Here is a 72,089-nt window from a genome sequence, read left to right on the forward strand (position 1 = left end):
AATCTGCACAGTTTTAGCTGGTCAAGTTATTTGTAGTGACCGTAAAAGCAGACTTTTTGTTCTGGGTTGAAAAAGCATTCCCAAATTTGCCATTCTCAAAATTACTAGTTTGTGGTATTTGAGGCCTACTTGAAATCTATCCCAAAAAGAAAATCTTACATTGAAGTAATTGATAGTGGTGATTCAGAAAAACCTAAGACACACGCTAGCGTGCTGATAGAAGTGTCATTCTGTGATTAAACCTATAACTGTCACACAGCGCAAAAAAAAAACAGGTCTCACATCTCTATTCAACCAAATCTGCACAGTTTTAGCTGGTCAAGTTATTTGTAGTGACCGTAAAAGCAGACTTTTTGTTCTGGGTTGAAAAAGCATTCCCAAATTTGCCATTCTGAAAATAACTAGTTTGTGGTATTTGAGGCCTACTTGAAATCTATCCCAAAAAGAAAATCTTACATTGAAGGTATTGATAGTGTGATTCAGAAAAACCTAAGACACACGCTAGCGTGCTGATAGAAGTGTCATTCTGTGATTAAACCTATAACTGTCACACAGCGCAAAAAAAAACAGGTCTCACATCTCTATTCAACCAAATCTGCACAGTTTTAGCTGGTCAAGTTATTTGTAGTGACCGTAAAAGCAGACTTTTTGTTCTGGGTTGAAAAAGCATTCCCAAATTTGCCATTCTGAAAATAACTAGTTTGTGGTATTTGAGGCCTACTTGAAATCTATCCCAAAAAGAAAATCTTACATTGAAGGTATTGATAGTGTGATTCAGAAAAACCTAAGACACACGCTAGCGTGCTGATAGAAGTGTCATTCTGTGATTAAACCTATAACTGTCACACAGCGCAAAAAAAAAACAGGTCTCACATCTCTATTCAACCAAATCTGCACAGTTTTAGCTGGTCAAGTTATTTGTAGTGACCGTAAAAGCAGACTTTTTGTTCTGGGTTGAAAAAGCATTCCCAAATTTGCCATTCTGAAAATAACTAGTTTGTGGTATTTGAGGCCTACTTGAAATCTATCCCAAAAAGAAAATCTTACATTGAAGGTATTGATAGTGTCATTCAGAAAAACCTAAGACACACGCTAGCGTGCTGATAGAAGTGTCATTCTGTGATTAAACCTATAACTGTCACACAGCGCAAAAAAAAACAGGTCTCACATCTCTATTCAACCAAATCTGCACAGTTTTAGCTGGTCAAGTTATTTGTAGTGACCGTAAAAGCAGACTTTTTGTTCTGGGTTGAAAAAGCATTCCCAAATTTGCCATTCTCAAATTGTTGTGAACGGGAACAATGAGGAAAACATCTAATAAGGGACGCGGACGTGGACATGGTCGTGGTGGTGTTAGTGGACCCTCTGGTGCTGGGAGAGGACGTGGCCGTTCTGCCACAGCCACACGTCCTAGTGAACCAACTACCTCAGGTCCCAGTAGCCAGCAGAATTTACAGCGATATTTGGTGGGGCCCAATGCCGTTCTAAGGATGGTAAGGCCTGAGCAGGTGCAGGCATTAGTCAATTGGGTGGCCGACAGTGGATCCAGCACGTTCACATTATCTCCCACCCAGTCTTCTGCAGAAAGCGCACAGATGGCGCATGAAAACCAAGCCCATCGGTCTGTCACATCACCCCCATGCATATCAGGGAAACTGTCTGAGCCTCAAGTTATGCAGCAGTCTCTTATGCTGTTTGAAGACTCTGCTGCCAGGGTTTCCCAAGGGCATCCACCTAGCCCTTCCCCAGGGGTGGAAGAGATAGAATGCACTAACGCACAACCACTTATTTTTCCTGATGATGAGGACATGGGAATACCACCTCAGCACGTCTCTGATGATGACGAAACACAGGTGCCAACTGCTGCGTCTTTCTGCAGTGTGCAGACTGAACAGGAGGTCAGGGTCAAGACTGGGTGGAAGACGATGCAGGGGACGATGAGGTCCTAGACCCCACATGGAATGAAGGTCGTGCCACTGACTTTCACAGTTCGGAGGAAGAGGCAGTGGTGAGACCGAGCCAACAGCGTAGCAAAAGAGGGAGCAGTGGGCAAAATCAGAACACCCGCCGCCAAGAGACTCGCCTGCTACTGACCGCCGCCATCTGGGACCGAGCACCCCAAAGGCAGCTTCAAGGAGTTCCCTGGCATGGCACTTCTTCAAACAATGTGCTGACGACAAGACCCGAGTGGTTTGCACGCTGTGCCATCAGAGCCTGAAGCGAGGCATTAACGTTCTGAACCTTAGCACAACCTGCATGACCAGGCACCTGCATGCAAAGCATGAACTGCAGTGGAGTAAACACCTTAAAAACAAGGAAGTCACTCAGGCTCCCCCTGCTGCCTCTTCTGCTGCTGCCGCCTCGGCCTCTTCTGCTGCTGCCGCGCCTCTTCTGCTGCTGCTGCCGCCGCCTCGGCCTCTTCCTCTGCCTCTGGAGGAACGTTGGCACCTGCCGCCCAGCAAACATGGGATGTACCACCAACACCACCACCTGCGTCACCAAGCATCTCAACCATGTCACACGGCAGCGTTCAGCTCTCCATCTCACAAACATTTGAGAGAAAGCGTAAATTCCCACCTAGCCACCCTCGATCCCTGGCCCTGAATGCCAGCATTTCTAAACTACTGGCCTATGAAATGCTGTCATTTAGGCTGGTGGACACACACAGCTTCAAACAGCTCATGTCACTTGCTGTCCCACAGTATGTTGTTCCCAGCCGCCACTACTTCTCCAAGAGAGCCGTGCCTTCCCTGCACAAACAAGTGTCCGATAAAATCAAGTGTGCACTGCGCAACGCCATCTGTGGCAAGGTCCACCTAACCACAGATACGTGGACCAGTAAGCACGGCCAGGGACGCTATATCTCCCTAACTGCACACTGGGTAAATGTAGTGGCGGCTGGGCCCCAGGCGGAGAGCTGTTTGGCGCACGTCCTTCCGCCGCCAAGGATCGCAGGGCAACATTCTTTGCCTCCTGTCTCCTCCTCCTCCTACTCAGCTTCCTCCTCCTCTTCTTCCACCTGCTCATCCAGTCAGCCACACACCTTCACCACCAACTTCAGCACAGCACGGGGTAAACGTCAGCAGGCCATTCTGAAACTCATATGTTTGGGGGACAGGCCCCACACCGCACAGGAGTTGTGGCGGGGTATAGAACAACAGACCGACGAGTGGTTGCTGCCGGTGAGCCTCAAGCCCGGCCTGGTGGTGTGCGATAATGGGCGAAATCTCGTTGCAGCTCTGGGACTAGCCGGTTTGACGCACATCCCTTGCCTGGCGCATGTGCTGAATTTGGTGGTGCAGAAGTTCATTCGCAACTACCCCGACATGTCAGAGCTGCTGCATAAAGTGCGGGCCGTCTGTTCGCGCTTCCGGCGTTCACACCCTGCCGCTGCTCGCCTGTCTGCGCTACAGCGTAACTTCGGCCTTCCCGCTCACCGCCTCATATGCGACGTACCCACCAGGTGGAACTCCACCTTGCATATGCTGGACAGACTGTGCGAGCAGCAGCAGGCCATAGTGGAGTTTCAGCTGCAGCACGCACGGGTCAGTCGCACTGCGGATCAGACACACTTCACCACCAATGACTGGGCCTCCATGCGAGACCTGTGTGCCCTGTTGCGCTGTTTCGAGTACTCCACCAACATGGCCAGTGGCGATGACGCCGTTATCAGCGTTACAATACCACTTCTATGTCTCCTTGAGAAAACACTTAGGGCGATGATGGAAGAGGAGGTGGCCCAGGAGGAAGAGGAGGAAGAGGGGTCATTTTTAGCACTTTCAGGCCAGTCTCTTCAAGTGACTCAGAGGGAGGTTTTTTGCAACACCAGAGGCCAGGTACAAATGTGGCCAGACAGGGCCCACTACTGGAGGACGAGGAGGACGAGGATGAGGAGGAGGTGGAGGAGGATGAGGATGAAGCATGTTCACAGCGGGGTGGCACCCAAAGCAGCTCGGGCCCATCACTGGTGCGTGGCTGGGGGGAAACACAGGACGATGACGATACGCCTCCCACAGAGGACAGCTTGTCCTTACCTCTGGGCAGCCTGGCACACATGAGCGACTACATGCTGCAGTGCCTGCGCAACGACAGCAGAGTTGCCCACATTTTAACGTGTGCGGACTACTGGGTTGCCACCCTGCTGGATCCCCGGTACAAAGACAATGTGCCCACCTTACTTCCTACACTGGAGCGTGATAGGAAGATGCGCGAGTACAAACGCACGTTGGTAGACGCGCTACTGAGAGCATTCCAAATGTCACAGGGGAACCAGTGGAAGCCCAAGGCGAAGGCAGAGGAGGAGCAAGAGGTCGCCAACGCAGCTGTGTCACGCCAGCTCCTCTGAGGGCAGGGTTAGCATGCAGAGATGTGGAAAAGTTTTGTCAACACGCCACAGCTAAGTGCACCACCACCTGATACGGAACGTGTTAGCAGGAGGCAACATTTCACTAACATGGTGGAACAGTACCTGTGCACACCCCTCCACGTACTGACTGATGGTTCGGCCCCATTCAACTTCTGGGTCTCCAAATTGTCCACGTGGCCAGAGCTAGCCTTTTATGCCTTGGAGGTGCTGGCCTGCCCGGCGGCCAGCGTTTTGTCTGAACGTGTATTCAGCACGGCAGGGGGCGTCATTACAGACAAACGCAGCCGCCTGTCTACAGCCAATGTGGACAAGCTGACGTTCATAAAAATGAACCAGGCATGGATCCCACAGGACCTGTCCATCCCTTGTGCAGATTAGATATTAACTACCTCCCCTTAACAATATATTATTCTACTCCAGGGCACTTCCTCATTCAATACTATTTTTAATTTCATTTTACCATTATATTGCGGGGCAACCCAAAGTTGAATGAACCTCTCCTCTGTCTGGGTGCCGGGGCCTAAATGTGTGACAGTGGCCTGTTCCAGTGGTGGGTGACGTGAAGCCTGATTCTCTGCTATGACATGAAGACAGATTCTGTGCTGACATAAGCCAGATTCTCTGTTACGGACCTCTCTCCTCTGCCTGGGTGCCTGGGCCTAAATGTGTGACAGTGGCCTGTTCCAGTGGTGGGTGACGTGAAGCCTGATTCTCTGCTATGACATGAAGACAGATTCTGCGCTGACATAAGGCCAGATTCTCTGTTACGGGACCTCTCTCCTCTGCCTGGGTGCCTGGGCCTAAATGTGTGACAGTGGCCTGTTCCAGTGGTGGGTGACGTGAAGCCTGATTCTCTGCTATGACATGAATACAGATTCTGCGCTGACATAAGGCCAGATTCTCTGTTACGGGACCTCTCTCCTCTGCCTGGGTGCCGGGGCCTAAATGTGTGACAGTGGCCTGTTCCAGTGGTGGTGACGTGAAGCCTGATTCTCTGCTATGACATGAAGACAGATTCTGCGCTGACATAAGGCCAGATTCTCTGTTACGGGACCGCTCTCCTCTGTCTGGGTGCCGGGGCCTAAATGTGTGACAGTGGCCTGTTCCAGTGGTGGGTGACGTGAAGCCTGATTCTCTGCTATGACATGAATACAGATTCTGCGCTGACATAAGGCCAGATTCTCTGTTACGGGACCTCTCTCCTCTGCCTGGGTGCCTGGGCCTAAATGTGTGACAGTGGCCTGTTCCAGTGGTGGGTGACGTGAAGCCTGATTCTCTGCTATGACATGAAGACAGATTCTGCGCTGACATAAGGCCAGATTCTCTGTTACGGGACCTCTCTCCTCTGCCTGGGTGCCTGGGCCTAAATGTGTGACAGTGGCCTGTTCCAGTGGTGGGTGACGTGAAGCCTGATTCTCTGCTATGACATGAATACAGATTCTGCGCTGACATAAGGCCAGATCCTCTGTTACGGGACCTCTCTCCTCTGCCTGGGTGCCTGGGCCTAAATGTGTGACAGTGGCCTGTTCCAGTGGTGGTGACGTGAAGCCTGATTCTCTGCTATGACATGAAGACAGATTCTGCGCTGACATAAGGCCAGATTCTCTGTTACGGGACCTCTCTCCTCTGTCTGGGTGCCGGGGCCTAAATGTGTGACAGTGGCCTGTTCCAGTGGTGGGTGACGTGAAGCCTGATTCTCTGCTATGACATGAAGACAGATTCTGCGCTGACATAAGGCCAGATTCTCTGTTACGGGACCTCTCTCCTCTGCCTGGGTGCCTGGGCCTAAATGTGTGACAGTGGCCTGTTCCAGTGGTGGGTGACGTGAAGCCTGATTCTCTGCTATGACATGAAGACAGATTCTGCGCTGACATAAGGCCAGATTCTCTGTTACGGGACCTCTCTCCTCTGCCTGGGTGCCTGGGCCTAAATGTGTGACAGTGGCCTGTTCCAGTGGTGGGTGACGTGAAGCCTGATTCTCTGCTATGACATGAAGACAGATTCTGCGCTGACATAAGGCCAGATTCTCTGTTACGGGACCGCTCTCCTCTGTCTGGGTGCCGGGGCCTAAATGTGTGACAGTGGCCTGTTCCAGTGGTGGGTGACGTGAAGCCTGATTCTCTGCTATGACATGAAGACAGATTCTGCGCTGACATAAGGCCAGATTCTCTGTTACGGGACCTCTCTCCTCTGTCTGGGTGCCTGGGCCTAAATGTGTGACAGTGGCTGTTCCAGTGGTGGGTGACGTGAAGCCTGATTCTCTGCTATGACATGAAGACAGATTCTGCGCTGACATAAGGCCAGATTTCTCTGTTACGGGACCTCTCTCCTCTGCCTGGGTGCCTGGGCCTAAATGTGTGACAGTGGCCTGTTCCAGTGGTGGGTGACGTGAAGCCTGATTCTCTGCTATGACATGAAGACAGATTCTGCGCTGACATAAGGCCAGATTCTCTGTTACGGGACCTCTCTCCTCTGTCTGGGTGCCTGGGCCTAAATGTGTGACAGTGGCCTGTTCCAGTGGTGGGTGACGTGAAGCCTGATTCTTTGCTATGACATGAAGACAGATTCTGCGCTGACATAAGGCCAGATTCTCTGTTACGGGACCTCTCTCCTCTGTCTGGGTGCCGGGGCCTAAATGTGTGACAGTGGCCTGTTCCAGTGGTGGGTGACGTGAAGCCTGATTCTCTGCTATGACATGAAGACAGATTCTGCGCTGACATAAGGCCAGATTCTCTGTTACGGGACCTCTCTCCTCTGCCTGGGTGCCTGGGCCTAAATGTGTGACAGTGGCCTGTTCCAGTGGTGGGTGACGTGAAGCCTGATTCTCTGCTATGACATGAATACAGATTCTGCGCTGACATAAGGCCAGATTCTCTGTTACGGGACCGCTCTCCTCTGTCTGGGTGCCGGGGCCTAAATGTGTGACAGTGGCCTGTTCCAGTGGTGGGTGACGTGAAGCCTGATTCTCTGCTATGACATGAATACAGATTCTGCGCTGACATAAGGCCAGATTCTCTGTTACGGGACCTCTCTCCTCTGCCTGGGTGCCTGGGCCTAAATGTGTGACAGTGGCCTGTTCCAGTGTGGGTGACGTGAAGCCTGATTCTCTGCTATGACATGAAGACAGATTCTGCGCTGACATAAGGCCAGATTCTCTGTTACGGGACCTCTCTCCTCTGTCTGGGTGCCTGGGCCTAAATGTGTGACAGTGGCCTGTTCCAGTGGTGGGGTGACGTGAAGCCTGATTCTCTGCTATGACATGAAGACAGATTCTGCGCTGACATAAGGCCAGATTCTCTGTTACGGGGACCGCTCTCCTCTGTCTGGGTGCCGGGGCCTAAATGTGTGACAGTGGCCTGTTCCAGTGGTGGGTGACGTGAAGCCTGATTCACTGCTATGACATGAAAGACAGATTCTGCGCTGACATAAGGCCAGATTCTCTGTTACGGGACCGCTCTCCTCTGTCCTGGGTGCCGGGGCCTAAATGTGTGACAGTGGCTGTTCCAGTGGTGGGTGACGTGAAGCCTGATTCTCTGCTATGACATGAAGACAGATTCTGCGCTGACATAAGGCCAGATTCTCTGTTACGGGACCGCTCTCCTCTGCCTGGGTGCCGGGGCCTAAATGTGTGACAGTGGCCTGTTCCAGTGGTGGGTGACGTGAAGCCTGATTCTCTGCTATGACATGAAGACAGATTCTGCGCTGACATAAGGCCAGATTCTCTGTTACGGGACCGCTCTCCTCTGTCTGGGTGCCGGGGCCTAAATGTGTGACAGTGGCCTGTTCCAGTGGTGGGTGACGGAAGCCTGATTCTCTGCTATGACATGAAGACAGATTCTGCGCTGACATAAGGCCAGATTCTCTGTTACGGGACCGCTCTCCTCTGCCTGGTGCCTGGGCCTAAATGTGTGACAGTGGCCTGTTCCAGTGGTGGGTGACGTGAAGCCTGATTCTCTGCTATGACATGAAGACAGATTCTGCGCTGACATAAGGGCCAGATTCTCTGTTACGGGACCGCTCTCCTCTGTCTGGGTGCCGGGGCCTAAATGTGTGACAGTGGGCCTGTTCCAGTGGTGGGTGACGTGAAGCCTGATTCTCTGCTATGACATGAAGACAGATTCTGCGCTGACATAAGGCCAGATTCTCTGTTACGGGACCTCTCTCCTCTGCCTGGGTGCCTGGGCCTAAATGTGTGACAGTGGCCTGTTCCAGTGGTGGTGACGTGAAGCCTGATTCTCTGCTATGACATGAAGACAGATTCTGCGCTGACATAAGGCAGATTCTCTGTTACGGACCGCTCTCCTCTGTCTGGGTGCCGGGCCTAAATGTGGTGACAGTGCCTGTTCCAGTGTGGGTGACGTGAAGCCTGATTCTCTGCTATGACATGAAGACAGATTCTGCGCTGACATAAGGCCAGATTCTCTGTTACGGGACCGCTCTCCTCTGTCTGGGTGGCCTGGGCCTAAATGTGTGACAGTGGCCTGTTCCAGTGGTGGGTGACGTGAAGCCTGATTCTCTGCTATGACATGAAGACAGATTCTGCGCTGACGATAAGGCCAGATTCTCTGTTACGGGACCTCTCTCCTCTGTCTGGTGCCGGGGCCTAAATGTGTGACAGTGGCCTGTTCCAGTGGTGGGTGACGTGAAGCCTGATTCTCTGCTATGACAGGAAGACAGATTCTGCGCTGACATAAGCCAGATTCTCTGTTACGGGACCTCCTCCTCTTGCTGGGTGCCTGGGCCTAAATTGTGACAGTGGCCTGTTCCAGTGGTGGGTGACGTGAAGCCTGATTCTCTGCTATGACATGAAGACAGATTCTGCGCTGACATAAAGGCCAGATTCTCTGTTACGGGACCGCTCTCCTCTGTCTGGGTGCCAGGGGCCTAAATGTGTGACAGTGGCCTTGTTCCAGTGGTGGGTGACGTGAAGCTGATTCACTGCTATGACATGAAATACAGATTCTGCGCTGACATAAGCCAGATTCTCTGTTACGGGACCTCTCTCCTCTGTCTGGGTGCCGGGGCCTAAATATGTGACAGTGGCTTGTTCCAGTGGTGGGTGACGTGAAGCCTGATTCTCTGCTATGACATGAAGACTGATTCTGCGCTGACATAAGGCCAGATTGTCTGTTACGGGACCTCTCTCCTCTGCATGGGTGCCTGGGCCTAAATGTGTGACAGTGGCCTGTTCCAGTGGTGGGTGACATGAAGCCTGATTCTCTGCTATGACATGAAGACAGATTCTGTGCTGACATCAAGCCAGATTCTCTGTTACGGGACCTCTCTCTCTGACTGGGTGCCTGGGCCTAAATGTGTGACAGTGGCCTGTTCCAGTGGTGGGTGACGTGAAGCTTGATTCTCTGCTATGACATGAAGACAGATTCTGCGCTGACATAAGGCCAGATTCTCTGTTACGGGACCGCTCTCCTCTGTCTGGGTGCCGGGGCCTATATGTGTGACAGTGGCCTGTTCCAGTGGTGGGTGACGTGAAGCCTGATTCTCTGCTATGACATGAAGACAGATTCTGTGCTGACATGAAGCCAGATTCTCTGCTATGGCATGAAGAGACTGATTCTGTGCTGACATGAAGCCAGATTCTTTGCTATGGCATGAAGAGACTGATTCTCTGCTGACGTGAAACCAGATTCTCTGCTATGGGACCTCTGTCCAATTGATATTGGGTCATTTTTTTTTTTTTTTTTTAATTCATTTCCCTATCCACATTTGTTTGCAGGGGATTTACCTACATGTTGCTGCCTTTTGCAGCCCTCTAGCTCTTTCCTGGGCTGTTTTACAGCCTTTTTAGTGCCGAAAGTTCGGGTCCCCATTGACTTCAATGGGGTTCGGGTTCCGGACGAAGTTCGGATCGGGTTCGGATCCCGAACCCGAACATTTCCGGGAAGTTCGGCCGAACTTCTCGAACCCGAACATCCAGGTGTTCGCTCAACTCTACCGGCCCCCAGAATCTCCGAGCAATGAGATCCACTGTGGCTCTACTCCCCGGGTGCCCAGCAAGGACAGTATCGTGGTGCTCCTTAAAAACCTTGTGTCGTAAAGCGAGAGGCACAAACAACCTCCCAGGAGGACAAAGATCAGGAGCCTCTGCCTGGGCTGCCTGAACCTCTGCCTCCAATTCAGGATAAAGAGCAGAGACGACCACCCCTTCAGCCAAAATGGGACCCGGGTCTTCAAAGTTCCCTCCTCCCGGAAAACAACGTGACAGGGCATCAGCCTTCACATTTTTAACCCCAGGGCGTAACGTGACAAAAAAATTAAACCTAGAAAAGAATAAACCATCTGGCCTGTCTCGGGTTCAGACGCTTGGCTGATTCCAAGTAGTCCAGATTCTTATGGTCGGTAAACATGGTAATAGGGTGTCTGGCTCCCTCCTCAAATAGGGTGTCTGGCCATTCCTCAAAAGCTAATTTGATGGCCAACAACTCCCTATCTCCCACATCGTAATTTCTCTCTGTGGAGGAGAGTTTCCTTGAGAAAAAGGCACACGGTCGCCATTTGGCAGGAGAGGGTCCCTGAGATAAGACCGCACCCACACCAACCTCAGAAGCGTCCACCTCAACAATGAAAGGTAGAGAGTAGGGATGAGCGAACCCGAACTGTATAGTTCGGGTTCGTACCGAATTTTGGGGTGTCCGTGACACGGACCCGAACCCGAACATTTTGTAAAAGTCCGGGTTCGTGTTCGGTGTTCGGCGCTTTCTTGGCGCTTTTTGAAAGGCTGCAAAGCAGCCAATCAACAAGCGTCATACTACTTGCCCAAAGAGGCCATCACAGCCTTGCCTACTATTGGCATGGCTGTGATTGGCCAGTGCAGCATGTGACCCAGCCTCTATATAAGCTTGGGTCACGTAGCGCTGCACGTCACTCTGCTGATTCAAGCATAGGGAGAGGTTGCTGCTGCGACGTTAGGGCGAGATTAGGCAGATTAACTCCTCCAAAAGACTTCATTCAGTGATCGATCTCCAGCTGTGGATCATTGAAGTGCTGATATTGAATTGCTCACTTTTTTTAGGCTGCCCAGAGCGTTTTTATATCACTTTTTTCTGGGGTGATCGGCAGCCATTTTGTGGCTTGTGGTGCGCCATCACAAGCTACCACCAAGTGCATTTAACCATCAATAGTGTGGTTATTTTTTGCTATATCCTACATCAGCTGCAGGCTGAGCCTGTGTCACCCAAGTGCATTTAACCATCAACAGTGTGGTTATTTTTTGGCCATATACTACATCAGGTGCAGGCTGAGCCTGTGTCACCCAAGTGCATTTAACCATCAACAGTGTGGTTATTTTTTGGCCATATACTACATCAGGTGCAGGCTGAGCCTGTGTCACCCAAGTGCATTTAACCATCAATAGTGTGGTTATTTTTTGCTATATCCTACATCAGGGTCAAGCTTTCATCAAGTGCTTTTAACCATCAATAGTGTGGTTATTTTTTGGCCATATACTACATTAGGTGCAGGCTGAGCCTGTGTCACCCAAGTGCATTTAACCATCAATAGTGTGGTTATTTTTTGGCCATATACTACATCAGGGGCAAGTTGAGCCTGTCACCCAGCGCCTAAAAAATAGGCCTGACATTTCTATTCCTCCAAATCAGTACAGTTTTAGCTGGTCAAGTTATATTTAGTGACCGTAAAAGCACAGTTTTTGTTCTGGGTTAAAAACTATTCCCAAATTTGCCATTCTCAAAATTAGTAGTTTCTGCTATATCAGGCCTACTTTAAATCTATCCCAAAAAGGATATCTTAGATTCAAGGTGCTGATAGTGTCATTCTGAAAAACTTAACACACACGCTACAGTGCAGATACAAGTCTAATTCTGTGATTCTGTCACACAGCGCGTAAAAATAGGCCTCACATTTATATTCAACCAAATCTGTCATTACTTGTGTGTCTGTATTAGTGTAATACGGTACCTAAATAGATAGCCAGACAGTGTTAGGTGTCTGTAAAAAATGGCCTGAATTTTAATTCAATACATTGGCCCGAATAATATTTTTCTTATTGTGGTGAACGGGAACAATGAGGAAAACAACTAGTAAGGGACGCGGACGTGGACATGGTCGTGGTGGTGTTAGTTGACCCTCTGGTGCTGGGAGAGGACGTGGCCGTTCTGCCACAGCCACACGTCCTAGTGTACCAACTACCTCAGGTCCCAGTAGCCGCCAGAATTTACAGGGATATTTGGTGGGGCCCAATGCCGTTCTAAGGATGGTAAGGCCTGAGCAGGTACAGGCATTAGTCAATTGGGTGGCCGACAGTGCATCCAGCACGTTCACATTATCTCCCACCCAGTCTTCTGCAGAAAGCGCACAGATGGCGCATGAAAACCAAGCCCATCAGTCTGTCACATCACCCCATGCATATCAGGGAAACTGTCTGAGCCTCAAGTTATGCAGCAGTCTCTTATGCTGTTTGAAGACTCTGCTGCCAGGGTTTCCCAAGGGCATCCACCTAGCCCTTCCCCAGGGGTGGAAGAGATAGAATGCACTAACGCACAACCACTTATGTTTCCTGATGATGAGGACATGGGAATACCATGAACCAGGCATGGATCCCACAGGACCTGTCCATCCCTTGTGCAGATTAGACATTAACTACCTCCCCTTAACAATATATTATTGTCTTCCAGGGCACTTCCTCATTCAATCCTATTTTTATTTTCATTTTACCATTATATTGCGGGGCAACCCAAAGTTGAATGAACCTCTCCTCTGTCTGGGTGCCGGGGCCTAAATGTGTGACAGTGGCCTGTTCCAGTGGTGGGTGACGTGAAGCGTGATTCTCTGCTATGACATGAAGACTGATTCTCTGCTGACATGAAGCTTGAATCTCTGTTATGGGACCTCTCTCCTCTGCCTGGGTGCCTGGGCCTAAATATGTGACAGTGGCCTGTTCCAGTGGTGGGTGACGTGAAGCCTGATTCTCTGCTATGACATGAAGACAGATTCTGTGCTGACATAAGGCCAGATTCTCTGTTACGGGACCTCTCTCCTCTGTCTGGGTGCCGGGGCCTAAATGTGTGACAGTGGCCTGTTCCAGTGGTGGGTGACGTGAAGCCTGATTCTCTGCTATGACATGAATACAGATTCTGCGCTGACATAAGGCCAGATTCTCTGTTACGGGACCTCTCTCCTCTGCCTGGGTGCCTGGGCCTAAATGTGTGACAGTGGCCTGTTCCAGTGGTGGGTGACGTGAAGCCTGATTCTCTGCTATGACATGAAGACAGATTCTGCGCTGACATAAGGCCAGATTCTCTGTTACGGGACCTCTCTCCTCTGCCTGGGTGCCTGGGCCTAAATGTGTGACAGTGGCCTGTTCCAGTGGTGGGTGACGTGAAGCCTGATTCTCTGCTATGACATGAATACAGATTCTGCGCTGACATAAGGCCAGATTCTCTGTTACGGGACCTCTCTCCTCTGCCTGGGTGCCTGGGCCTAAATGTGTGACAGTGGCCTGTTCCAGTGGTGGGTGACGTGAAGCCTGATTCTCTGCTATGACATGAATACAGATTCTGCGCTGACATAAGGCCAGATTCTCTGTTACGGGACCTCTCTCCTCTGCCTGGGTGCCTGGGCCTAAATGTGTGACAGTGGCCTGTTCCAGTGGTGGGTGACGTGAAGCCTGATTCTCTGCTATGACATGAATACAGATTCTGCGCTGACATAAGGCCAGATTCTCTGTTACGGGACCTCTCTCCTCTGCCTGGGTGCCTGGGCCTAAATGTGTGACAGTGGCCTGTTCCAGTGGTGGTGACGTGAAGCCTGATTCTCTGCTATGACATGAATACAGATTCTGCGCTGACATAAGGCCAGATTCTCTGTTACGGGACCTCTCTCCTCTGCCTGGGTGCCTGGGCCTAAATGTGTGACAGTGGCCTGTTCCAGTGGTGGGTGACGTGAAGCCTGATTCTCTGCTATGACATGAAGACAGATTCTGCGCTGACATAAGCCAGATTCTCTGTTACGGGACCTCTCTCCTCTGTCTGGGTGCCTGGGCCTAAATGTGTGACAGTGGCCTGTTCCAGTGGTGGGTGACGTGAAGCCTGATTCTCTGCTATGACATGAATACAGATTCTGCGCTGACATAAGCCAGATTCTCTGTTACGGGACCTCTCTCCTCTGCCTGGGTGCCTGGGCCTAAATGTGTGACAGTGGCCTGTTCCAGTGGTGGGTGACGTGAAGCCTGATTCTCTGCTATGACATGAAGACAGATTCTGCGCTGACATAAGGCCAGATTCTCTGTTACGGGACCTCTCTCCTCTGCCTGGGTGCCTGGGCCTAAATGTGTGACAGTGGCCTGTTCCAGTGGTGGGTGACGTGAAGCCTGATTCTCTGCTATGACATGAAGACAGATTCTGCGCTGACATAAGGCCAGATTCTCTGTTACGGGACCTCTCTCCTCTGTCTGGGTGCCTGGGCCTAAATGTGTGACAGTGGCCTGTTCCAGTGGTGGGTGACGTGAAGCCTGATTCTCTGCTATGACATGAATACAGATTCTGCGCTGACATAAGGCCAGATTCTCTGTTACGGGACCTCTCTCCTCTGCCTGGGTGCCTGGGCCTAAATGTGTGACAGTGGCCTGTTCCAGTGGTGGGTGACGTGAAGCCTGATTCTCTGCTATGACATGAATACAGATTCTGCTGCTGACATAAGGCCAGATTCTCTGTTACAGGACCTCTCTCCTCTGCCTGGGTGCCTGGGCCTAAATGTGTGACAGTGGCCTGTTCCAGTGGTGGGTGACGTGAAGCTGATTCTCTGCTATGACATGAAGACAGATTCTGCGCTGACATAAGGCCAGATTCTCTGTTACGGGACCTCTCTCCTCTGCCTGGGTGCCTGGGCCTAAATGTGTGACAGTGGCCTGTTCCAGTGGTGGGTGACGTGAAGCCTGATTCTCTGCTATGACATGAATACAGATTCTGCGCTGACATAAGGCCAGATTCTCTGTTACGGGACCTCTCTCCTCTGCCTGGGTGCCTGGGCCTAAATGTGTGACAGTGGCCTGTTCCAGTGGTGGCTGACGTGAAGCCTGATTCTCTGCTATGACATGAAGACAGATTCTGCGCTGACATAAGGCCAGATTCTCTGTTACGGGACCGCTCTCCTCTGTCTGGGTGCCGGGGCCTAAATGTGTGACAGTGGCCTGTTCCAGTGGTGGGTGACGTGAAGCCTGATTCTCTGCTATGACATGAAGACAGATTCTGAGCTGACATAAGGCCAGATTCTCTGTTACGGGACCTCTCTCCTCTGTCTGGGTGCCTGGGCCTAAATGTGTGACAGTGGCCTGTTCCAGTGGTGGGTGACGTGAAGCCTGATTCTCTGCTATGACATGAAGACAGATTCTGCGCTGACATAAGGCCAGATTCTCTGTTACGGGACCTCTCTCCTCTGTCTGGGTGCCGGGGCCTAAATGTGTGACAGTGGCCTGTTCCAGTGGTGGGTGACGTGAAGCCTGATTCTCTGCTATGACATGAATACAGATTCTGCGCTGACATAAGGCCAGATTCTCTGTTACGGGACCTCTCTCCTCTGCCTGGGTGCCTGGGCCTAAATGTGTGACAGTGGCCTGTTCCAGTGGTGGCTGACGTGAAGCCTGATTCTCTGCTATGACATGAAGACAGATTCTGCGCTGACATAAGGCCAGATTCTCTGTTACGGGACCTCTCTCCTCTGTCTGGGTGCCTGGGCCTAAATGTGTGACAGTGGCCTGTTCCAGTGGTGGGTGACGTGAAGCCTGATTCTCTGCTATGACATGAAGACAGATTCTGTGCTGACATAAGGCCAGATTCTCTGTTACGGACCTCTCTCCTCTGTCTGGGTGCCTGGGCCTAAATGTGTGACAGTGGCCTGTTCCAGTGGTGGGTGACGTGAAGCTGATTCTCTGCTATGACATGAATACAGATTCTGCGCTGACATAAGGCCATATTCTCTGTTACGGGACCTCTCTCCTCTGCCTGGGTGCCTGGGCCTAAATGTGTGACAGTGGCCTGTTCCAGTGGTGGGTGACGTGAAGCCTGATTCTCTGCTATGACATGAATACAGATTCTGCGCTGACATAAGGCCAGATTCTCTGTTACGGGACCTCTCTCCTCTGCTGGGTGCCTGGGCCTAAATGTGTGACAGTGGCCTGTTCCAGTGGTGGGTGACGTGAAGCCTGATTCTTTGCTATGACATGAAGACAGATTCTGCGCTGACATAAGGCCAGATTCTCTGTTACGGGACCTCTCTCCTCTGTCTGGGTGCCGGGGCCTAAATGTGTGACAGTGGCCTGTTCCAGTGGTGGGTGACGTGAAGCCTGATTCTCTGCTATGACATGAATACAGATTCTGCGCTGACATAAGGCCAGATTCTCTGTTACGGGACCTCTCTCCTCTGCCTGGGTGCCTGGGCCTAAATGTGTGACAGTGGCCTGTTCCAGTGGTGGCTGACGTGAAGCCTGATTCTCTGCTATGACATGAAGACAGATTCTGCGCTGACATAAGGCCAGATTCTCTGTTACGGGACCGCTCTCCTCTGTCTGGGTGCCGGGGCCTAAATGTGTGACAGTGGCCTGTTCCAGTGGTGGTGACGTGAAGCCTGATTCTCTGCTATGACATGAATACAGATTCTGCGCTGACATAAGGCCAGATTCTCTGTTACGGGACCTCTCTCCTCTGCCTGGGTGCCTGGGCCTAAATGTGTGACAGTGGCCTGTTCCAGTGGTGGCTGACGTGAAGCCTGATTCTCTGCTATGACATGAAGACAGATTCTGCGCTGACATAAGGCCAGATTCTCTGTTACGGGACCTCTCTCCTCTGTCTGGGTGCCGGGCCTAAATGTGTGACAGTGGCCTGTTCCAGTGGTGGGTGACGTGAAGCCTGATTCTCTGCTATGACATGAAGACAGATTCTGCGCTGACATAAGGCCAGATTCTCTGTTACGGGACCTCTCTCCTCTGCCTGGGTGCCTGGGCCTAAATGTGTGACAGTGGCCTGTTCCAGTGGTGGGTGACGTGATGCCTGATTCTCTGCTATGACATGAAGACAGATTCTGTGCTGACATAAGGCCAGATTCTCTGTTACAGGGACCTCTCTCCTCTGTCTGGGTGCCGGGGCCTAAATGTGTGACAGTGGCCTGTTCCAGTGGTGGGTGACGTGAAGCTTGATTCTCTGCTATGACATGAAGACAGATTCTGCGCTGACATAAGGCCAGATTCTCTGTTACGGGACCTCTCTCCTCTGCCTGGGTGCCTGGGCCTAAATGTGTGACAGTGGCCTGTTCCAGTGGTGGGTGACGTGAAGCCTGATTCCTCTGCTATGACTTGAATACAGATTCTGCGCTGATATAAGGCCAGATTCTCTGTTACGGGACCTCTCTCCTCTGCCTGAATGCCTGGGCCTAAATGTGTGACAGTGGCCTGTTCCAGTGGTGGCTGACGTGAAGCCTGATTCTCTGCTATGACATGGAATACAGATTCTGCGCTGACATAAGGGCCAGATTCTCTGTTACGGGGCCTCTCTCCTCTGCCTGGGTGCTGGGCCTAAATGTGTGACAGCGGCCTGTTCCAGTGTGGTGGGTGACGTGATGCCTGATCTCTGCTATGACATGAGACAGATTCTGTGCTGACATAAGGCCAGATTCTCTGTTACAGGACCTCTCTCCTCTGTCTGGGTGCCTGGGCCTAAATGTGTGACAGTGGCCTGTTCCAGTGGTGGGTGACGTGAAGCTGATTCTCTGCTATGACATGAATACAGATTCTGCGCTGACATAAGGCCATATTCTCTGTTACGGGACCTCTCTCCTCTGCCTGGGTGCCTGGGCCTAAATGTGTGACAGTGGCCTGTTCCAGTGGTGGGTGACGTGAAGCCTGATTCTCTGCTATGACATGAATACAGATTCTGCGCTGACATAAGGCCAGATTCTCTGTTACGGGACCTCTCTCCTCTGCCTGGGTGCCTGGGCCTAAATGTGTGACAGTGGCCTGTTCCAGTGGTGGGTGACGTGAAGCCTGATTCTCTGCTATGACATGAAGACAGATTCTGCGCTGACATAAGGCCAGATTCTCTGTTACGGGACCGCTCTCCTCTGTCTGGGTGCCGGGGCCTAAATGTGTGACAGTGGCCTGTTCCAGTGGTGGGTGACGTGAAGCCTGATTCTCTGCTATGACATGAATACAGATTCTGCGCTGACATAAGGCCATATTCTCTGTTACGGGACCTCTCTCCTCTGCCTGGGTGCCTGGGCCTAAATGTGTGACAGTGGCCTGTTCCAGTGGTGGCTGACGTGAAGCCTGATTCTCTGCTATGACATAAAGACAGATTCTGCGCTGACATAAGGCCAGATTCTCTGTTACGGGACCGCTCTCCTCTGTCTGGGTGCCGGGGCCTAAATGTGTGACAGTGGCCTGTTCCAGTGGTGGGTGACGTGAAGCCTGATTCTCTGCTATGACATGAATACAGATTCTGCGCTGACATAAGGCCAGATTCTCTGTTACGGGACCTCTCTCCTCTGTCTGTGTGCCTGGGCCTAAATGTGTGACAGTGGCCTGTTCCAGTGGTGGGTGACGTGAAGCCTGATTCTCTGCTATGACATTAAGACAGATTCTGTGCTGACATAAGGCCAGATTCTCTGTTACGGGACCTCTCTCCTCTGCCTGGGTGCCTGGGCCTAAATGTGTGACAGTGGCCTGTTCCAGTGGTGGGTGACGTGAAGCTGATTCTCTGCTATGACATGAAGACAGATTCTGTGCTGACATAAGGCCAGATTCTCTGTTACAGGACCTCTCTCCTCTGTCTGGGTGCCGGGGCCTAAATGTGTGACAGTGGCCTGTTCCAGTGGTGGGTGACGTGAAGCTTGATTCTCTGCTATGACATGAAGACTGATTCTGCGCTGACATAAGGCCAGATTCTCTGTTACGGGACCTCTCTCCTCTGCCTGGGTGCCTGGGCCTAAATGTGTGACAGTGGCCTGTTCCAGTGGTGGGTGACGTGAAGCCTGATTCTCTGCTATGACATGAATACAGATTCTGCGCTGACATAAGGCCAGATTCTCTGTTACGGGACCTCTCTCCTCTGTCTGGGTGCCTGGGCCTAAATGTGTGACAGTGGCCTGTTCCAGTGGTGGCTGACGTGAAGCCTGATTCTCTGCTATGACATGAAGACAGATTCTGTGCTGACATAAGGCCAGATTCTCTGTTACGGGACCTCTCTCCTCTGCCTGGGTGCCTGGGCCTAAATGTGTGACAGTGGCCTGTTCCAGTGGTGGGTGACGTGAAGCCTGATTCTCTGCTATGACATGAATACAGATTCTGCGCTGACATAAGGCCAGATTCTCTGTTACGGGACCTCTCTCCTCTGCCTGGGTGCCGGGGCCTAAATGTGTGACAGTGGCCTGTTCCAGTGGTGGGTGACGTGAAGCCTGATTCTCTGCTATGACATGAAGACAGATTCTGTGCTGACATAAGGCCAGATTCTCTGTTACAGGACCTCTCTCCTCTGTCTGGGTGCCGGGGCCTAAATGTGTGACAGTGGCCTGTTCCAGTGGTGGCTGACGTGAAGCTTGATTCTCTGCTATGACATGAAGACAGATTCTGCGCTGACATAAGGCCAGATTCTCTGTTACGGGACCTCTCTCCTCTGTCTGGGTGCCTGGGCCTAAATGTGTGACAGTGGCCTGTTCCAGTGGTGGGTGACGTGAAGCCTGATTCTCTGCTATGACATGAATACAGATTCTGCGCTGACATAAGGCCAGATTCTCTGTTACGGGACCTCTCTCCTCTGCCTGGGTGCCTGGGCCTAAATGTGTGACAGTGGCCTGTTCCAGTGGTGGGTGACGTGAAGCCTGATTCTCTGCTATGACATGAATACAGATTCTGCGCTGACATAAGGCCAGATTCTCTGTTACGGGACCTCTCTCCTCTGCCTGGGTGCCTGGGCCTAAATGTGTGACAGTGGCCTGTTCCAGTGGTGGCTGACGTGAAGCCTGATTCTCTGCTATGACATGAAGACAGATTCTGCGCTGACATAAGGCCAGATTCTCTGTTACGGGACCGCTCTCCTCTGTCTGGGTGCCGGGGCCTAAATGTGTGACAGTGGCCTGTTCCAGTGGTGGTGACGTGAAGCCTGATTCTCTGCTATGACATGAATACAGATTCTGCGCTGACATAAGGCCAGATTCTCTGTTACGGGACCTCTCTCCTCTGCCTGGGTGCCTGGGCCTAAATGTGTGACAGTGGCCTGTTCCAGTGGTGGCTGACGTGAAGCCTGATTCTCTGCTATGACATGAATACAGATTCTGCGCTGACATAAGGCCAGATTCTCTGTTACGGGACCTCTCTCCTCTGCCTGGGTGCCTGGGCCTAAATGTGTGACAGTGGCCTGTTCCAGTGGTGGGTGACGTGATGCCTGATTCTCTGCTATGACATGAAGACAGATTCTGTGCTGACATAAGGCCAGATTCTCTGTTACAGACCTCTCTCCTCTGTCTGGGTGCCGGGGCCTAAATGTGTGACAGTGGCCTGTTCCAGTGGTGGGTGACGTGAAGCTTGATTCTCTGCTATGACATAATACAGATTCTGCGCTGACATAAGGCCAGATTCTCTGTTACGGGACCTCTCTCCTCTGCCTGGGTGCCTGGGCCTAAATGTGTGACAGTGGCCTGTTCCAGTGGTGGGTGACGTGAAGCCTGATTCTCTGCTATGACATGAAGACAGATTCTGCGCTGACATAAGGCCAGATTCTCTGTTACGGGACCGCTCTCCTCTGTCTGGGTGCCTGGGCCTAAATGTGTGACAGTGGCCTGTTCCAGTGGTGGTGACGTGAAGCCTGATTCTCTGCTATGACATGAATACAGATTCTGCGCTGACATAAGGCCAGATTCTCTGTTACGGGACCTCTCTCCTCTGTCTGGGTGCCTGGGCCTAAATGTGTGACAGTGGCCTGTTCCAGTGGTGGGTGACGTGAAGCCTGATTCTCTGCTATGACATGAAGACAGATTCTGTGCTGACATAAGGCCAGATTCTCTGTTACGGGACCTCTCTCCTCTGCCTGGGTGCCTGGGCCTAAATGTGTGACAGTGGCCTGTTCCAGTGGTGGGTGACGTGATGCCTGATTCTCTGCTATGACATGAAGACAGATTCTGTGCTGACATAAGGCCAGATTCTCTGTTACAGGACCTCTCTCCTCTGTCTGGGTGCCGGGGCCTAAATGTGTGACAGTGGCCTGTTCCAGTGGTGGGTGACGTGAAGCTTGATTCTCTGCTATGACATGAAGACAGATTCTGCGCTGACATAAGGCCAGATTCTCTGTTACGGGACCTCTCTCCTCTGCCTGGGTGCCTGGGCCTAAATGTGTGACAGTGGCCTGTTCCAGTGGTGGGTGACGTGAAGCCTGATTCTCTGCTATGACATGAATACAGATTCTGCGCTGACATAAGGCCAGATTCTCTGTTACGGGACCTCTCTCCTCTGGCTGGGTGCCTGGGCCTAAATGTGTGACAGTGGCCTGTTCCAGTGGTGGCTGACGTGAAGCCTGATTCTCTGCTATGACATGAAGACAGATTCTGCGCTGACATAAGGCCAGATTCTCTGTTACGGGACCTCTCTCCTCTGCCTGGGTGCCTGGGCCTAAATGTGTGACAGTGGCCTGTTCCAGTGGTGGGTGACGTGAAGCCTGATTCTCTGCTATGACATGAAGACAGATTCTGTGCTGACATAAGGCCAGATTCTCTGTTACGGGACCTCTCTCCTCTGTCTGGGTGCCTGGGGCCTAAATGTGTGACAGTGGCCTGTTCCAGTGGTGGCTGACGTGAAGCTGATTCTCTGCTATGACATGAAGACAGATTCTGCGCTGACATAAGGCCAGATTCTCTGTTACGGGACCGCTCTCCTCTGTCTGGGTGCCGGGGCCTAAATGTGTGACAGTGGCCTGTTCCAGTGGTGGGTGACGTGAAGCCTGATTCTCTGCTATGACATGAATACAGATTCTGCGCTGACATAAGGCCAGATTCTCTGTTACGGGACCTCTCTCCTCTGCTGGGTGCCTGGGCCTAAATGTGTGACAGTGGCCTGTTCCAGTGGTGGTGACGTGAAGCCTGATTCTCTGCTATGACATGAATACAGATTCTGCGCTGACATAAGGCCAGATTCTCTGTTACGGGACCTCTCTCCTCTGCCTGGGTGCCTGGGCCTAAATGTGTGACAGTGGCCTGTTCCAGTGGTGGCTGACGTGAAGCCTGATTCTCTGCTATGACATGAAGACAGATTCTGCGCTGACATAAGGCCAGATTCTCTGTTACGGGACCTCTCTCCTCTGTCTGGGTGCCGGGGCCTAAATGTGTGACAGTGGCCTGTTCCAGTGGTGGTGACGTGAAGCCTGATTCTCTGCTATGACATGAATACAGATTCTGCGCTGACATAAGGCCAGATTCTCTGTTACGGGACCTCTCTCCTCTGCCTGGGTGCCTGGGCCTAAATGTGTGACAGTGGCCTGTTCCAGTGGTGGGTGACGTGAAGCCTGATTCTCTGCTATGACATTAAGACAGATTCTGTGCTGACATAAGGCCAGATTCTCTGTTACGGGACCTCTCTCCTCTGCCTGGGTGCCTGGGCCTAAATGTGTGACAGTGGCCTGTTCCAGTGGTGGGTGACGTGATGCCTGATTCTCTGCTATGACATGAAGACAGATTCTGTGCTGACATAAGGCCAGATTCTCTGTTACAGGACCTCTCTCCTCTGTCTGGGTGCCGGGGCCTAAATGTGTGACAGTGGCCTGTTCCAGTGGTGGGTGACGTGAAGCCTGATTCTCTGCTATGACATGAAGACAGATTCTGCGCTGACATAAGGCCAGATTCTCTGTTACGGGACCTCTCTCCTCTGCCTGGGTGCCTGGGCCTAAATGTGTGACAGTGGCCTGTTCCAGTGGTGGGTGACGTGAAGCCTGATTCTCTGCTATGACATGAATACAGATTCTGCGCTGACATAAGGCCAGATTCTCTGTTACGGGACCTCTCTCCTCTGCCTGGGTGCCTGGGCCTAAATGTGTGACAGTGGCCTGTTCCAGTGGTGGCTGACGTGAAGCCTGATTCTCTGCTATGACATGAAGACAGATTCTGCGCTGACATAAGGCCAGATTCTCTGTTACGGGACCTCTCTCCTCTGTCTGGGTGCCGGGGCCTAAATGTGTGACAGTGGCCTGTTCCAGTGGTGGGTGACGTGAAGCCTGATTCTCTGCTATGACATGAATACAGATTCTGCGCTGACATAAGGCCAGATTCTCTGTTACGGGACCTCTCTCCTCTGCCTGGGTGCCTGGGCCTAAATGTGTGACAGTGGCCTGTTCCAGTGGTGGCTGACGTGAAGCCTGATTCTCTGCTATGACATGAATACAGATTCTGCGCTGACATAAGGCCAGATTCTCTGTTACGGGACCTCTCTCCTCTGCCTGGGTGCCTGGGCCTAAATGTGTGACAGTGGCCTGTTCCAGTGGTGGCTGACGTGAAGCCTGATTCTCTGCTATGACATGAAGACAGATTCTGCGCTGACATAAGGCCAGATTCTCTGTTACGGGACCGCTCTCCTCTGTCTGGGTGCCGGGGCCTAAATGTGTGACAGTGGCCTGTTCCAGTGGTAGATGACGTGAAGCCTGATTCTCTGCTATGACATGAATACAGATTCTGCGCTGACATAAGGCCAGATTCTCTGTTACGGGACCTCTCTCCTCTGCCTGGGTGCCTGGGCCTAAATGTGTGACAGTGGCCTGTTCCAGTGGTGGGTGACGTGAAGCCTGATTCTCTGCTATGACATTAAGACAGATTCTGTGCTGACATAAGGCCAGATTCTCTGTTACGGGACCTCTCTCCTCTGCCTGGGTGCCTGGGCCTAAATGTGTGACAGTGGCCTGTTCCAGTGGTGGGTGACGTGATGCCTGATTCTCTGCTATGACATGAAGACAGATTCTGTGCTGACATAAGGCCAGATTCTCTGTTACAGGACCTCTCTCCTCTGTCTGGGTGCCGGGGCCTAAATGTGTGACAGTGGCCTGTTCCAGTGGTGGGTGACGTGAAGCTTGATTCTCTGCTATGACATGAAGACTGATTCTGCGCTGACATAAGGCCAGATTCTCTGTTACGGGACCTCTCTCCTCTGCCTGGGTGCCTGGGCCTAAATGTGTGACAGTGGCCTGTTCCAGTGGTGGGTGACGTGAAGCCTGATTCTCTGCTATGACATGAATACAGATTCTGCGCTGATATAAGGCCAGATTCTCTATTACGGGACCTCTCTCCTCTGCCTGGGTGCCTGGGCCTAAATGTGTGACAGTGGCCTGTTCCAGTGGTGGCTGACGTGAAGCCTGATTCTCTGCTATGACATGAAGACAGATTCTGCGCTGACATAAGGCCAGATTCTCTGTTACGGGACCGCTCTCCTCTGTCTGGGTACCGGGGCCTAAATGTGTGACAGTGGCCTGTTCCAGTGGTGGGTGACGTGAAGCCTGATTCTCTGCTATGACATGAATACAGATTCTGCGCTGACCTAAGGCCAGATTCTCTGTTACGGGACCTCTCTCCTCTGCCTGGGTGCCTGGGCCTAAATGTGTGACAGTGGCCTGTTCCAGTGGTGGGTGACGTGAAGCCTGATTCTCTGCTATGACATGAATACAGATTCTGCGCTGACATAAGGCCAGATTCTCTGTTACGGGACCTCTCTCCTCTGCCTGGGTGCCTGGGCCTAAATGTGTGACAGTGGCCTGTTCCAGTGGTGGGTGACATGAAGCCTGATTCTCTGCTATGACATGAATACAGATTCTGCGCTGACATAAGGCCAGATTCTCTGTTACGGGACCTCTCTCCTCTGCCTGGGTGCCTGGGCCTAAATGTGTGACAGTGGCCTGTTCCAGTGGTGGCTGACGTGAAGCCTGATTCTCTGCTATGACATGAAGACAGATTCTGCGCTGACATAAGGCCAGATTCTCTGTTACGGGACCGCTCTCCTCTGTCTGGGTGCCGGGGCCTAAATGTGTGACAGTGGCCTGTTCCAGTGGTGGGTGACGTGAAGCCTGATTCTCTGCTATGACATGAATACAGATTCTGCGCTGATATAATGCCAGATTCTCTGTTACGGGACCTCTCTCCTCTGCCTGGGTGCCTGGGCCTAAATGTGTGACACTGGCCTGTTCCAGTGGTGGGTGACGTGAAGCCTGATTCTCTGCTATGACATGAATACAGATTCTGCGCTGACATAAGGCCAGATTCTCTGTTACGGGACCTCTCTCCTCTGCCTGGGTGCCTGGGCCTAAATGTGTGACAGTGGCCTGTTCCAGTGGTGGGTGACGTGAAGCCTGATTCTCTGCTATGACATTAAGACAGATTCTGTGCTGACATAAGGCCAGATTCTCTGTTACGGGACCTCTCTCCTCTGCCTGGGTGCCTGGGCCTAAATGTGTGACAGTGGCCTGTTCCAGTGGTGGGTGACGTGATGCCTGATTCTCTGCTATGACATGAAGACAGATTCTGTGCTGACATAAGGCCAGATTCTTTGTTACAGGACCTCTCTCCTCTGTCTGGGTGCCGGGGCCTAAATGTGTGACAGTGGCCTGTTCCAGTGGTGGCTGACGTGAAGCTTGATTCTCTGCTATGACATGAAGACAGATTCTGCGCTGACATAAGGCCAGATTCTCTGTTTCGGGACCTCTCTCCTCTGCCTGGGTGCCTGGGCCTAAATGTGTGACAGTGGCCTGTTCCAGTGGTGGGTGACGTGAAGCCTGATTCTCTGCTATGACATGAATACAGATTCTGCGCTGATATAAGGCCAGATTCTCTGTTACGGGACCTCTCTCCTCTGCCTGAATGCCTGGGCCTAAATGTGTGACAGTGGCCTGTTCCAGTGGTGGCTGACGTGAAGCCTGATTCTCTGCTATGACATGAATACAGATTCTGCGCTGACATAAGGCCAGATTCTCTGTTACGGGGCCTCTCTCCTCTGCCTGGGTGCCTGGGCCTAAATGTGTGACAGCGGCCTGTTCCAGTGGTGGGTGACGTGATGCCTGATTCTCTGCTATGACATGAAGACAGATTCTGTGCTGACATAAGGCCAGATTCTCTGTTACAGGACCTCTCTCCTCTGTCCTGGGTGCCGGGGCCTAAATGTGTGACAGTGGCCTGTTCCAGTGGTGGGTGACGTGAAGCTTGATTCTCTGCTATGACATGAATACAGATTCTGCGCTGACATAAGGCCATATTCTCTGTTACGGGACCTCTCTCCTCTGCCTGGGTGCCTGGGCCTAAATGTGTGACAGTGGCCTGTTCCAGTGGTGGGTGACGTGAAGCCTGATTCTCTGCTATGACATGAATACAGATTCTGCGCTGACATAAGGCCAGATTCTCTGTTACGGGACCTCTCTCCTCTGCCTGGGTGCCTGGGCCTAAATGTGTGACAGTGGCCTGTTCCAGTGGTGGGTGACGTGAAGCCTGATTCTCTGCTATGACATGAAGACAGATTCTGCGCTGACATAAGGCCAGATTCTCTGTTACGGGACCGCTCTCCTCTGTCTGGGTGCCTGGGCCTAAATGTGTGACAGTGGCCTGTTCCAGTGGTGGGTGACGTGAAGCCTGATTCTCTGCTATGACATGAATACAGATTCTGCGCTGACATAAGGCCATATTCTCTGTTACGGGACCTCTCTCCTCTGCCTGGGTGCCTGGGCCTAAATGTGTGACAGTGGCCTGTTCCAGTGGTGGCTGACGTGAAGCCTGATTCTCTGCTATGACATAAAGACAGATTCTGCGCTGACATAAGGCCAGATTCTCTGTTACGGGACCGCTCTCCTCTGTCTGGGTGCCGGGGCCTAAATGTGTGACAGTGGCCTGTTCCAGTGGTGGCTGACGTGAAGCCTGATTCTCTGCTATGACATGAATACAGATTCTGCGCTGACATAAGGCCAGATTCTCTGTTACGGGACCTCTCTCCTCTGTCTGTGTGCCTGGGCCTAAATGTGTGACAGTGGCCTGTTCCAGTGGTGGGTGACGTGAAGCCTGATTCTCTGCTATGACATGAATACAGATTCTGCGCTGACATAAGGCCAGATTCTCTGTTACGGGACCTCTCTCCTCTGTCTGTGTGCCTGGGCCTAAATGTGTGACAGTGGCCTGTTCCAGTGGTGGGTGACGTGATGCCTGATTCTCTGCTATGACATGAAGACAGATTCTGTGCTGACATAAGGCCAGATTCTCTGTTACAGGACCTCTCTCCTCTGTCTGGGTGCCGGGGCCTAAATGTGTGACAGTGGCCTGTTCCAGTGGTGGGTGACGTGAAGCTTGATTCTCTGCTATGACATGAAGACTGATTCTGCGCTGACATAAGGCCAGATTCTCTGTTACGGGACCTCTCTCCTCTGCCTGGGTGCCTGGGCCTAAATGTGTGACAGTGGCCTGTTCCAGTGGTGGGTGACGTGATGCCTGATTCTCTGCTATGACATGAAGACAGATTCTGTGCTGACATAAGGCCAGATTCTCTGTTACAGGACCTCTCTCCTCTGTCTGGGTGCCGGGGCCTAAATGTGTGACAGTGGCCTGTTCCAGTGGTGGGTGACGTGAAGCTTGATTCTCTGCTATGACATGAAGACAGATTCTGCGCTGACATAAGGCCAGATTCTCTGTTTCGGGACCTCTCTCCTCTGCCTGGGTGCCTGGGCCTAAATGTGTGACAGTGGCCTGTTCCAGTGGTGGGTGACGTGAAGCCTGATTCTCTGCTATGACATGAATACAGATTCTGCGCTGATATAAGGCCAGATTCTCTGTTACGGGACCTCTCTCCTCTGCCTGAATGCCTGGGCCTAAATGTGTGACAGTGGCCTGTTCCAGTGGTGGCTGACGTGAAGCCTGATTCTCTGCTATGACATGAATACAGATTCTGCGCTGACATAAGGCCAGATTCTCTGTTACGGGGCCTCTCTCCTCTGCCTGGGTGCCTGGGCCTAAATGTGTGACAGCGGCCTGTTCCAGTGGTGGGTGACGTGATGCCTGATTCTCTGCTATGACATGAAGACAGATTCTGTGCTGACATAAGGCCAGATTCTCTGTTACAGGACCTCTCTCCTCTGTCTGGGTGCCGGGGCCTAAATGTGTGACAGTGGCCTGTTCCAGTGGTGGGTGACGTGAAGCTTGATTCTCTGCTATGACATGAATACAGATTCTGCGCTGACATAAGGCCATATTCTCTGTTACGGGACCTCTCTCCTCTGCCTGGGTGCCTGGGCCTAAATGTGTGACAGTGGCCTGTTCCAGTGGTGGGTGACGTGAAGCCTGATTCTCTGCTATGACATGAATACAGATTCTGCGCTGACATAAGGCCAGATTCTCTGTTACGGGACCTCTCTCCTCTGCCTGGGTGCCTGGGCCTAAATGTGTGACAGTGGCCTGTTCCAGTGGTGGGTGACGTGAAGCCTGATTCTCTGCTATGACATGAAGACAGATTCTGCGCTGACATAAGGCCAGATTCTCTGTTACGGGACCGCTCTCCTCTGTCTGGGTGCCGGGGCCTAAATGTGTGACAGTGGCCTGTTCCAGTGGTGGGTGACGTGATGCCTGATTCTCTGCTATGACATGAATACAGATTCTGCGCTGACATAAGGCCATATTCTCTGTTACGGGACCTCTCTCCTCTGCCTGGGTGCCTGGGCCTAAATGTGTGACAGTGGCCTGTTCCAGTGGTGGCTGACGTGAAGCCTGATTCTCTGCTATGACATAAAGACAGATTCTGCGCTGACATAAGGCCAGATTCTCTGTTACGGGACCGCTCTCCTCTGTCTGGGTGCCGGGGCCTAAATGTGTGACAGTGGCCTGTTCCAGTGGTGGGTGACGTGAAGCCTGATTCTCTGCTATGACATGAATACAGATTCTGCGCTGACATAAGGCCAGATTCTCTGTTACGGGACCTCTCTCCTCTGTCTGTGTGCCTGGGCCTAAATGTGTGACAGTGGCCTGTTCCAGTGGTGGGTGACGTGAAGCCTGATTCTCTGCTATGACATTAAGACAGATTCTGTGCTGACATAAGGCCAGATTCTCTGTTACGGGACCTCTCTCCTCTGCCTGGGTGCCTGGGCCTAAATGTGTGACAGTGGCCTGTTCCAGTGGTGGGTGACGTGATGCCTGATTCTCTGCTATGACATGAAGACAGATTCTGTGCTGACATAAGGCCAGATTCTCTGTTACAGGACCTCTCTCCTCTGTCTGGGTGCCGGGGCCTAAATGTGTGACAGTGGCCTGTTCCAGTGGTGGGTGACGTGAAGCTTGATTCTCTGCTATGACATGAAGACTGATTCTGCGCTGACATAAGGCCAGATTCTCTGTTACGGGACCTCTCTCCTCTGCCTGGGTGCCTGGGCCAAAATGTGTGACAGTGGCCTGTTCCAGTGGTGGGTGACGTGAAGCCTGATTCTCTGCTATGACATGAATACAGATTCTGCGCTGACATAAGGCCAGATTCTCTATTACGGGACCTCTCTCCTCTGTCTGGGTGCCTGGGCCTAAATTTGTGACAGTGGCCTGTTCCAGTGGTGGCTGACGTGAAGCCTGATTCTCTGCTATGACATGAAGACAGATTCTGTGCTGACATAAGGCCAGATTCTCTGTCACGGGACCTCTCTCCTCTGCCTGGGTGCCTGGGCCTAAATGTGTGACAGTGGCCTGTTCCAGTGGTGGGTGACGTGAAGCCTGATTCTCTGCTATGACATGAATACAGATTCTGCGCTGACATAAGGCCAGATTCTCTGTTACGGGACCTCTCTCCTCTGCCTGGGTGCCGGGGCCTAAATGTGTGACAGTGGCCTGTTCCAGTGGTGGCTGACGTGAAGCCTGATTCTCTGCTATGACATGAAGACAGATTCTGTGCTGACATAAGGCCAGATTCTCTGTTACAGGACCTCTCTCCTCTGTCTGGGTGCCGGGGCCTAAATGTGTGACAGTGGCCTGTTCCAGTGGTGGCTGACGTGAAGCTTGATTCTCTGCTATGACATGAAGACAGATTCTGCGCTGACATAAGGCCAGATTCTCTGTTACGGGACCGCTCTCCTCTGTCGGGGTGCCGGGGCCTAAATGTGTGACAGTGGCCTGTTCCAGTGATGGGTGACGTGAAGCCTGATTCTCTGCTATGACATGAATACAGATTCTGCGCTGACATAAGGCCAGATTCTCTGTTACGGGACCTCTCTCCTCTGCCTGGGTGCCTGGGCCTAAATGTGTGACAGTGGCCTGTTCCAGTGGTGGCTGACGTGAAGCCTGATTCTCTGCTATGACATGAATACAGATTCTGCGCTGACATAAGGCCAGATTCTCTGTTACGGGACCTCTCTCCTCTGCCTGGGTGCCTGGGCCTAAATGTGTGACAGTGGCCTGTTCCAGTGGTGGCTGACGTGAAGCCTGATTCTCTGCTATGACATGAAGACAGATTCTGCGCTGACATAAGGCCAGATTCTCTGTTACGGGACCGCTCTCCTCTGTCTGGGTGCCGGGGCCTAAATGTGTGACAGTGGCCTGTTCCAGTGGTAGGTGACGTGAAGCCTGATTCTCTGCTATGACATGAATACAGATTCTGCGCTGACATAAGGCCAGATTCTCTGTTACGGGACCTCTCTCCTCTGCCTGGGTGCCTGGGCCTAAATGTGTGACAGTGGCCTGTTCCAGTGGTGGCTGACGTGAAGCCTGATTCTCTGCTATGACATGAATACAGATTCTGCGCTGACATAAGGCCAGATTCTCTGTTACGGGACCTCTCTCCTCTGCCTGGGTGCCTGGGCCTAAATGTGTGACAGTGGCCTGTTCCAGTGGTGGGTGAAGTGATGCCTGATTCTCTGCTATGACATGAAGACAGATTCTGTGCTGACATAAGGCCAGATTCTCTGTTACAGAACCTCTCTCCTCTGTCTGGGTGCCGGGGCCTAAATGTGTGACAGTGGCCTGTTCCAGTGGTGGGTGACGTGAAGCTTGATTCTCTGCTATGACATGAAGACTGATTCTGCGCTGACATAAGGCCAGATTCTCTGTTACGGGACCTCTCTCCTCTGCCTGGGTGCCTGGGCCTAAATGTGTGACAGTGGCCTGTTCCAGTGGTGGGTGACGTGAAGCCTGATTCTCTGCTATGACATGAATACAGATTCTGCGCTGATATAAGGCCAGATTCTCTATTACGGGACCTCTCTCCTCTGCCTGGGTGCCTGGGCCTAAATGTGTGACAGTGGCCTGTTCCAGTGGTGGCTGACGTGAAGCCTGATTCTCTGCTATGACATGAAGACAGATTCTGCGCTGACATAAGGCCAGATTCTCTGTTACGGGACCGCTCTCCTCTGCCTGGGTGCCTGGGCCTAAATGTGTGACAGTGGCCTGTTCCAGTGGTGGCTGACGTGAAGCCTGATTCTCTGCTATGACATGAAGACAGATTCTGCGCTGACATAAGGCCAGATTCTCTGTTACGGGACCGCTCTCCTCTGCCTGGGTGCCTGGGCCTAAATGTGTGACAGTGGCCTGTTCCAGTGGTGGCTGACGTGAAGCCTGATTCTCTGCTATGACATGAAGACAGATTCTGCGCTGACATAAGGCCAGATTCTCTGTTACGGGACCGCTCTCCTCTGTCTGGGTGCCGGGGCCTAAATGTGTGACAGTGGCCTGTTCCAGTGGTGGGTGACGTGAAGCCTGATTCTCTGCTATGACATGAATACAGATTCTGCGCTGATATAATGCCAGATTCTCTGTTACGGGACCTCTCTCCTCTGCCTGGGTGCCTGGGCCTAAATGTGTGACACTGGCCTGTTCCAGTGGTGGGTGACGTGAAGCCTGATTCTCTGCTATGACATGAAGACAGATTCTGCGCTGACATAAGGCCAGATTCTCTGTTACGGGGCCTCTCTCCTCTGCCTGGGTGCCTGGGCCTAAATGTGTGACAGCGGCCTGTTCCAGTGGTGGGTGACGTGATGCCTGATTCTCTGCTATGACATGAAGACAGATTCTGTGCTGACATAAGGCCAGATTCTCTGTTACAGGACCTCTCTCCTCTGTCTGGGTGCCGGGGCCTAAATGTGTGACAGTGGCCTGTTCCAGTGGTGGGTGACGTGAAGCTTGATTCTCTGCTATGACATGAATACAGATTCTGCGCTGACATAAGGCCATATTCTCTGTTACGGGACCTCTCTCCTCTGCCTGGGTGCCTGGGCCTAAATGTGTGACAGTGGCCTGTTCCAGTGGTGGGTGACGTGAAGCCTGATTCTCTGCTATGACATGAATACAGATTCTGCGCTGACATAAGGCCAGATTCTCTGTTACGGGACCTCTCTCCTCTGCCTGGGTGCCTGGGCCTAAATGTGTGACAGTGGCCTGTTCCAGTGGTGGGTGACGTGAAGCCTGATTCTCTGCTATGACATGAAGACAGATTCTGCGCTGACATAAGGCCAGATTCTCTGTTACGGGACCGCTCTCCTCTGTCTGGGTGCCGGGGCCTAAATGTGTGACAGTGGCCTGTTCCAGTGGTGGGTGACGTGAAGCCTGATTCTCTGCTATGACATGAATACAGATTCTGCGCTGACATAAGGCCATATTCTCTGTTACGGGACCTCTCTCCTCTGCCTGGGTGCCTGGGCCTAAATGTGTGACAGTGGCCTGTTCCAGTGGTGGCTGACGTGAAGCCTGATTCTCTGCTATGACATAAAGACAGATTCTGCGCTGACATAAGGCCAGATTCTCTGTTACGGGACCGCTCTCCTCTGTCTGGGTGCCGGGGCCTAAATGTGTGACAGTGGCCTGTTCCAGTGGTGGGTGACGTGAAGCCTGATTCTCTGCTATGACATGAATACAGATTCTGCGCTGACATAAGGCCAGATTCTCTGTTACGGGACCTCTCTCCTCTGTCTGTGTGCCTGGGCCTAAATGTGTGACAGTGGCCTGTTCCAGTGGTGGGTGACGTGAAGCCTGATTCTCTGCTATGACATTAAGACAGATTCTGTGCTGACATAAGGCCAGATTCTCTGTTACGGGACCTCTCTCCTCTGCCTGGGTGCCTGGGCCTAAATGTGTGACAGTGGCCTGTTCCAGTGGTGGGTGACGTGATGCCTGATTCTCTGCTATGACATGAAGACAGATTCTGTGCTGACATAAGGCCAGATTCTCTGTTACAGGACCTCTCTCCTCTGTCTGGGTGCCGGGGCCTAAATGTGTGACAGTGGCCTGTTCCAGTGGTGGGTGACGTGAAGCTTGATTCTCTGCTATGACATGAAGACTGATTCTGCGCTGACATAAGGCCAGATTCTCTGTTACGGGACCTCTCTCCTCTGCCTGGGTGCCTGGGCCTAAATGTGTGACAGTGGCCTGTTCCAGTGGTGGGTGACGTGAAGCCTGATTCTCTGCTATGACATGAATACAGATTCTGCGCTGACATAAGGCCAGATTCTCTATTACGGGACCTCTCTCCTCTGTCTGGGTGCCTGGGCCTAAATTTGTGACAGTGGCCTGTTCCAGTGGTGGCTGACGTGAAGCCTGATTCTCTGCTATGACATGAAGACAGATTCTGCGCTGACATAAGGCCAGATTCTCTGTTACGGGACCTCTCTCCTCTGCCTGGGTGCCTGGGCCTAAATGTGTGACAGTGGCCTGTTCCAGTGGTGGGTGACGTGATGCCTGATTCTCTGCTATGACATGAAGACAGATTCTGTGCTGACATAAGGCCAGATTCTCTGTTACAGGACCTCTCTCCTCTGTCTGGGTGCCGGGGCCTAAATGTGTGACAGTGGCCTGTTCCAGTGGTGGGTGACGTGAAGCTTGATTCTCTGCTATGACATGAAGACTGATTCTGCGCTGACATAAGGCCAGATTCTCTGTTACGGGACCTCTCTCCTCTGCCTGGGTGCCGGGGCCTAAATGTGTGACAGTGGCCTGTTCCAGTGGTGGGTGACGTGATGCCTGATTCTCTGCTATGACATGAAGACAGATTCTGCGCTGACATAAGGCCAGATTCTCTGTTACGGGACCTCTCTCCTCTGCCTGGGTGCCTGGGCCTAAATGTGTGACAGTGGCCTGTTCCAGTGGTGGGTGACGTGAAGCCTGATACTCTGCTATGACATTAAGACAGATTCTGTGCTGACATAAGGCCAGATTCTCTGTCACGGGACCTCTCTCCTCTGCCTGGGTGCCTGGGCCTAAATGTGTGACAGTGGCCTGTTCCAGTGGTGGGTGACGTGATGCCTGATTCTCTGCTATGACATGAAGACAGATTCTGTGCTGACATAAGGCCAGATTCTCTGTTACAGGACCTCTCTCCTCTGTCTGGGTGCCGGGGCCTAAATGTGTGACAGTGGCCTGTTCCAGTGGTGGGTGACGTGAAGCTTGATTCTCTGCTATGACATGAAGACAGATTCTGCGCTGACATAAGGCCAGATTCTCTGTTACGGGACCGCTCTCCTCTGTCTGGGTGCCGGGGCCTAAATGTGTGACAGTGGCCTGTTCCAGTGGTGGGTGACGTGAAGCCTGATTCTCTGCTATGACATGAATACAGATTCTGCGCTGACATAAGGCCAGATTCTCTGTTACGGGACCTCTCTCCTCTGCCTGGGTGCCTGGGCCTAAATGTGTGACAGTGGCCTGTTCCAGTGGTGGCTGACGTGAAGCCTGATTCTCTGCTATGACATGAATACAGATTCTGCGCTGACATAAGGCCAGATTCTCTGTTACGGGACCTCTCTCCTCTGCCTGGGTGCCTGGGCCTAAATGTGTGACAGTGGCCTGTTCCAGTGGTGGCTGACGTGAAGCCTGATTCTCTGCTATGACATGAAGACAGATTCTGCGCTGACATAAGGCCAGATTCTCTGTTACGGGACCGCTCTCCTCTGTCTGGGTGCCGGGGCCTAAATGTGTGACAGTGGCCTGTTCCAGTGGTGGGTGACGTGAAGCCTGATTCTCTGCTATGACATGAATACAGATTCTGCGCTGACATAAGGCCAGATTCTCTGTTACGGGACCTCTCTCCTCTGCCTGGTTGCCTGGGCCTAAATGTGTGACAGTGGCCTGTTCCAGTGGTGGGTGACGTGAAGCCTGATTCTCTGCTATGACATTAAGACAGATTCTGTGCTGACATAAGGCCAGATTCTCTGTTACGGGACCTCTCTCCTCTGCCTGGGTGCCTGGGCCTAAATGTGTGACAGTGGCCTGTTCCAGTGGTGGGTGACGTGATGCCTGATTCTCTGCTATGACATGAAGACAGATTCTGTGCTGACATAAGGCCAGATTCTCTGTTACAGGACCTCTCTCCTCTGTCTGGGTGCCGGGGCCTAAATGTGTGACAGTGGCCTGTTCCAGTGGTGGGTGACGTGAAGCTTGATTCTCTACTATGACATGAAGACAGATTCTGTGCTGACATAAGGCCAGATTCTCTGTTACGGGACCTCTCTCCTCTGCCTGGGTGCCTGGGCCTAAATGTGTGACAGTGGCCTGTTCCAGTGGTGGGTGACGTGAAGCCTGATTCTCTGCTATGACATGAATACAGATTCTGCGCTGATATAAGGCCAGATTCTCTATTACGGGACCTCTCTCCTCTGCCTGGGTGCCTGGGCCTAAATGTGTGACAGTGGCCTGTTCCAGTGGTGGCTGACGTGAAGCCTGATTCTCTGCTATGACATGAAGACAGATTCTGCGCTGACATAAGGCCAGATTCTCTGTTACGGGACCGCTCTCCTCTGTCTGGGTACCGGGGCCTAAATGTGTGACAGTGGCCTGTTCCAGTGGTGGGTGACGTGAAGCCTGATTCTCTGCTATGACATGAATACAGATTCTGCGCTGACATAAGGCCAGATTCTCTGTTACGGGACCTCTCTCCTCTGCCTGGGTGCCTGGGCCTAAATGTGTGACAGTGGCCTGTTCCAGTGGTGGGTGACGTGAAGCCTGATTCTCTGCTATGACATGAATACAGATTCTGCGCTGACATAAGGCCAGATTCTCTGTTACGGGACCTCTCTCCTCTGCCTGGGTGCCTGGGCGCCTAAATGTGTGACAGTGGCCTGTTCCAGTGGTGGGTGACATGAAGCCTGATTCTCTGCAATGACATGAATACAGATTCTGCGCTGACATAAGGCCAGATTCTCTGTTACGGGACCTCTCTCCTCTGCCTGGGTGCCTGGGCCTAAATGTGTGACAGTGGCCTGTTCCAGTGGTGGCTGACGTGAAGCCTGATTCTCTGCTATGACATGAAGACAGATTCTGCACTGACATAAGGCCAGATTCTCTGTTACGGGACCGCTCTCCTCTGTCTGGGTGCCGGGGCCTAAATGTGTGACAGTGGCCTGTTCCAGTGGTGGGTGACGTGAAGCCTGATTCTCTGCTATGACATGAATACAGATTCTGCGCTGATATAATGCCAGATTCTCTGTTACGGGACCTCTCTCCTCTGCCTGGGTGCCTGGGCCTAAATGTGTGACACTGGCCTGTTCCAGTGGTGGGTGACGTGAAGCCTGATTCTCTGCTATGACATGAATACAGATTCTGCGCTGACATAAGGCCAGATTCTCTGTTACGGGTCCTCTCTCCTCTGCCTGGGTGCCTGGGCCTAAATGTGTGACAGTGGCCTGTTCCAGTGGTGGCTGACGTGAAGCCTGATTCTCTGCTATGACATGAATACAGATTCTGCGCTGACATAAGGCCAGATTCTCTGTTACGGGACCTCTCTCCTCTGCCTGGGTGCCTGGGCCTAAATGTGTGACAGTGGCCTGTTCCAGTGGTGGGTGACGTGAAGCCTGATTCTCTGCTATGACATTAAGACAGATTCTGTGCTGACATAAGGCCAGATTCTCTGTTACAGGACCTCTCTCCTCTGTCTGGGTGCCGGGGCCTAAATGTGTGACAGTGGCCTGTTCCAGTGGTGGGTGACGTGAAGCTTGATTCTCTGCTATGACATGAAGACTGATTCTGCGCTGACATAAGGCCAGATTCTCTGTTACGGGACCTCTCTCCTCTGCCTGGGTGCCTGGGCCTAAATGTGTGACAGTGGCCTGTTCCAGTGGTGGGTGACGTGAAGCCTGATTCTCTGCTATGACATGAATACAGATTCTGCGCTGACATAAGGCCAGATTCTCTGTTACGGGACCTCTCTCCTCTGCCTGGGTGCCTGGGCCTAAATGTGTGACAGTGGCCTGTTCCAGTGGTGGCTGACGTGAAGCCTGATTCTCTGCTATGACATAAAGACAGATTCTGCGCTGACATAAGGCCAGATTCTCTGTTACGGGACCGCTCTCCTCTGTCTGGGTGCCGGGGCCTAAATGTGTGACAGTGGCCTGTTCCAGTGGTGGGTGACGTGAAGCCTGATTCTCTGCTATGACATGAATACAGATTCTGCGCTGACATAAGGCCAGATTCTCTGTTACGGGACCTCTCTCCTCTGCCTGGGTGCCTGGGCCTAAATGTGTGACAGTGGCCTGTTCCAGTGGTGGGTGACGTGAAGCCTGATTCTCTGCTATGACATGAATACAGATTCTGCGCTGACATAAGGCCAGATTCTCTGTTACGGGACCTCTCTCCTCTGCCTGAGTGCCTGGGCCTAAATGTGTGACAGTGGCCTGTTCCAGTGGTGGGTGACGTGAAGCCTGATTCTCTGCTATGACATTAAGACAGATTCTGTGCTGACATAAGGCCAGATTCTCTGTTATGGGACCTCTCTCCTCTGCCTGGGTGCCTGGGCCTAAACGTGTGACAGTGGCCTGTTCCAGTGGTGGGTGACGTGATGCCTGATTCTCTGCTATTACATGAAGACAGATTCTGTGCTGACATAAGGCCAGATTCTCTGTTACAGGACCTCTCTCCTCTGTCTGGGTGCCGGGGCCTAAATGTGTGACAGTGGCCTGTTCCAGTGGTGGGTGACGTGAAGCTTGATTCTCTGCTATGACATGAAGACAGATTCTGCGCTGACATAAGGCCAGATTCTCTGTTACGGGACCGCTCTCCTCTGTCTGGGTGCCGGGGCCTAAATGTGTGACAGTGGCCTGTTCCAGTGGTGGGTGACGTGAAGCCTGATTCTCTGCTATGACATGAATACAGATTCTGCGCTGACATAAGGCCATATTCTCTGTTACGGGACCTCTCTCCTCTGCCTGGGTGCCTGGGCCTAAATGTGTGACAGTGGCCTGTTCCAGTGGTGGGTGACGTGAAGCCTGATACTCTGCTATGACATTAAGACAGATTCTGTGCTGACATAAGGCCAGATTCTCTGTCACGGGACCTCTCTCCTCTGCCTGGGTGCCTGGGCCTAAATGTGTGACAGTGGCCTGTTCCAGTGGTGGGTGACGTGATGCCTGATTCTCTGCTATGACATGAAGACAGATTCTGTGCTGACATAAGGCCAGATTCTCTGTTACAGGACCTCTCTCCTCTGTCTGGGTGCCGGGGCCTAAATGTGTGACAGTGGCCTGTTCCAGTGGTGGGTGACGTGAAGCTTGATTCTCTGCTATGACATGAGGACAGATTCTGCACTGACATAAGGCCAGATTCTCTGTTACGGGACCGCTCTCCTCTGTCTGGGTGCCGGGGCCTAAATGTGTGACAGTGGCCTGTTCCAGTGGTGGGTGACGTGAAGCCTGATTCTCTGCTATGACATGAATACAGATTCTGCGCTGACATAAGGCCAGATTCTCTGTTACGGGACCTCTCTCCTCTGCCTGGGTGCCTGGGCCTAAATGTGTGACAGTGGCCTGTTCCAGTGGTGGCTGACGTGAAGCCTGATTCTCTGCTATGACATGAATACAGATTCTGCGCTGACATAAGGCCAGATTCTCTGTTACGGGACCTCTCTCCTCTGCCTGGGTGCCTGGGCCTAAATGTGTGACAGTGGCCTGTTCCAGTGGTGGCTGACGTGAAGCCTGATTCTCTGCTATGACATGAAGACAGATTCTGCGCTGACATAAGGCCAGATTCTCTGTTACGGGACCGCTCTCCTCTGTCTGGGTGCCGGGGCCTAAATGTGTGACAGTGGCCTGTTCCAGTGGTGGGTGACGTGAAGCCTGATTCTCTGCTATGACATGAATACAGATTCTGCGCTGACATAAGGCCAGATTCTCTGTTACGGGACCTCTCTCCTCTGCCTGGTTGCCTGGGCCTAAATGTGTGACAGTGGCCTGTTCCAGTGGTGGGTGACGTGAAGCCTGATTCTCTGCTATGACATTAAGACAGATTCTGTGCTGACATAAGGCCAGATTCTCTGTTACGGGACCTCTCTCCTCTGCCTGGGTGCCTGGGCCTAAATGTGTGACAGTGGCCTGTTCCAGTGGTGGGTGACGTGATGCCTGATTCTCTGCTATGACATGAAGACAGATTCTGTGCTGACATAAGGCCAGATTCTCTGTTACAGGACCTCTCTCCTCTGTCTGGGTGCCGGGGCCTAAATGTGTGACAGTGGCCTGTTCCAGTGGTGGGTGACGTGAAGCTTGATTCTCTACTATGACATGAAGACAGATTCTGTGCTGACATAAGGCCAGATTCTCTGTTACGGGACCTCTCTCCTCTGCCTGGGTGCCTGGGCCTAAATGTGTGACAGTGGCCTGTTCCAGTGGTGGGTGACGTGAAGCCTGATTCTCTGCTATGACATGAATACAGATTCTGCGCTGATATAAGACCAGATTCTCTATTACGGGACCTCTCTCCTCTGCCTGGGTGCCTGGGCCTAAATGTGTGACAGTGGCCTGTTCCAGTGGTGGCTGACGTGAAGCCTGATTCTCTGCTATGACATGAAGACAGATTCTGCGCTGACATAAGGCCAGATTCTCTGTTACGGGACCGCTCTCCTCTGTCTGGGTACCGGGGCCTAAATGTGTGACAGTGGCCTGTTCCAGTGGTGGGTGACGTGAAGCCTGATTCTCTGCTATGACATGAATACAGATTCTGCGCTGACATAAGGCCAGATTCTCTGTTACGGGACCTCTCTCCTCTGCCTGGGTGCCTGGGCCTAAATGTGTGACAGTGGCCTGTTCCAGTGGTGGGTGCTGTGAAGCCTGATTCTCTGCTATGACATGAATACAGATTCTGCGCTGACATAAGGCCAGATTCTCTGTTACGGGACCTCTCTCCTCTGCCTGGGTGCCTGGGCGCCTAAATGTGTGACAGTGGCCTGTTCCAGTGGTGGGTGACATGAAGCCTGATTCTCTGCAATGACATGAATACAGATTCTGCGCTGACATAAGGCCAGATTCTCTGTTACGGGACCTCTCTCCTCTGCCTGGGTGCCTGGGCCTAAATGTGTGACAGTGGCCTGTTCCAGTGGTGGCTGACGTGAAGCCTGATTCTCTGCTATGACATGAAGACAGATTCTGCGCTGACATAAGGCCAGATTCTCTGTTACGGGACCGCTCTCCTCTGTCTGGGTGCCGGGGCCTAAATGTGTGACAGTGGCCTGTTCCAGTGGTGGGTGACGTGAAGCCTGATTCTCTGCTATGACATGAATACAGATTCTGCGCTGATATAATGCCAGATTCTCTGTTACGGGACCTCTCTCCTCTGCCTGGGTGCCTGGGCCTAAATGTGTGACACTGGCCTGTTCCAGTGGTGGGTGACGTGAAGCCTGATTCTCTGCTATGACATGAATACAGATTCTGCGCTGACATAAGGCCAGATTCTCTGTTACGGGACCTCTCTCCTCTGCCTGGGTGCCTGGGCCTAAATGTGTGACAGTGGCCTGTTCCAGTGGTGGCTGACGTGAAGCCTGATTCTCTGCTATGACATGAATACAGATTCTGCGCTGACATAAGGCCAGATTCTCTGTTACGGGACCTCTCTCCTCTGCCTGGGTGCCTGGGCCTAAATGTGTGACAGTGGCCTGTTCCAGTGGTGGGTGACGTGAAGCCTGATTCTCTGCTATGACATTAAGACAGATTCTGTGCTGACATAAGGCCAGATTCTCTGTTACAGGACCTCTCTCCTCTGTCTGGGTGCCGGGGCCTAAATGTGTGACAGTGGCCTGTTCCAGTGGTGGGTGACGTGAAGCTTGATTCTCTGCTATGACATGAAGACAGATTCTGCGCTGACATAAGGCCAGATTCTCTGTTTCGGGACCTCTCTCCTCTGCCTGGGTGCCTGGGCCTAAATGTGTGACAGTGGCCTGTTCCAGTGGTGGGTGACGTGAAGCCTGATTCTCTGCTATGACATGAATACAGATTCTGCGCTGACATAAGGCCAGATTCTCTGTTACGGGACCTCTCTCCTCTGCCTGGGTGCCTGGGCCTAAATGTGTGACAGTGGCCTGTTCCAGTGGTGGCTGACGTGAAGCCTGATTCTCTGCTATGACATAAAGACAGATTCTGCGCTGACATAAGGCCAGATTCTCTGTTACGGGACCGCTCTCCTCTGTCTGGGTGCCGGGGCCTAAATGTGTGACAGTGGCCTGTTCCAGTGGTGGGTGACGTGAAGCCTGATTCTCTGCTATGACATGAATACAGATTCTGCGCTGACATAAGGCCAGATTCTCTGTTACGGGACCTCTCTCCTCTGCCTGGGTGCCTGGGCCTAAATGTGTGACAGTGGCCTGTTCCAGTGGTGGGTGACGTGAAGCCTGATTCTCTGCTATGACATGAATACAGATTCTGCGCTGACATAAGGCCAGATTCTCTGTTACGGGACCTCTCTCCTCTGCCTGAGTGCCTGGGCCTAAATGTGTGACAGTGGCCTGTTCCAGTGGTGGGTGACGTGAAGCCTGATTCTCTGCTATGACATTAAGACAGATTCTGTGCTGACATAAGGCCAGATTCTCTGTTATGGGACCTCTCTCCTCTGCCTGGGTGCCTGGGCCTAAACGTGTGACAGTGGCCTGTTCCAGTGGTGGGTGACGTGATGCCTGATTCTCTGCTATGACATGAAGACAGATTCTGTGCTGACATAATGCCAGATTCTCTGTTACAGGACCTCTCTCCTCTGTCTGGGTGCCGGGGCCTAAATGTGTGACAGTGGCCTGTTCCAGTGGTGGGTGACGTGAAGCTTGATTCTCTGCTATGACATGAAGACTGATTCTGCGCTGACATAAGGCCAGATTCTCTGTTACGGGACCTCTCTCCTCTGCCTGGGTGCCTGGGCCTAAATGTGTGACAGTGGCCTGTTCCAGTGGTGGGTGAGGTGATGCCTAATTCTCTGCTATGACATGAAGACAGATTCTGCGCTGACATAAGGCCAGATTCTCTGTTACGGGACCTCTCTCCTCTGCCTGGGTGCCTGGGCCTAAATGTGTGACAGTGGCCTGTTCCAGTGGTGGGTGACGTGAAGCCTGATTCTCTGCTATGACATTAAGACAGATTCTGTGCTGACATAAGGCCAGATTCTCTGTTACGGGACCTCTCTCCTCTGCCTGGGTGCCTGGGCCTAAATGTGTGACAGTGGCCTGTTCCAGTGGTGGGTGACGTGATGCCTGATTCTCTGCTATGACATGAAGACAGATTCTGTGCTGACATAAGGCCAGATTCTCTGTTACAGGACCTCTCTCCTCTGTCTGGGTGCCGGGGCCTAAATGTGTGACAGTGGCCTGTTCCAGTGGTGGGTGACGTGAAGCTTGATTCTCTGCTATGACATGAAGATAGATTCTGCGCTGACATAAGGCCAGATTCTCTGTTACGGGACCGCTCTCCTCTGTCTGGGTGCCGGGGCCTAAATGTGTGACAGTGGCCTGTTCCAGTGGTGGGTGATGTGAAGCCTGATTCTCTGCTATGACATGAAGACTGATTCTGCGCTGACATGAAGCCAGATTCTCTGCTATGGCATGAAGAGACTGATTCTCTGCTGATATGAAGCCAGATTCTTTGCTATGGCATGAAGAGACGGATTCTCTGCTGACGTGAAGCCAGATTCTCTGCTATGGGACCTCTGTCCAATTGATATTGGTTCATTTTTATTTTTTTAATTTTAATTTTAATTCATTTCCCTATCCACATTTGTTTGCAGGGGATTTACCTACATGTTGCTGCCTTTTGCAGCCCTCTAGCTCTTTCCTGGGCTGTTTTACAGCCTTTTTAGTGCCCAAAAGTTTGGGTCCCCATTGACTTCAATGGGGTTCGGGACGAAGTTCGGGTCGGGTTCGGATCCCGAACCCGAACATTTCCGGGAAGTTCGGCCCAACTTCTCGAACCCGAACATCCAGGTGTTCGCTCAACTCTATTTATGACGACCAGTGTCAAACTTTTAACAAACGGGCTCATATACCAAGAGAAACTTAGGATCTTCTGTTATCAAACAGGCTATAACAATAAAATACGGATTTACAGGAAAATAACTGTTATCCCTTGACTCTGTTTTCCTATGACCAATCAAAAATATATGATATTAATATGATAAAATATTTAACTCGGCAATCAGACTAGGGAAAATAACTTTCCAAGGGTTTTGTCCTCTTTTCAAATAATGTCAGATCTTCCATTAACAATATGCATCTTTGCTAAGAGAATAATCAGCATTATGGAGGCACCTAACACTATATGTTCCCACAATATGGGAACTCTTGGCTATATACCAAGAGAAATATCTTATTAATATCACGAGAAGTAGACAAAATATACGTTACCGGGTCAAAGGTAGACAGAGTTCAGATGGGACCAGTTCTGAAGAACTTTCCTAGTAATCCAAAAAGAATAATCCAAGTTTCTTCTGGTAAAGTTTTCTTTTTGATTGAATGAATGGATGGATCAATGGATATATGGATCTTCTTCTCTCGCTCTTTTTTTTCCTCTTGCTCACCTTTTTTTATGCTACCCCGCACACGAGTAATTATTCCCCCCTTTATCTAAGAATCATCCCCTTTAGATTATGGATTCCCAATCAGGTAGGGTGGGTGTATTCGCATGCTAATAACATCATGACGTTATCTCAACTCCTAATATGGCATAGGACAAATAATGAAATAATATAATGTTGCCCATCTGCCTCCAGATGGCACTGCGGTACTGTAGACGAACATCCCAACTTTTAAGCATTAAAATTAAATATCTAATAATATGTTGATATGAATTTGTTGACCTTTCTTACCATAAATAATTGAGGAAGGTCTTTCCTGACACTTTTAATTACCTATATCCTGGACTTGTTGGAGTTGACTATCTTCTCCTATCTTTTTGAAATATAGGTTGAGCGGCTTTGATGCTAGGCATCGGAACTTGTACATTTCAGTTATCTACATCCATGAATAACTATTATTTTGAAATGGCATTTACTTCTCCCAGAAACCCAATTAACTTAAACTTATTTGTTTCTGTACTTTCTAAATGGTAAATACATGGTATAACATATATATAAATCGATACATTGTTACACATAGATAACACATTATATGAATTATTGATTAACATATGTTGTAACTAAAATATACCATGCAAAGATATATATAATATAATTATGAATATATAAATTGAACCTCTTATAGCAGGTGTGCCCCAAGGATATGAGTTCCTTATCAAGTAACCTTGTTCCCTCCAGACAGACATGTTTTAGGGAGTTGACTTACTCCTTAACAGATGGTCTCATATCTTTAGCACTAACTTTTAATACAATGTCCGTTTATGTCCGCAATTATTTTTTTTTTTTATATAGACTGAACTTGCCATGAACTCATCTTGGCTTCCTCAGCCACATAATATAACTTTGGTTCAGGCTGATCTTATTCTTAAAGGCAATGAGATGAGCGTTCATTTTGATTATAATGTCATTAGATAAATAGTTAAGGCTGCATGCAGCCTGTAATTGTGGGAGGGGCCAGGTCTCCCTTCTTAAACCCCCTCGGCCAGTTCATTACACCACGCTCGGCTACACGTACTTCCGGTGACTCCCGTCACTTCTGGTAAGCACGCCTCCCAGGTAAGCAGCGTCTCACGCCTCTCGACGCGCACCTCGTCTCTCCGGCCGTCCACCCGCGGGTCCGCTCCTTCTCGCCGCCTCCTGGTCCCCTGCACCTGCGAGCCCCCACCGCCGGCCGGGCCTCTCCTATATTCCGGCGCATCCATCCTCTTGCGATAGGTCGTGCGCATGCGCTGCCGGCTCCCGGTTCCGTCTGCCGTCTGCCGCACAGCACGCTGGCCGCCGGGGGGGGGATGGGGGCGGGGGAAAAGTAACGCACACCACCTCCGTTCCTCACCCCAAGCAGAGCCACACATCGCTGCCGCCCTCGCATCCCTGCTCCCTGCACAGCTGTGCTCCCGGTCAGTGCTGCTGGAAGCAGGAGTTATGTCCCTGCCTTGGTTGCTCAAGTGTTGGGTGAAACTGGGTTACATGTGGCTCCCACATAATGGGCTCAGCTTGTCTTCACACTACCCTTGCATGTCAATGCATGACACCTGCACCGTTTGGCATCACTGTCCGCAGAGTCGTCCGTGCCCCCAGATACCAGGTTCCTAACATCGGTGGGAGGTCAGTCCTCAGTTCACTGTGTTGCATTCAAGAATCGTTTAGTTCCCTTGAACCTGGCTCCTGTGTCTCACCTCCTTGCCACCCGCACATAGACAGGTCGGCCCGTGGCGCAGGCTCCACCCGCCTCCGCGCCCTCCCAGGTTCGGATCTGTGGCCCTCGGGGCCCTGTCAACGCTCCTGCCAGCCGCACACCATCACGCAGTCCTGCGGCCTTCCAGCCTGGCCTTCGCGGGGGTTCCGGCCCTTGCTGCTCCCATCCTCCGGCGCTCACACCTGGCTACACGGCCCTACTTTTTCCCGGACCCAGCAGGCCCGGCCCTCACTCAGTAGAACTCTCACATTTGTATTCCTTTACCAGGTGCCCGTAGCGTTCGTGGTCCCCGCCGTGTCGTGTCTCGACCTCCAGACGTCAGGTTTAGGTATTGGACGGGTGTCTTACGTTCTTACAAAAAAAAAAAAAATTATATATTTTTTCAACAGGCTCGGCAGAAGGTCCCTGCCGGGCACTCGAGGGAATTCTCAAGCTTGAGGGTTTTCAGGTAGGTAATTCTGGGCTGCACCCCGCAGTTCCTCTTGCCAGCATCCCTTGCTACCTCCCCTGAGGCGTTCTGGGGATGTTTCTATCCTGCTCAACCTGAAGCTTCAGGTTGTCCTCTCTGTACGTCTTAGCCTGGAGCGTTCAGGTGTCTTCCCTGTCCATGTACCCTGAAGCGTTCAGGTGTCTTCTCTGTCCATCTTAGCCTGAGGCGTTCAGGTGTCTTCTCTGTCCATTTTAGCCTGAAGCGTTCAGGTGTCTTCTCTGTCCATCTTAGCCTGAGGCTTTCAGGTGTCTGCTCTGTCCATTTTAGCCTGAAGTATTCAGGTGTCTGCTCTGTCCATCTCAGCGTGAGGCGTTCAGGTGTCTGCTCCGTCCATCTTAGCCTGAGGCGTTCAGGTATCTTCTCTGTCCATCTTAGCCTGAGGCGTTCAGGTGTCTTCTCTGTCCATCTTAGTCTGAGGCATTCAGGTGTCTTCTCTGTCCATTTTACCCTGAAGCGTTCAGGTGTCTTCTCTGTCCATGTACCCTGAAGCGTTCAGGTGACTTCTCTGTCCAGCTTAGCCTGAGGCGTTCAGGTGTCTTCTCTGTCCATTTTAGCCTGAAGCGTTCAGGTGTCTTCTCGGTCCATGTACCCTGAAGCGTTCAGGTGACTTCTCTGTCCAGCTTAGCCTGAAGCGTTTAGGTGATTTCTCTGTCCAGCTTAGCCTGAGGCGTTCAGGTGTCTTCTCTGTCCATCTTAGCCTGAAGCGTTCAGGTGTCTTCCCTGTCTACCGTTGCCGGAAACTTCAGGGTCTCGTTCCTGTTTTCTTCAGCCCACTGCGTGCAGCCGTCATTACTATCATTAGCCGGTACGTCAGGTGTCTTCCCACTCCTACGTAGCCTTCAGCGCTCAGGCAACCCTACTCACATCCCCAACCTGAAACGTTCAGGTCGCTCCTCGCCACTCATCCTGGAACGTCCAGGCCTCCTTCTCGCCAAAGTCTATGACTCCGCCTCCTGGCTCTCCAGACACCCCTCTGTTCTTTGTTTCCATTCATCCACGTCTCTCTGTTTCCGTTGTTAGCCGGCACAGCGGTGTGTACGTCCGCGTCATCTTTGGTTTTCAGATCCCGCTCCGCAATTCTCTCACGTCGCTCCTAACTTTTCCAGTCCTCAGGGCCAGTCGGGTCGTTTCCGTCGATCCTCAGGCGGTAAGGCAAGGGTATTGAATCCACGCTCTCAGGTACGTTCTGAAATACGTTGCTCACGGCCTTAGTAATTACGGTACACGGTCCTCGTGACCTCTCCAGCTGCCATATTTTGTCTGTAATTCCAGGTCTGGCGCAAGGTCTCTACAATCTTCGGAGCCATGTCACAAGTTTCGGACGTCGACGACGCTTTGTCCCTCCCGGGTACTTCGGTCTCTGGCCAAGGCGGCCCAGAATCCCTCCAAAGATGGACCGTACCAAGGCTCATCGCGGAGTTAAGCAGAAGGGGCATCAGGCACCCAGCGTAAGCCGGAAGGCTGAAGGAAAAAAGAAAGAGAAAACAAAAAAAAAAAAATCAGCGGCCCAGTGGTCATACACTACCTGGACGACTTTCTCCTCATAGAACCTCCGCTATGTCAGCCATCCGGGCTGCACTCCCTCCTGGAGCTCTTTGCCGCCCTTCACATTCCAATATCGCAGGGCAAGACCTTGGGGCCGGCCACTTCCATCACCTTCCTGGGTATTGTCCTAGATTCCGACAAGATATGGAGGCCAGGCTTCCGGAGGCAAAACTGTCCCTAATCCGAGAAGTCGTTGCAGGGGCCATCACCTCTTCCTAGGTGACCAAGGTCGAGCTTCAGTCCATTCTGGGTAGATTAAACTTTGCCTTAAGGGTGATGCCCCAGGGCAGGGCCTTTATTTCTGGCCTGCTCCCGCTCCTTCCTGCAGCCTCTGATCCCTACAGCATTCTCCACTTGGACAGGGCTGCCATGGCAGACTTGCGCATGTGGGACAGCTTTCTTTCAGCCTGGAACGGGGTCAGCCTGTTCGTCCCATCATGGACCCAGTCCTCCGCCAGGGTGTTTTCCGATGCCGCGGCGTCCCGGGGGTTCGCTGCCATCTTCGGGTCCCACTGGTTAGCTGGTCCATGGCCGCCTCAGGTCAGTTCTGACCCTCAGGCCCTCAGTCCGTCTCCATTTCTGGAATTTTATCCCATCGTGGCAGCCGCCTCTGTCTGGGGTCACCTCTGGGCTAATTCCAGTGTCATGTTCATTTCAGACAGTCAAGACTTGGTGGACATCATCTCCAAAGGCCGAGCCAAGTCTGTCAAGATCATGTCCCTTTTGTGCAATCTGGTCTAGCTGTCCATGATCAATAAACTTCCATTTCTCATGTTCCCATATTCCAGGTGTCAGCAACACGGCAGCCAATGCCTTATCCCGTTTCAACTTTCAAACGTTCTTTCAGGTATGTCCAGAAGCAGACCAGACCGGGGCCCGGATTCCTGGCTTCAGCAACCTGATGTTGGATGGAGGTCTCTGCTGGCAACCGCCAAGGACCTCATGCACCGATCCCTCTCCATCAACATGGCCCGCAATTACAGCACAGGTTGGAACCTCTTTTTAAAATTTTCCAGGGACCATCCCCAACAAGATACAGCCTTCGTTTCCTACATCATGGCTTTCATGGCCCAGTTCCATGTCAACCTCAAGCTGGCACCCAACACCATCCGTTTGTACCTAGCCGGGGCGCAACATTTCTTAGTTCTGCAGAATCCAGAGGTTCGCTCGGCTTTCACATCTCAAGCCGTCAAGGCCACACTCAGGGGCATTGAGAAAAGCAGTAAGGACTCAACTCCTTCCTGACGGCAGGTCTCCGGCGAACTATTCAGGCTGCTGTCAGCAACCCTAGATGGCAACCCTTTTGGCCCTTCCTTTAGTCTGGTCATCAAGGCCGCAATGTATTTAAGCTTCTACGGCTTCCTACGCCCAGGAGAATTCTCAGTTTCTTCCCAAAGGGCGACCTTTCTGAAAAAGAAGCAACTATCCTGGAGCCAGGATCACCTGGTGTTAAGCCTTCTTTCCAACAAGACATCCCAAACCGGTCCTCCCGTACAGATTCGCTTCTTTGAGTCCGAAAACGCCTGGTGTCCGGTTCTGGTGCTCCGACGTCTCCTAGACTCCACGCCATCTCCAGATCCTGAGTTTCCTTTGATTCCATTCCAAGGGAAAACCCTATCCACGCCACAGTTCATCTCACACATCAGATCCCTGGTCGCAGGGTTGGGGATGGACCCTGTAACGGACCGTTTCAGCAGACAAGGGGTTAAAATCCGTTCAGGCGATATGCCCCTTTCTGAGAGACAGGCACAGCTACTGCAGAACACCAATGTCCCGAACTGGATACAAAGTAGCACTCCAAACTGGAACCTCACGAATAGCTGCTAGCAGACGAACAGGAATCAGCTTACACTCCTGGCAATCAGTCTATAACAGCATACAGCGGATCCCCCCAATAACGAGACAAGGCTCCGTGTTGAGGGTCAAGCAGTGGTCTGAGGTGCTGGCACACCCAGCCTGGTTTTTATTACAGTTGTTGCAAATACAGGTCCGCCCACAGGGGTTTGAAATACAGCCAATCAATATGTTACAACACATACAATGTAAGTACACGCCCCTAGGGGACCAGAAGGAAGACTTGTGACATAGGACAGATATGCAGCACTGTAGGATACACAGAGACAATACATCCCCACAATGCATCATGGTCTCCTCCTCTCTGCCCTGGAGACACCCGAGGCGTAATCCAATTATCTCTCAAGACAAAGAGAAGTCACCAATACACATGCGCAGACAACAGGACAGACATCACCCTTTAAAAACACAATGGGACAATGGCACAATAGAAACACACCCAGCATTTTCCTCCCAAGCTGACAAGTTACACTTATTATAAATTGTTACAACTTTGTGAGTTTACATTGGCCATACATATAACTTACATCAATTTAAACAGTATAACTTGGGGACAAACCTATCCAAAATTCACTTGAATAGGTTCAGGGGTTTAAAAGTTAGTATATGGCCCATAATCCTGGGGCAAGAGGCCAGCAGCCAGTCCTCTCCAAAACCCAGTGGCGAGGTTGGTTTCGCCACACATCTCCCCCCCCCCAGGGAAGACTAACCAGGTACCTGACCTCACGCCGGTCGGTACCTGAGTTAGTCTGGCAGCCCACCCACAACCCAATACTGGACCTGTTGCATTTGGTAGCCTGTCTCTGTCCAGTGAGTCCACCAAGGTTATGTTGGAAGCTGGTACTCCCGGTCTCTGTGTTGCTCCCTGGCTTGGAGTCTGGTTGTTGGAGGGGGAGACCGACTGTCTCTACCCCCTGTGCTGTAAGTGCAGAGACCATGGTCCCATCTGCACTGTTGTGGGGCTTACTGTCTCCCCCTGGTGCGTTAAGCTGCCGCTGGGGAGAGGGGGTAATGAGCTCCTCTCCTATACATACTTCCAGCCGCTGGGGAGGGCGACCGACCGTCTCCGCTCCCAATACAGTGTCCTGCTGCTGGGGAAAGGAGACTGGGCTCTCTATTCCCTGCTGGACACTCTGCCGCTGGGGAATGGAGACTGGGCTCCCAATTCCCAAAAAATCACTCTGCTGCTGGGGGGCAGGAACAACTACCTTTGCCCCCTGTAACTCAGCCTGCCGCTGGGGAGGGAGGACGCTGCTCTCCTCTCCCTGCACTTCACACTGCCGCTGGGGAATGGAGACTGGGCTCCCAATTCCCTGCAGGACCGGTGGAGAGACCTCGGTCCCATCTCTACCGGCCACCTGGGGTCCTTCCCAGTAACACTCTACAATATCTGCCCAGCTAAATGGGTCTGGATCTGGGTCTGTCACCTTACCGTCCTGCTGAGCCTTCTCAATGGAGTGGAAGAGATCTCGGTAGTCCCGCTCCAGTTCCCACTCCAGGGTTGCTAGGTGAGCCAGGTCTTGCTCTACCTCATGGGGGTCATCCCACTCATGCCTAGCCTCCCTCTCATAGAAAATGTCCTGAAGTCTGGACTGTACAGGGCTCCCGAAGTCAGGCTCTGCAAAGGACTCCCATAACAAGCCAGGACCATAAAACTCCTCTCCCTCTGGCTTGTCATGTTCGGCTGTCCGGGGTATATACTGTGCCATATACCACCAAAGCGCCTGGTAGGCATCCTCCAGCCATAGCTCCTGCCATACCCGGTGCTCTAGTTCCTTCACCCATTCCTCCAGGGGCTGCTCTCCCAGGAAGGGCATCCGCAGGGCCACTTGCTTCTGCAACCGCTGCTCTTCACTGGGGAGACTCTCACCCCGCTGGTATTGTAGATTATCCAGGGCCTGGTACCAGATGCCTTTCCTTAATGCATCCCGGCCATCCAGGTCCTCCTCCTCGTATAACACTGCTGGTTCCATCCTGGTGCTTTTAGGGTCGCTATACTGGGACATGCGTTGCCTTTTAAATTGTAGAATCCACAGAAATGGTGTCTCCTGTAGCTGTCATTCTGGCTGTAGGAACGATCCCGCTGCTTGCCACCAATGTAACAGACCGTTTCAGCAGACAAGGGGTTAAAATCCGTTCAGGCGATATGCCTCTTTCTGAGAGACAGGCACAGCTACTGCAGAACACCAATGTCCCGAACTGGATACAAAGTAGCACTCCAAACTGGAACCTCACGAATAGCTGCTAGCAGACGAACAGGAATCAGCTTACACTCCTGGCAATCAGTCTATAACAGCATACAGCGGATCCCCCCAATAACGAGACAAGGCTCCGTGTTGAGGGTCAAGCAGTGGTCTGAGGTGCTGGCACACCCAGCCTGGTTTTTATTACAGTTGTTGCAAATACAGGTCCGCCCACAGGGGTTTGAAATACAGCCAATCAATATGTTACAACACATACAATGTAAGTACACGCCCCTAGGGGACCAGAAGGAAGACTTGTGACATAGGACAGATATGCAGCACTGTAGGATACACAGAGACAATACATCCCCACAATGCATCATGGTCTCCTCCTCTCTGCCCTGGAGACACCCGAGGCGTAATCCAATTATCTCTCAAGACAAAGAGAAGTCACCAATACACATGCGCAGACAACAGGACAGACATCACCCTTTAAACACACAATGGGACAATGGCACAATAGAAACACACCCAGCATTTTCCTCCCAAGCTGACAAGTTACACTTATTATAAATTGTTACAACTTTGTGAGTTTACATTGGCCATACATATAACTTACATCAATTTAAACAGTATAACTTGGGGACAAACCTATCCAAAATTCACTTGAATAGGTTCAGGGGTTTAAAAGTTAGTATATGGCCCATAATCCTGGGGCAAGAGGCCAGCAGACAGTCCTCTCCAAAACCCAGTGGCGAGGTTGGTTTCGCCACAGACCCCAAAACAATATCTGGTCATTCCTTCCGCATCGGAGCCGCCTCGGCAGCTTCCAAGCACGGGACGCCTCCGCACGTCATTCGTCACATGGGTAGGTGGAGATCTGCCTGTTTCTCCCGGTACATTCTGGATCGCTAACTGAAACCCGCCAGGTATTCCGTTCCTTGGCTTTGTAAACATGTTCTAAACATGCTTAAATGACAGCACTTTCCCTACCCGGTGTCTTTTTGGCCCTCTTTTAGGCAGGCCCACGTCCCGTGGCTCCAGGCACACACCAGCCACTGTTAGGGCCCCTTCCTGTCACCTTACTGACCGTGGCCACGACCACAAATAGTTAAGGCTGCATGCAGCCTGTAATTGTGGGAGGGGCTAGGTCTCCTTTCTTAAACCCCCTCGGCCAGTTCATTACACCACGCTCGGTTACACGTACTCCCCCCCCCTTTTTTCCCACCCTTTTTTCTCTACTCTTCCTAGGGTTGGCCCTCTTTTAGGCAGGCCCACGTCCCGTGGCTCCAGGCACACACCAGCCACTGTTAGGGCCCCTTCCTGTCACCTTACTGACCGTGGCCGCAACCACAATATTGTATACATATGAAAATGCACAACAAATCCCCCTTCATTCCAAAATGTTCCATAACGTGTGTGAATGTGTTTGGAATGCATAAAAGGGCTTTTTTCATATGTCTTCTTCTAAAGGTTGGGTGCGTGAACCTTGTTTGTACTATAACTTGGCCAAAATCTTTTTGAAGAATCTTATCCAACGCACCACTTGGATGGTCAATAAATTCAACCATCCCAGGATCCTGCAAAACAGTATTTGTAAGATCCTCACCTGCTTTGCACTCCAGGGGAACCAAGAGGGGTCCTCGTGGAGTTGCGGGACAGGTTATGCGTGTCTCTGATGCACCAGCGCTGACCCCTTTGCGAGCCAGTGCGGGGATGCGTTCGCGTGGACATCGGAGGGGAGGACCGTCGGAGTCCCGGGGACAGAGTGGCCAGGCGAGTGACAAGACGCCGCGGCCAGGGTTGTCTCCGGTGTCTCCTGCGACTTCCGTTTCCGCATCTGGGTCCACGCGCTCGCATACTCGCGCTGAGTCAATCATGCGTCCATGCGTACGCACGAGGGCAGGTTCGCAAAGGGATACACGGTCGCGAGTACGCGCTTCTTATGCGCTTCGTCGACCAGTGGCGCATAATATACTGACTCACAAGAGCAAAGTGGATTAGGGAGCCAGCCATGGGTTAATCAACTTGTGATTGCCTTAGGCCATGTACTCAGGTGCAGGGCAATTTGTTCACCTATGGTAGTGGACACTTGGCACCCTGGGATTGGTCAGCAGGCATTTAAAAGGAGGTCTCTCAGGGTGATCAGTGCCCACTGTTATTTTCCCTCAACCAGGTATAGGTCACAACTGCTAGTGACTGAAGACTGCCAGGAACTTTGTCCTTTGCAGCGGACCCAAGATTTGGAGTGACTCGACTGCCAAGTGCACAGCATCATTCAGCACTGGTTGGGACTATTCCTGGAATCTCCTTGCCTGGTTTTTGTTATTATTCCTTGTTACCAGCAAGTGTCCTGGACGTTTATGTTTCTGGTGAATAAACACCTTTTTGCTTTCATCACTGGTCTGTTTGTTGGTGCCTTGCATTACAGAACAGTGGGCCCAACTAACAGTTGCCATGGACAAGATCCAGCAGCAGCTGAGTGAATTAACGGGAGCCGTTAACCTGCTGTTCCAACGACGCCCAAATATACCAGCAGCCGCTGCAGCGCAAATCCAAGAGCAACTGACAACTGTGATGGAGGAGGTTCAGCAGCTGATCCAGGGAGCCTCAGCACTACCCGTCACTATCGCAAGGCATCAAACAGAACCTAAGATCCCTCTGCCTGACCCCTTCACAGGAGAGCGACAGGAGTTCTTAAACATCAGGGACTCCTGTTTCCTTTATTTCCAGTTGCGTCCGATGGCTTCTGGCACTCTCAGGCAGAGAATTGGGATTGTAATGTCACTGCTACGTGGAGACCCCCAACGTTGGGCATTTAATTTGCCTCAAGACCATACAGCTTTTTCGTCAGTGGACGCCTTCTTCGAGGCTATGGCTGTGATTTACGATGACCCGGATCGTACTCGCACCGCAGAGACCAATCTTGAGCATATTCAACAAGGCCGCCGCCCAGCTGAAGAATACGCTGCAGAATTCAGGCGATGGGCAGCTTTCACCACCTGGGGCGACGCAGCCCTACGCCATCGCTTCCGTTTGGGACTTTCGGATGCGGTCCGGGATCTTCTTTTGGCCTTGCCTACCCCCTTCTCGTTGGAAATGGCTATCTCTCAGGCAATCGATGCCGACAGGCGAATCCGTGAGAGGCGAGTGGAACGGTCGTCTCGGTTTTCATCCTCTCGACCACATCCAGGGCCTCTTAAATTGGCCGAAGAGCCAATGGAGGTTGGATCCTCCCATCTCGCACAGGCAGAACGAGCTCGTCGCCAACAGAAAGGCCTGTGCCTATTTTGCGGAAAGTCTGGACACCTCGTTAAAACCTGTCCCCTCCTGCCGGTGGGAAACGAATGAACCTAGGGGGCATAGAGGAGAACCCCCTAGGTGCTATTATCCCTCCTCCAAGCCGGGTGATGGTATCCATATCCTTACGGTGGCAAGACAAGGTCCATGAGTTTTCAGCACTAATCGATTCTGGGGCCGCTGGGAATTTTGTGGACTCAACCTTGGTTCGTCGACTTGGCATCCCGTTGATCCAGCCGAAAACCACCATGTCAGTGACCGCGATTGATGGTTCCCCTCTTCAAGATGGTCGTGCAGTGTGGATGACTCCGGGAATACAGGTAACGGTGGGGGCTGATCATCGGGAGACCTTAAGCCTTTTTGTCCTTGACATGCCATCCACTCCCGTGATTTTGGGTCTCCCTTGGTTAAGGCTCCATAATCCAGTAGTGGACTGGCGCTCGGGTCTTATTTGTCAGTGGAGTACGGAATGCCTTACTAAGTGCATTCGTCCCGACCTGTCACTAGCCTCCATGGAAGTATTAAGTACTTTACCACAGCAGTATCATAATTTCCGAGATGTGTTCAGTCCTCAGGGGGCTGATGTGTTACCTCCCCACAGGTCATATGATTGTCCTATAGACCTGTTGCCAGGTACCATGCCACCACGAGGGCATCTTTATAATCTCACTGGGCCTGAGGTTCAGGCTCAGCGGGAGTATATTAAAGAGAACCTTGAGAAGAATTTCATTCGTCCATCCACTTCCCCTGCTGGAGCTGGATTCTTCTTTGTGGAGAAGAAGGATGGAGGCTTGAGACCTTGCATCGATTATCGTGCCCTTAATCGGATTACGGTGAAGAATCGGTATCCACTGCCTCTGATTGATGATCTGTTTTCTCAGGTGGCAGGGGCCCGAGTCTTCACCAAACTCGATTTAAGGGGTGCTTATAATTTAGTTCGCATTAGAGAGGGTGACGAATGGAAGACCGCATTTAATACCAGAGACGGGCATTACGAGTATCTCGTGATGCCTTTCGGTCTCTGTAATTCTCCCGCGGTCTTCCAGGAGTTCATCAACGATGTTCTCAGAGATTTCTTGGATAGATGTGTTGTTGTCTATCTAGATGACATACTAATCTACTCTTCGGATCTGGTCTCTCATCGGAGACACGTGTGTCAGGTTTTCCAGAAGCTGAGGGAGAACCGCCTCTATGCCAAACTTGAGAAGTGTCTGTTTGAGGTGAAGGAGTTGCCTTTCCTGGGGTACATTATCTCAGAAAAGGGATTGGCTATGGACCCATCCAAACTTTCTGCTGTCTTGGATTGGCCTCAGCCTAAGGATCTTAAGGGGTTGCAGCGTTTCTTAGGCTTTGCCAACTTCTACCGCAAGTTTATTAAGAATTTTTCTGCGATAGTAGTACCTCTCACCAACCTCACTAAGAAGGGAGCTAATCCTTCTAAGTGGACGAGAGAGGCAGTCAGAGCCTTTGAGACGCTGAAACAGGCCTTTTGCACGGCACCAATTCTTACTCATCCAGACACCTCCAGACCTTTTGTTCTCGAGGTCGATGCCTCAGAGGTCGGTGTAGGGGCAGTTCTCTCACAGTATTCTGGGGACCCTGAGAGGTTACATCCCTGTGCCTTCCTCTCTCGGAAGCTCTCTCCAGCCGAGTGTAATTATGATATCGGCAATAGAGAGCTTCTGGGAGTAATATTGGCTTTTCAAGAGTGGAGACATTGGCTAGAGGGTGCAGAACATCCCATCACGGTTTACACTGACCACAAAAATTTGGAGTATCTAGAGAGTGCCAAAAGACTCAACTCCCGACAAGCCCGGTGGGCATTGTTTTTCACCCGCTTCAATTTCCGCCTCACTTATAAACCGGGTTCCAAAAACGTGAAGGCAGATGCCCTGTCCCGCTGCTTCCCCGAGGCTGCTTCCGCCCTGGACTCTGAGCCAGAAACCATTCTCCCAACTAAATGTTTTCTTGCTGCCCTGGGGGCCGCAGAAGTAATGGAGGACTTGTCCTCTCTTCTTGAGCCTTCACAGGCAGAGAGTCCACCTGACAAACCCGAGGGTCGATGGTTTGTACCCATTAACCTTCGATTGAAGGTCATCCAACAGCTTCATGACTCAAAGTCTGCCGGGCATTTGGGTGTTAAGAAAACACTTGCCCTTGTTAAACGTCACGTGTGGTGGCCCAACATGTCCGTGGATGTTAAGGCCTATATCCAGGCATGTACTGTTTGTGCCAGATGTAAACCGTCCCGGTCTGCCCCTTCTGGGACTTTAATCCCACTGCCAATTCCCCAGGCTCCATGGACTCACATTTCCATGGATTTCATCACAGATTTGCCAAGGTCCTCTGGAAGTACGGTAATCTGGGTAGTGGTGGACCGTTTTAGTAAGATGGCCCATTTTATCCCACTCCCTGGATTGCCCTCGGCCAGAGAATTGGCAGATCTGTTCTTGAATCATGTCTTTCGATTACACGGAGCGCCGGATGACATTGTTTCAGACAGAGGAGTGCAATTCATCTCTCGCTTCTAGCGTTCTTTCTGCTCCCGATTGGGTATTAATTAGTCTTTTTCTTCTGGTTTTCACCCAGAGACCAACGGTCAGACGGAAAGGACTAACCAGACCCTGGAGCAATATCTCCGGTGCTTCGTGTCAGACTGCCAGGAGGAATGGGCAGCGTATCTACCCTTTGCGGAGGTGGCTTATAACAACTCTGAGCATGCTTCCACTAAGATGTCTCCGTTCAGGTGCGTGGGGGGCAGGGATCCAAGACTCTCTTCTTTGGCCGGACCGTCCACTGACTCACCGGTGGTGGATCAATGGTTCGAGGATAGACATCCCATTTAGTCGTCGGCCCAGCGGAATCTCCGCAGTGCGGTGGCGCAACAGAAGAAGTTTGCTGATCGTCATCGCACCGTAGAGCAAAAGTTTAAGGTGGGAGATCAGGTGTGGGTCTCCACCCGGAACATTCCGCTGCGTCAGCCATCTTCCAAGTTGGGTCCTTGATTCATTGGCCCATACCCAGTGACACAAAAGATCAACCGAGTTACGTACAAGGTTGCTCTTCCACCGTCGATCCGAGGAGTGAACACCTTTCATGTTTCACTTCTCAAATCGGCAGCCGACTCCGCTCCCTTCATTCAGACCCCATCCCCGCTGGAGGTCCAAGGGGTACCGGAGTTCGAGGTGAACAGAATTTTGGACTCTCGTTTTGTCCAAAGGTCTCTTCAATACTTGGTGGACTGGAAGGGTTTTGGTCCAGAGGAGAGATGTTGGATACCTGCTCGCCAGGTGCATGCGGATGAGTTGGTGGCAGCCTTTCACCGGGATAATCTTGGGAAAGCTTGCTTGGAGTCTTCAGAGCCGCCTCCTCGAGGGGGGGGTAATGTAAGATCCTCACCTGCTTTGCACTCCAGGGGAACCAAGAGGGGTCCTCGTGGAGTTGCGGGACAGGTTATGCGTGTCTCTGATGCACCAGCGCTGACCCCTTTGCGAGCCAGTGCGGGGATGCGTTCGCGTGGACATCGGAGGGGAGGACCGTCTGAGTCCCGGGGACAGAGTGGCCAGGCGAGTGACAAGACGCCGCGGCCAGGGTTGTCTCCGGTGTCTCCTGCGACTTCCGTTTCCGCATCTGGGTCCACGCGCTCGCATACTCGCGCTGAGTCAATCATGCATCCATGCGTACGCACGAGGGCAGGTTCGCAAAGGGATACACGGTCGCGAGTACGCGCTTCTTATGCGCTTCGTCGACCAGTGGCGCATAATATACTGACTCACAAGAGCAAAGTGGATTAGGGAGCCAGCCATGGGTTAATCAACTTGTGATTGCCTTAGGCCATGTACTCAGGTGCAGGGCAATTTGTTCACCTATGGTAGTGGACACTTGGCACCCTGGGATTGGTCAGCAGGCATTTAAAAGGAGGTCTCTCAGGGTGATCAGTGCCCACTGTTATTTTCCCTCAACCAGGTATAGGTCACAACTGCTAGTGACTGAAGACTGCCAGGAACTTTGTCCTTTGCAGCGGACCCAAGATTTGGAGTGACTCGACTGCCAAGTGCACAGCATCATTCAGCACTGGTTGGGACTATTCCTGGAATCTCCTTGCCTGGTTTTTGTTATTATTCCTTGTTACCAGCAAGTGTCCTGGACGTTTATGTTTCTGGTGAATAAACACCTTTTTGCTTTCATCACTGGTCTGTTTGTTGGTGCCTTGCATTACAGTATATAAGTTCGATAAATGTTTGTTTTTGATTCTCCATCTCCGCATGAATGTTTATTAGGTTCCTTTTCAATGAACCAATTTCAAGTTCCAATGTTTTGATAGAGATGGAATTGGCAACTGTTACACCTGTGGCAATGACAGCGCCTATTACGCTAAAAATTATAGCGGCTACGATTGCAGAAATTAATTGCTTTGGTCTTTGGTTTGTAGAAAACGGCTCTCTGGTCAAGGTCTTTCTTGCTTGCTCCAAGATTTGCGTAATCCGTTCTTGGGAATATCCGATGTGCGTCTGGTACCAGGCTTGGATTTCCGGTGACATGATCTCAGACACGTTGAATTATCTTTCAACGAAAACGCGTGGATCCAGACTGATGTAGATCTTTTGGGATAGAATCCTCTTGTTCGTCAGTATGAATCCTGCGGTATCCTGCAGCATGATCCCGGATGAAGGACCTGGCACAGCAATCGGCTCAGCGTGGAACTCCTTCCCCAAGATTAGGATGATATAAACAATGGCGATCATCTTAATCAGCATCTTGTACCTATAAAATTGTATGACACATATGAATACATACATCTTTCACTTTTTATCCTGCAAGAAAAGAGTTAATGCTATCATGTATCTTTGACTGGCATAGGTTCTTTTTTTGAACAGAGCAAGTTCTCAGTTTTAGAGGTAAGTTAAGAGATGTTTTGTTACGGAGGAAACACACATGAGGATGGTTAGTATACATGTTTGTTCATACAATACCAAATCCTGGTTTCCGTCTTTAGCTGGAACCGTAAAATCTCTTCACTTCTCTTCATCCAACTCCTTCTATCTCGCGAAGTCGTGAGCTAGGATGACAAACACGTAACTGGTTAATGTGCACCCATTTTTCTACAAATTCATCCCCCTTAGGGATTTTTATCTTGTAGACCACAGGTGACAACTTGTCAGTGATGACATAAGGTCCTTTCCAGGAAGGTAAGAACTTTCTCTCCTTCACTTGATCCCGAGCAAAGTTATAGAGATAAACCTGATCGGAAATTTAATATTCCTTCTGTGTAGTCTTCAGATCGTAGTATGTCTTAGCACTTATCGCGGCTTTCTCTATATTCTTCTGGGCGAATGCAAAAGCATGTTGAAGGTGCTTGCGTAGATTTTCCACATATTGATGAGATGTTGTAGCATTTATTAGATTGTGGTCTGTCGTCCGGTATAGCAAATGTTGGGGTAACACCATCCTCCTGCCTGTGATCATTTCGAAGGGAGAAAGTTTGGTTGCTGCGCTTGGGGTGGCTCTGATGGCCATAAGAACCAAGTGCAATTTGACATCCCAGTCCTTACCGGATTTATTGACAAACTTTTTTAGAATGTTCACAATAGATTGGTTGTAGCGTTCCACTCCACCACTAGAGGCTGGCCGATAAGCTATATGTAGCTTCCTCTTTACCCCCAGTATCTCCCACATCTTTGTCATCACCTCACTAGTGAAATGACTTCCACGATCGGACTCGATGCGTTGGGGAAGACCAAACCTGGAAAATATGTGGTTAATGAGAAGAGATGCACATACGCTTGAACTGCATGTTTTACAAGGCAAACATTCCACCCATTTTGTGAACAAGCAAGTCACGGTTAGCATGTATCTGTTGCCTTTTGATGAGGTTGTTACTGGTCCAATGAAGTCAATTTGGATGTCTGACCATGGCATGGACATCCCCCTTTTCATCAGCGGCGCTCGATGAGTGGGTGTCTGTGGCTGGAATTGAGGACAGATTAGACATCCTTGACAATACGTGCGAACATCTTGCAACATATGTGGCCAATAAGCGTAGTCCCGTAACAATTCGTATGTCAACTTCTCACCTCGGTGACCAGCTGTCGGGGCATCATGGGCGTGTTGTAGCATCAAACCTCGGTATGTTGTGGGCACTACCCATTGCGTGATACCATTCTTCGAGGTCCTAATTAACAATCCATCCTGCAACGAGAATTGGCACTTACCCTTCATCAAAATCCGCAGCTCCTCTTTGCCATCGCAATCTTCCGTATTTATGGGACAATTCTGTGGATCTTCAATGTGTTTATAAAAAGCACCAATAATTGGATCCCCCTTTTGGCTCATGATGAGATCCTCACTAGGGGACTCTTGGCTCCATTGCAACACATTGGCTTCAGTTCCTTTTTGGGCCTGACTTCTTGTTGCATCCACTTGAATAGTTCCCATGAGATCATCCACATCCAAAACTTCTCCATTGATGGCTGCTTGTTTAGCGAGGGAGTCTGCTAGGTCATTTCCTTCCTTGTCCATACCTGGATACTTTGAATGACCCTTTACCTTCTTCCAGTAAATTGTAAGACTGTGGGTAATAACCATTTCATCGATTTCACAAAACATTTTACCATGCTTGACTGGCTTGTTATTACTTCTCATCATGTTGGATCTTTTCCATCCGGGGAAGTATTCCACAAAGCTATTACGAATATAGTCAGAATCTGTGATTATGGAAAACTCTTTAATATCATATTTGATAGCCATTTGTACGGCTTTGTACACAGCAGTGAGTTCTGCGACTTGGCTACTTTTGGGGCCAATTTTGTATCCGACGGATATGTCCGGGAATATATTATTCCATGCAATTCCGACACCTGCAACCAGTGTACGCTCATTTCCTACATCCGTATGGAAAGAACAGCTGTCTACATATACATATGGTAATGATTTGCAATACTCTTCTTCATAAGATTTATATGGGGATGATGATTGTTCCTCCAAGAAATCACTTTCTGGTGACTTACCTCCCTGTTCCGCGTTGGAACAATCATGCAGTTCAGCTAGTCCTTGAGCAACTGGGTTCTTATTATTTTGTTTATACCTGATCTCCAATGGCCATCCCATTAAGGACATCGTCCAGGCGGTTATCCTGCTGTTTGACAGATTTCCATCCTTGATCCTGTCACTTTGAAAATATTGCAGTGGTTGATGTGCAGTTTCCACAATGATCTTTTCACCTTGAATGAAGCTCCTGAAATATTGTAAAGCCCACACAGTTGACAGTAATGCTTTCTCACAACTGTTGAATTTTACCTCAACCGGTGATAAGGATTTGCTGGCATAGGCGATGATCTTGTTAAGATTTTCCTTTTTCTGGAAAAGGACTGCACTCATGCTTTTGTCGGTGAAACCTGTTTCCACGAAGAAAGGTTTTCCACCTTCTGGATATGCAAGGCATGGGGCCTGGATAAGCTTGGCCTTGAGTTCATTCACAACTTGCTCATGACGCTCACTCCATTCCCATTTTACTCCTTTCTTCAGCAACTGCAAAAGAGGTTTTGTAATTTCGGCATAATTATCTATAAACTTACGGGAATAGTTCATCATGCCCAGGAATGATCTCAACTCCTTGAGATTGGTAGGTGATTTGGTGTTGATCACTGCTTCACATCCTGGAATCCCTCTGGGTCTCCCGGTAATCTGGACCAGAGGGTATTATTTACCAGATCAATCTGCATGGCAAATCGGTGTAGAAGGTCATTACCCATATATATCTGATGCCGTGGTTCATTCAACACGATGAAAACGTGTTCTGTAGTCTTACTTCCTATGGAGATAGACAAAAGACATTTTGCAATCACATTATGACTCTGGGAATCTCCATCCAGATCATGAACCCATTGTTCCTGTGGAGAGGAAATTTTTATCATTTTAGGATTGGTGACCTGTTTTAAGAGTCCTAAGCCTATGTAGCTGGCTTCGGATTTCAGATCCAACTTGGCATATTTCACCCGGGCTATATTGTTCACCTGTATGGGAATCAATAAATTGTCATTGACCCTTTCAATCTGTACCATGGATTGAGTATATTTGGCCAGGTCCGCGATTTTGTGACTTCCCCCTTCAAGGGAAATAGTCAATACATCCTCATCCAGGGTTATCTTCTCTATTCTGTCCTTCTGGATAGTAATGATATGAGCGGCACCATTGACAGCTTCCTCGGGCTTACCATTTTTCAGGATCGTGACATCCGGCGTTTGACTGTTCCTAAAATGAACTTCAACAGAGTTAGGCCTTTCTTCAATCACATGACAACTACGTTGGGTTTGTGCATTGCAAGAATAATCATAGGCAATGGGTGCCTTTACCTGAGTCCAGACTGCTTCATTAATGAAGTCTATTATGGAGCTTAACCTTTTCAGAAGGTCAATTCCTATGATCAGCCGATCATATGGAAGGTCCACAATCAGTGTGGGGTGTTTAATTGTCTTCTTGCCAATTTTGAATGTCAACCATGATGTACCTTTTACCTGCAAAGTGTCTCCACCTACACTTATCAGAGAGCCATCGAATGATTTCAATCTCGGTCTCTTTGCTGTTAAGTCCATAACTTGTTGGAAATAGCTATGTGATAAGATAGTTGCCTGTGATCCTGTATCAATTAAACCCCTGATCGGCCCGATATGTTCATCTTGAAGGTAGGAGTCCACAAAATATCAGCCTTTGACCTGAAACAAATCACATAAAAAGTTAGGGTGAGTGTTCTTTTCCTGTTTTCTGAGAGCGTGACCTCTCTGCAGCATCGCGACCTCTGGTGAATCCTTCACATTCCTGCTGCAGGGAGCAGGAGTAGTAGCCCCCACCTTAGGGGAAAGCTGGACTAAGTCACAGTTTATAGACGGTTCACAGCCTGACGCGGATACGATAGGATCACTTGTTGGAGAAGACACAGGATTGTATGGATCGACAAGATTAGTCTGCAAAATAGATAACATATTAGACACCTCCTCCCTGGCCCCAACTTTAGGGTCAGGAGCACTGCAAGGCAAAATATGATTAGAAGTCAATTTAGATTCTTCCTCAACCACCTTGATTACCTTGCGTTGGCCTGGGCTCTGACCCTGCCCTATTTGTTTTATGGGGCTGAGCTGGGACCTGGAGTTGCCCCTAAAAAAGGTTCAGGCTGTTTTCCTTGGGACCCCTGGGACAACTTACTTACAATGTCATACAGCTGGGTCATTTGTTCAGCCAGTTGATGAAACCTGTTTGGTTTGCGTACATTTTGATTTTGTGGGGCGGCCTGGTTATTGGTGGGTGACCTACTCCTAGGTGAATTTGAGGGTTCCTGCCTATCTTCCCTTTGTTGTCTGGGCCTGTTGTTCCAGTTCCTGTACCCCTGGGAGCCTTTATTGTTAAAGGGCCCATATCTCTGGGGGCCCCTATTGTAATAGGGACGGTAGTTAGACCTTTCAGCATATGTTGCTCGCCTGGGACCTTGATCTTTCTTATGGGCAAACTCATGCTTGCGTGGTAGGGAATAAGACACACGCTTTCCCATATCACTGTCAGAATTATATGCACTTTGATCACTTCCATGAGACATATATGGCGCAGGGGATTTAACCCTTGCATCTCTCTCCAGGGGAATATGTGGAGAGACACTTCTAGGGGCTTCTATGTCACTGGCACCTAGTAAGGTGGTTACAGTTTGGAATGCCCGTTTTAATTGGGTTAATGCCTCCTGTCTAATCATGCCATCATTTCTTGGTGGCTTGTGGTCTGGAATGCAGTCTACTTTAAGAGCATATGACGACATGTCTAGATGTTGGGGTGTAAGATTTGGGGGGTCTGGAAATCCCTCAGTATCAGACGGATTTTGATCAATATCAATTATAGTATGGCTTGATTTGTCTGCCTGCTGAATTTTGGAATGCCGGAGATGTAACTCCTCTAAGTCACTTTTTGCCCTTTGATATGCATCATGGCTGAGATCAAGGTTGTATTTTAAGTCCTTAATCTCGGTCTCTGCGACTTTGAGATTTGCTTCTAGCTGGGCTACATAGATCTCCATTTCCTGCACAGATTCACTTCTCTTTTGTGAGTGAGTACTGACTGCCAGTAATGCATATAATACAGGTGGCAATGTGCAAAAAAGGTGTTGGTCCTTTTTGTTTTTATCTTGCAACACATCAATATATGTCAGGTATCTTTCAACCATGCCACCTAACTGCCATATATCCCCACGTTCTTCCTTGGCTTTTTCCTGTAGCTCATCAATCCATTCATTTATATCTTTATCAATTTTGTTCCGTGAGTGTATATATTCAACAACATTATGGATGAGCTGCGTTGGGCTGGGTGGACTACCTGCTGTAGCATAGTCACTACCCGGGTCACTGCCTGTAACACCCATCTTTCTGATCAATAATCAATACACAGATGTAACACCACACTGGCTGGCCAAGAAGAAATGTGGAACCTTTCACTATTTGCACAATCAATTAAAGAATTACTCGATCTCGGTGGGGACCTCCATCTATGTCATATATCTTCTATATGAAAAAGAATCTTCATATAAAAGAGAGGATAAAAAAAAATATAAAAATATATTATCCTTCAGGCGGACATAAAAAACGCCTCTAAGTTCTTTTTATCAAGTATCTTAATTTGATTTGTGCAAGCAGTGAAACAAAGGAACAATTGTATGCAAAAATATATAATCGTTTATTATAAAAACAAGGAATATAAAAACAATACAACTGCAAAACAAATGATGAAGTTACAACGTAACATCCAAAATGTACCACACGGTGGTGTTCACACACCCCTATCTGATCAGCACAGTATGATTTATTGATTTATGATGACCAGTGTCAAACTTTTAACAAACGGGCTCATATACCAAGAGAAACTTAGGATCTTCTGTTATCAAACAGGCTATAACAATAAAATACGGATTTACAGGAAAATAACTGTTATCCCTTGACTCTGTTTTCCTATGACCAATCAAAAATATATGATATTAATATGATAAAATATTTAACTCGGCAATCAGACTAGGGAAAATAACTTTCCAAGGGTTTTGTCCTCTTTTCAAATAATGTCAGATCTTCCATTAACAATATGCATCTTTGCTAAGAGAATAATCAGCATTATGGAGGCACCTAACACTATATGTTCCCACAATATGGGAACTCTTGGCTATATACCAAGAGAAATATCTTATTAATATCACGAGAAGTAGACAAAATATACGTTACCGGGTCAAAGGTAGACAGAGTTCAGATGGGACCAGTTCTGAAGAACTTTCCTAGTAATCCAAAAAGAATAATCCAAGTTTCTTCTGGTAAAGTTTTCTTTTTGATTGAATGAATGGATGGATCAATGGATATATGGATCTTCTTCTCTCGCTCTTTTTTTCCTCTTGCTCACCTTTTTTTATGCTACCCCGCACACGAGTAATTATTCCCCCCTTTATCTAAGAATCATCCCCTTTAGATTATGGATTCCCAATCAGGTAGGGTGGGTGTATTCGCATGCTAATAACATCATGACGTTATCTCAACTCCTAATATGGCATAGGACAAATTATGAAATAATATAATGTTGCCCATCTGCCTCCAGATGGCACTGCGGTACTGTAGACGAACATCCCAACTTTTAAGCATTAAAATTAAATATCTAATAATATGTTTATATGACTTTGTTGACCTTTCTTACCATAAATCATTGAGGAAGGTCTTTCCTGACACTTTTAATTACCTATATCCTGGACTTGTTGGAGTTGACTGTCTTCTCCTATCTTTTTGAAATATAGGTTGAGCAGCTTTGATGCTAGGCATCGGAACTTGTACATTTCAGTTATCTACATCCATGAATAACTATTATTTTGAAATGGCATTTACTTCTCCCAGAAACCCAATTAACTTAAACTTATTTGTTTCTGTACCTTCTAAATGGTAAATACATGGTATAACATATATATAAATCGATACATTGTTACACATAGATAACACATTATATGAATTATTGATTAACATATGTTGTAACTAAAATATACCATGCAAAGATATATATAATATAATTATGAATATATAAATTGAACCTCTTATAGCAGGTGTGCCCCAAGGATATGAGTTCCTTATCAAGTAACCTTGTTCCCTCCAGACAGACATGTTTTAGGGAGTTGACTTACTCCTTAACAGATGGTCTCATATCTTTAGCACTAACTTTTAATACAATGTCCGTTTATGTCCGCAATTTTTTTTTTTATATAGACTGAACTTGCCATGAACTCATCTTGGCTTCCTCAGCCACATAATATAACTTTGGTTCAGGCTGATCTTATTCTTAAAGGCAATGAGATGAGCGTTCATTTTGATTATAATGTCATTAGATAATATTGTATACATATGAAAATGCACAACAGAGTGTCACCTCCTTATCGGACACTAAGCTAAAACTGAGGTCCTCCTGTTGGAGCATGGGGGTATAGCCAGTGGAGGAGGAGCTGTTTTTTCTTATTTGCATAGTGTCTCCTCCTAGTAATGGCCTAAGCTATACCCATGGTCTGTGTCCCCCAATGGAATGAGCGAGAAAGAAGGATTTATATAGCATACATTCATTATGTTTTGTTAGATTGTGAGGAATTTCACCCAAAATACAGATAGAAATCAATAAAGGTAGCTTAAAGCAAATAATATCACCAATTAATTCAATAAGATCCTGCCAAAAGGGTTGTATTTTTAGACATCACCACATGTGGATTATATCTGCTTTTGGGTTTTCACATCTTGGGCATAGGTTTAACATACCAGATGAAAATCTTTGTGTCACGGTCACTCCAATGACAGGGTTTAGAAGATCTTAGAGACTGGCTGCATGTGATGTGAGCTGACAGCCTCTTTGGTTTCACTTGTTTCTGTGTTGTTGCTGGTGATGACCACACCGCTTGTCTCAGGTGTAACTTAAGTGGTCATTCCAACTCCACTTTTTAGTCCGGTCTCGCCCATCATGCTATGCGGTTGATAGCTCCTTTCTGGTTTTGGAAGTGCTGGTGTTTGGTTCTCCACTGAGTTCCTGCTCATCCGCATACTTCAGAGTTAGGTGTCTTTTCCTATTTTCTAGTTTGTTGTATTCCCCTATCTTTTGGTATTAGGCCTGAGGAAGTCTCCTGTTCCTTCAGCTGGAAAGAACCAGGTCATCTTTTGTCCTGACACTATTTCCTGGGCCGTTTAGGGTCAGATAGGGCTCTAGGTTCCGACGTATGAACATTCCTACCATCGAGGTCTGTTCATACTGATAGTAGTCAGGTCTCGGTCTAGGGATTCACTAGGTGGGGACCTTCCCCCTTTCCCTAGTTTCCAGGCCTAGTACCTTTTCCCTTCCCTCCTGTGTTCAGTGTGGAGTTTACTACCCACACCGCACCGTGACACTTTGAATCCAACTAGGGGTTACGTATAAACGATGAAAAATCATAAATTGGGTAACTCTGTATGAAGGATTACGCAAATAATTACTCGCTTTCCAAAGACTACCTCCACTGTTCCTTCGATAGGGAGCCTATATCCCTTTCCTATGCATTCTTACTTTTACATTTCTCCCCATTATTTCTAACTACTCTTAATTTTTTATATAAAGTCAAAACCAGTCTGTAATTGCCCCGCTACCCTAAAATAAAATTCATCAATTCATGTGAGTGTAACACCATAGGTTTCTTTTTCTTAACTCCCTTGAAAATTGCAGGTACCGTATTTTTCGCCCTATAAAGTGAGTGAAAATTATAATTCGTCTTATACGTAGACTCACCCAAAAAAGTGATATCCCCCAGTGTCCTGTTATACCAAAGAGGAGTCATTCGTGTATTTCCTTCTAAACCTAGATTACGCTTAACCAACAACCAGGTCTCCACTAAAGGTTTTATCATGGGAATCTTCTATGAACCCTTTTTATATAATTGTTCTGATTTGAGTAATGCGAACATATTTGGCAAACCACCTTCACTATGATGCACTAAATGTTGTAAGAAATTAATTGGTTCCCACTTCATTATCAACGCAGTATTGACCACTGAATAATAAAGCCTCATGTCTGGAATTTCCAATCCTCCCTGATCATAAGCCCTGGTAAACCAGCTTAATCTTTTCCTAACCCTCTTACCAGCCCACAATAATTCATTAAATAATTTCTCCTGATTTTCCTATAGAGATGGGACAATTTCTAATAACATATAATAATTGAGGTAGCAAAACCATTTTGATGAGACCTATCCTATCCACTTTATTTATAGGAAGTTTATTCCAAATCTTAATCCTCTCCCTATTTTTCCGAAATAGCGGCATAATATTCAAATCTATGAATCTGAACGGGTCCTTTGCTATTTCTAGTCCCAGATATTTAAAACTTTCATGAGGGCCCACTATCCTTAAATTCTTATCTGTGATTTCAACCTCATCACTTAATGGAAATAAAATTGATGCCAGTTGATTACCATACCCGATAGCATGCCAAAACCATTCATCATTTTAATAACCTAATCTAAATCCTTGTTAGTATCACCAAGAAAAAAAAAGATCATCAGCATAGAGTGATATTTGGTCTGCACGCTCCCTGACCCTTAACCCCTGTAAATATATGTCCCTTCTAGTCTTAATCGCCAACGGTTCAACAGCCAGGGCAGAGAGCAAGGGGGAGAGAGGACATCCCTGTCTCACACCTTTTTTTATATTAAAACTTTCGGACAACTGTCCGTTAGTGGATATGCGTGCTGTTGGATCCCTATAAATAATCTTCAACCAGGTTATAAATTCAGGGCCAATACCAAATTGACCCAAAATTTCCCAAAGATATCCCCATTCCACACTATCAAAAGCTTTTGTCGCATCTAGTGACAGAATAGAACAGAGACCGGTATCATTGGATATTAGCAAAGATTCTGAATAGGTTTAGAGATGTAGATCTTCCAGGAATAAATCCATTTTGATCTGGATGCACCAGGTCCGTAATAACCCCTTTCAGTCTCTTTGCCAAAATCCTAGATAGAATCTTGCAGTCATTATTCATTAAAGAGATTGGACGATATGAACCCGGATCAAGGCTATCATTTCCCTCCTTATAAATTAGAGTAATCGTTGCTTCCCCCATTGAGGAAGGCCATTTGTTTAGAGTATACAAAAACCTCCATTAATCTATTCGCCCAGAACTCCCTGTCTCTCTTGAATAATTCCACAGGTAATCCCAGGTGGAGATTCAACAATTGCTGATAACACCTCATTTAGTGAAATGGGCCAATCTAAATCTACCTATTGGGAAGCACTACGTTTTGGAATGTTAATATCCCTCAAGATATCCCCCAAACTGCATTGGTCTACTTGATCTTTATAGTATTCCCTAAACACTCCCACTATCTTATGCTACTTTCACACTTGCGTTTGGGGTTCCGCTTGTGAGATCCGTTTGAGGGCTCTCACAAGAGTCCCCGAACTGATCCGTTCATCCCCAATGCATTCTGAATGGATAAGGATCCGTTCAGAATGCATCAGTTTGGCTCCGTTCCGCCTCCATTCCGCTCTTGAGGCGGACACCAAAACGCAGCTTGCAGCGTTTTGGTGTCCGCCTGGCTGTGCGGAGCCAAACGGATCCGTCCTGACTTACAATGCAAGTCAATGGGGACGGATCCGTTTGACGTTGACACAATATGGTGCAATTGCAAACGGATCCGTCCCCCATTGACTTTCAATGTAAAGTCAGGAGTCCCTATTAATATTCCATCGGATCTGAGTTTTCTCCAATCTGATGGTATATTTTAACTTGAAGTTTCCCCATCACCATGGGAACGCCTCTATGTTAGAATATACCATCGGATTTGAGTTAGATCGTGAAAACTCAGATCCGACAGTATATTCTAACACAGAGGCGTTCCCATAGTGATAGGGACGCTTCAAGTTAGAATATACTAAGAACTGTGTACTGTACATAACTGCCCCCTGCTGCCTGGTAGCACCTGATCTTTTACAGGGGGCTGTGATCCGCACAATTAACCCCTCAGGTGCCGCACCTAAGGGGTTAATTGTGCGTATCATAGCCCCCTGTAAGAGATCAGGTGCTGCCAGACCCCCCTCCCTCCCCAGTTTTAAATTCATTGGTGGCCAGTGCGGCCCCCTCCCTCCCCAGTATTAAATTCATTGGTGGCCAGTGCGGCCCCCCCCTCCCTCCCCAGTTTTAAATTCATTGGTGGCCAGTGCGGCCCCCCCTCCCTCCCCAGTATTAAATTCATTGGTGGCCAGTGCGGCCCCCCTCCCGCCCCAGTATTAAATTCATTGGTGGCCAGTGAGGCCCCCCCTCCCTCCCTCCCCAGTATTAAATTCATTGGTGGCCAGTGCGGCCCCCCCTCCCTCCCCAGTATTATATTCATTGGTGGCCAGTGCGGCCCCCCTCCCTCCCCAGTATTAAATTCATTGGTGGCCAGTGTGGCCTCGCCTCTCCCGCCCCCCCCAGGCGCTCCTCTTACTGATAAGTGACAGGTCTGTGCTATAAGCAATGCGCCGCACAGACCTTTCACTTACCAGTAAGAGGAGCGATCGGCCGGCCACAGACAGCGCAGGTAAGTATAATGCTTCTAAAATTGCTAAGTAACCATGGCACCAGGACTGCAGTAGCATCCTGGCTGCCATGGTAACCGATCGGAGCCCCAGCGATTAAACTGGGACTCCGATCGGAACTCTCCGCTGCCACCAATGATGGGGAGGGGGGTGATTTTAATTAGGGGGGGGTGGAGGCCACACAGGCCACCAATGAATTTAATACTGGGGAGGGAGGGGGGTCTGGCCCCCTGCTGCCTTGCAGCACCTGATCTCTTACAGGGGGCTATGATATGCACAATTTAACCCCTCAGGTGCG

The sequence above is a fragment of the Bufo bufo genome, chromosome 4 (genome assembly GCF_905171765.1).
Source record: "Bufo bufo chromosome 4, aBufBuf1.1, whole genome shotgun sequence".
NCBI classification, from domain to species: domain Eukaryota; kingdom Metazoa; phylum Chordata; class Amphibia; order Anura; family Bufonidae; genus Bufo; species Bufo bufo.